Source organism: Sphaeramia orbicularis, chromosome 15 (genome assembly GCF_902148855.1).
Source record: "Sphaeramia orbicularis chromosome 15, fSphaOr1.1, whole genome shotgun sequence".
Taxonomy (NCBI): Eukaryota; Metazoa; Chordata; class Actinopteri; order Kurtiformes; family Apogonidae; genus Sphaeramia; species Sphaeramia orbicularis.
This window is the reverse complement of record NC_043971.1, coordinates 3,847,413-3,919,501: the sequence shown is the minus strand read 5'-3', so window position 1 is coordinate 3,919,501 and position 72,089 is coordinate 3,847,413. Positions and strand designations below refer to the sequence as shown.

General features: G+C 38.0%; 1 protein-coding gene across 1 annotated transcript; it reads right to left on the bottom strand.

The window, feature by feature from the left end:
* Positions 1-26,921: 26,921 nt before the first annotated feature.
* On the bottom strand, positions 26,922-48,378 carry LOC115434688 (cytochrome P450 26B1-like). The gene is made up of 7 exons (XM_030156767.1): positions 48,136-48,378; positions 45,171-45,567; positions 36,444-36,668; positions 34,668-34,943; positions 31,339-31,497; positions 28,363-28,770; positions 26,922-27,574 (listed from the first exon to the last, which is right to left on the bottom strand). The coding sequence occupies exons 2-7, from the start codon at positions 45,375-45,377 to the stop codon at positions 27,230-27,232; spliced, it is 1,620 nt and encodes a 539-aa protein (XP_030012627.1). The 5' UTR covers positions 45,378-45,567; positions 48,136-48,378; the 3' UTR covers positions 26,922-27,229.
* Positions 48,379-72,089: the final 23,711 nt, after the last annotated feature.

The following is a 72,089-nucleotide window of genomic DNA, read 5'->3' as shown; positions in this document are numbered from 1 at the left end:
AAACACTAGGAGAGCGCAGACCTCCACCACGGCACATCAGTCCCCACACCCATCACCGCCAAAAGTGAATCATTTGTTCTTTGTGCCAGTATCAACATTTCCTGAAAATTTCATGAAAATCTGTCCATAACTTTTTGAGTTATCCTCCACACAGACAGACAGACAGACAGACACACAGACACACAGACACACACAGACAGACAGAGAGACACTCACACAGACAGACAGACACACAGACACACACACAGACACTCACACAGACAGACAGACAGACACACAGACAGACAGACAGACACACAGACAGACACACAGACAGACAGACACACAGACAGACACACAGACAGACACACAGACACACAGACAGACACACAGACAGACAGACAGACACACAGACACACACACAGACACACAGACACACAGACACACACACAGACACACACAGACAGACAGACACACAGACAGACAGACACACAGACACACACACAGACAGACACACAGACACACAGACAGACACACAGACACACAGACAGACAGACACAGACACACAGACAGACACACAGACAGACACACAAACAGACAGACACACAGACACACACACAGACAGACACACAGACAGACACACAGACAGACAGACACACAGACAGACACACAGACAGACAGACACACAGACACACACACAGACAGACACACAGACAGACACACAGACACACAGACAGACACACAGACACACAGACAGACAGACAGACACAGACACACAGACAGACAGACACACAGACAGACAGACACACAGACAGACACACAGACAGACACACAGACAGACAGACAGACAGACAGACAGACAGACACACAGACAGACAGACAGACAGACACACAGACAGACACACAGACAGACAGACTCTGATGAGACACAAAATGTCCTCCGCTGTTCCACTTGGCAGAGGTCTTTAGTACTCCCATTTCATCCTGCGTGTATGCAGGTTAATCTGACTTATTTAGTTCTTTTACATCTGCACATGTGTAAAAACAATTAAATACAAAATCCAAGTGACATAGAAGACAATAACAGGAAGTTTGATTTTATTTATTTTATTTTAATGTACAAACTCTGACAGAAATCAAATAATGGACTGGAGCGTCTAAACCAGGGTTTTCAATTATCGTATTTCTTAAGTGCATGTAAACGCATCAGATCTGATTCAAGGTTCTAATACTTTTGGATTTTTCATTATAATTTAGTTTTATTTAGTTTAGACTTTTTTTCTCTAACTTAGTTAGTTTTAATTAGTTTTTAGAGCAGCTTTGCTAGTTTTTATTAGTTTTCATTTTTTTTGTAAATGCTTAGTTTTAGTTTAGTTTTAGTATTAATTACCTCCGCCAGGAGGTATTGTGATCACTTTGCTTTGTGTGCTTGCGTGTTTTTTAGTTTTGTCGTATCTTTTCTCTTCTTCTCTCTCGTATTCAAATAAATCCCAGACAGGACTCTGCTGCTTTAGTCTCCATGTTTCCAGGTAGAGTGGGGACCAGAAGACGACTGGAAACCACAAGTGACGAGAAGTGGCGGATTGTGAAGTATCGTATGGTGCCGCTAGCTAAAACTGGTCGAGTAAATAAATTGCTATTGTATCAATCCGACATTGACAAAGAAGAAAACGAAGGGAATTTTATTCCATAATTTTTATACGTTTTAGTTAGTTTTATAAGCACACAATAGTTTCAGTTATGCCCCGTTTCCACTACGTCGTATCGACTCGACTCGACTCGGCTCGGCCTTTTTTGCGTTTCCATTATGAAAAAGGACCTGGAATCTGGTACCCGGTACTACTTTTTTGGTATCCCCTCCGCCGAGGTACCAAGACTGGGGACCAGATACTAAAACGTGACGTGTACACACTGCAGACCACTGATTGGTCAGACAGTTTTCTCTGTGACCCACCGTTTTACAAAAAACAGATGCGGAAGTGAACAGTAAATATAGCGGTACATTAATCTGCATGATAACAGCCCAAAACTACACCATGGTTTGTCGAGGAGATTCAGTCTTTGGTGGCCGACGTAAAAATTCAGACGAGACAACACACAACGAGCGAGTTTATCAGCAACTCTCTGAGCAGACGACACGGAAGTAACGCACCGCATCCAGGTACTGTAAAGTCAGTAGTATCTTGTAATGGAAACAGTCTTCAGGAATACAGAGTCGAGCTGAGTCGAGCTGGTTCCACGTAGTGGAAATGCAGCAATAGTTATCGTTTTTTCTTTTAATTATAGTTTTTATTTATTTCAGTTAACGAAAATGCTTTTTCAATTCTAGTTTTTGTCATTTCGTTAGCTTTCTTTAACAATAATAACCTTGATCTGATTATTACAATTATCTGTTTAGAACAGTTATTGAATTTAATGGTCATGCAAACAGGCTCATCGACCATGAACCTCATGCAACTGACGTTTTTCACATGGGGGCGGGACACCCACCTATAGGGTCCATCAGGAGTGTGTGTGTGGGGGGGGTACATCAGTCATGATCCATCCACACCCACAGAGCAGGTCCAATCAGGCAGAATAAGTGAAAACACCTGTGTGGGTGAACACTGAGTGTTTTCAGTGCAATGCACGAGGACACAATAACACACACACACACACCCTAACACACACACACAAACACACACACATGCAGAAGGCTTTCATGTGCCGTTGGCTGGTGCTGGTTCTGGGTTGTGGGTTGTGGGTGTGGTGCCTGAACACAGTTCATGAATTAACTGAACTCTTGAACTGTACTCAGGTATGTAACAGACAGTCAGACAACCAGTCAGTCAAACTGCACAGGGAACATTTCTGTCCAAACAAGTCTGCTTTATAATGGCCCTGCTTATTACACTCAACAAAAAAGTTAATTAGGAATGAGTGAAATCCTGGACTTTTTGGTGTATATTTTCTAACTTTATTTGCAGAAACAGACTTTAGCTGCTTTGCCACAGAGCGTTCAGGTTCAGTTTTCCTTCAGATGTACTTCCCATCAGATAAAACCATGTCACTGGGGCTGACCCGGCTCCTGAACAGCTGCTTACTTGGCTTTTGCCTCAGGCCACCCTGGCAAAGCCAAAGTAACAAAGCAAATTTCCTCAACTGGAAGTCACCTGGAATCCTGAAACGTGGATGTAAAGGTGTCGCTGACAACTGGAAGAAGCTGCCAGACAAACATCTGCTTAATTGATCGACCTCCTGACACTCCAGGAAGGTCAGAGGTCATGGTCAGCCTGAGGGGAGTCGGTCTTGGTCAAGGACGCCAAAGCAAAGGCAGACGAGAGGATCTGAACTTGTGACCCTTGACTCTTTTAACCGAAGCACTGGGGTGAACTCAACCCATAAAGTAGCACTTTTTTAATGTCAGTTTTTGCAAGACTTGGTCGACAGTACGAGACACATTCCCTGCACTCTTTGGACCTTGTTCTTTTATTGACAGGCCGTTAACAGGCAGAGCTCCAACATTTAACTGCCTGTGCAAACATCATGTAAATGCTTACCAGTAAATCATTTGGAGTTAGGGATGTAACGATTGCTGGTATAATGATAAACCGCAGTAAAATTGCAGACGGTTAGTATTACCATTTAAATTCTAATTATCATGATAACTGTGTCTGATTACCGCACTTTTAGGGGAAAAGACGCCTATGAAAAGATCTGCTTTTGTGTCAAATATCTGAGTATAGTTTTAATTTATTACAATTTTTAATTTTCTATACCTAATATTTGGAACCAATATTCACTTTTAAAATCTTTGAAAAGGTTCGTTAAGCATCTGTGTGTTACTTATACAATAAATTACACACATTTTTCAAATTGGATTTCATATTTTTTTTGTGTGTTTTCTGTCCTTTTATGTTTTTATAGTAGGTTAAAGTGAAAAAAAAAAAAAAAATAGACAGATGATATAGATGAAGTTGTGCTGAAAAAAACAGATCCCAAACATGGGTATAGTAAACATTTGTTTATATAGTATATAAAGGCAAAATCAAAAGGACTGAAAAACGGACAAAATAGACTCAGACCACTAAGGGTTAATATTTGAATGTTTCTGCAACAGAAGGGACAATGTGCCAATTATTCCCTCCTCCAGGAGGTACTGTGATCACTTTTGCTTTCGCTTTGTGTGTTTGCGTGTTTGTATACGTGTTTGTTTGTTTGTTAGCAAGATAACTCAAAAAGTTATGGATGAATTTTCATTAAATATTCAGGAAATGTTGATACTGGCTCAAGGAAGAAATGATTAAATTTTGGTGGTGATCGGGGGTGGAGGGGTGGGGGCAGATCTGTCTTGGCGGAGGTCTGCGCTCTCCGAGTGCTTTTCTTGTTTTGTTTTGTTTTGTTTTCAAAATACAACTTGGTTAAATTATTTCAGTGTGTGTATCAGTACTTTTTAAACATTTTGAGCACAATTTCAACACACCACGATAATAATGATAACTGTGATAATTTTGGTCACAATAACCGTGATATGAAATTTTCATATCGTTCCATCCCTATTTGGAGTCAATATTCTGTTTTTTGCTACAAAGATTTGGCTATTTTTCTACATTTTTAAAAATTTTGTTTCTATTGTAAAAGGAGCAAGATATCTCAGCATTACCATTCATACATATGATATCTATTAGAGTCCTTTTTGTATTTCTTATTTTATACATACAAAAGTGTCAAACACAAAAAAAAACAAAAAAAACAAAAAAAAAAACCTAACATAAACTGAGTGCTTACAGTTTCGGTATTTCTCACTTAAAAAAAAAAAAAAAGACAATCACAGCTTTCAATACCTGTGGGATCTTTAAACATTACACATGTTTATGCAAAAGTAAAACACAAGTGTTCAGAGAACGCAAACCTCCGTCAAGCACCCTGAACGGTGTGCATGTGTGGATCGACTATTTCTGTTTAAATTCAACAGTTTCCAGGTTGTTCCATACAGCAGAAAAAGTTGAAGCTTGGTCCCAGTCATGTGTCTGTCCAATTAGATTCAATTCACATCAATATTTGTTGAGTTATAATTTTAAATGTGTGGTAAATGGGATTTTCAATGTTAAATGTAAATGTCCACAGAGTCCACATTCCACAGTGGATGTGGACAATTTAGTTCCAGATACAAGATATTGTTCTAAGCTACAGGTGGATCTAATTGGAGGCTAATCGGAGTCGTTTTGAATCTTTGATGAATTTTGGAAAATTGCTCAATGATGGGAGATGGAAAATTGTAGATGTTGTGACCTTGCTGTGACCTTGAACTTTGACCTACTTGGCCCAAAATGTAATGGGTTGGTCCCAGGGCCTAGGCCTATCTGTGGGGAAGATTTGGGAAAGATGGTTGGAAGAGTTTTCCTGTAAAGTTGCTAACAAACAAACAAACAAACATGCAAACAAACAAACACCCAAACACACAAAGCAAAGGGATCACAACCCCTCCTGGCAGAAGTAAACATAAGCAAAGAATAAAGAGGGAGATTATACAGAAGAATTTTTTAGAGGAGTGATACAAATTCTGGGCGGCTAGAGGATACCAACTTAATCCATTTGTCCCAAAAATAGTAAAATGTATCCCTCTGGATTCTGATAGGGTAAGTCCATTTTTCCATTTTGAAGGATTTGGCCAGTTTTCTATATTTTTGTATTCGCCTGAACTCCTCAAATGTTCTGGTCATGAAATGTAGGTGGGTTTTATGTGACCATTATTACCACTATTTTAATACTAGAAGCACTTGGAGAGCACAGACCCACGCCAAGGCAGATCAGTGGGCCCCCGTGGCCCCCCGCCCCCCCATCACCACCAAAATTTAATCATTTGTTCCTTGTGCCAGTATCAACATTTCCTGAAATTTTCATCCAAATCCGTCCATAACTTTTTGAGTTATCTTGCACACAGACAGACAAACAGACAAACCAACGCTGACAGAAACATAACCTCCTTGGTGGAGGTAAAAATAGACCACGAGTAATTAGACGTACTGTGTCATCTGTAGGTGCAATATGGAACAACTGGTGCGTTGACCTGTGGGGAACCATGGGTTCTAGACGTGGTCGTTTTGATGCTGGGCAGAGCTGAGTTTTGGGAAAAGATGTTAGTCGAGATTTTTGTACTGACATAAAAATCGTTTAGTAAATCATTCTTTCAAAATCATTCAATTAATATATTATCCTCCTCAGACCCAGCTATGGGTTTTCTGTCCACATTTGTGAACAAGACTTTCACAACTTTATACAAAAAAAAAAAAGAAAAAGAAAACTGTCCACCACAAAGGACATCCCATAAAAATTTTAAAAACTGCATCTGAAAAAACTGTGGCATCATGATGTTTCCAATATAGGCACTTATTTAATTAAAAAAAAAAAAAAAAAAAAGCTGGTACTTGCTGTCATTTCCTGGCAAGAACCTGGCGATACGATACAAATCACACTAGGATCCTAGGATCATGATACAGTATACTGTATCACGATATATCATGATACTGTTAAAAAGGGAATTTTTTGTTTGTTTCTTTTTTCAAAATGATTATTTCCTTGAAGAATTGAATTACACCAGAAATCTGCACAAATACTGAACACATTTTTATTAGATCAGAACAGGATCTAATGTTATATCACAAAATGTTCCTGTGTTCAAACTGAAATTCTGTTTTACAGACATTCCAGTTTCAGATCCTGTTCAAATGTTCATATTCTATTAGTTCAGAATTAACATCAGAACATTATTTTAGTTCAATCCCAACAAAAGAACTAACATTATTTAATAAAAGAGTGTTAAATAATAATAAATAAAATATGAATAAAAAAGAAAAAACCAAAAAAACCAAAAATGAACCTCCACAATATCTACATTTCAATAAATACTTAAAAATAACGATACAGTACTTTTTTCCACTGGTGAACAGGAAAAAATTTTAATACACAAGCCGCCAAGGTGAAAATAATTTAAATCAAACTTTGTTTTTATTATATTTGTCTTTGTTGATAAGCCTCTGCAAATTTTCCCCAGAACAAAAAATGTTCGTATCATCAGCAAACAAAATTAATTTTAGTATTTTTGACACCTTGCATATGTCATTTAGATATAAATTACATAGTTTAGGACCCAACACTGACCCCTGTGGGACTCCACAGGTAATGTTCAATTCAGCTGATTTACACTCACCCATCTGTACAAACTCTATACATACATACACAACATATATATCATTAACTGAACATAAACCCAGTGTGTCCATCCACTGTCACTGATCCACCTCCATGGGTTTTACTGATGAATCAATGTTGTAGAAAATGACGGTGTTTCCACGGTAACTACGGAGCCTCTGAACATCCAAATGGGTCAGATCTGATGACCATGAAAAGATGAAGAACTGTATTTTACACCAGTTATTGACATGGATTGACAGGATTAGTGGATCAACCGTTATTAAAATAAAATGAACCTCCACAATACCTACATTTCAATAAATACTTAAAAATGTCGATACAGTACTTTTTTAATATCGATACAGTATTATGAAAGGAAATATCGCAATACATTGCAGAACCGATATTTTCTTACAGCCCTAGTTCAGATTGTGCTCTTTTTGGTCAAATTACAGTTGGTACAGTATTATATGGTCTGTCAGATACCCAACTGCCATTGAGGCCAGTTAGAGCTAATTAGCATGTTTTTCACTAACACAAAGCCAGCGTTATTGTTGCTGTAACTGAAATGACATGGTGGTATGTTAGCGTTGGTGTTACATATCTGAACTTTAATAATGATACTCAGTCTCTTAGTTTAATTTAGCTGCTAATTACGTACCTGTACATTTTAGAGGTGAAACTCCCACAGTCACAGTTTTCAGTTAGTTAGCTTTTAAAGTATTTTATTTGGAAAATTTCATATACATGAAAATAAATATACCAAAACACGCCCCAAATTTTAAAATCTTCCTAATGGAATCTGAAAAATATATTAAATCTTTAGAATTTATCTTTAACCAAAAAAAAAAGTTCTAGCACCCTGGCAATTTATAAACAATTCTTTAAAATAGACTGAACTCTCTGTTGCATTTATTTATTTTTGTTAGATTTGTTATTTTATTTATTTATTTATTTATTTATTTATTTATACTATTATTTGTGTATTCTGCTTTGTTTCTTTAAATGTATATATTATTTTCTTAAACTTATTTGTTCAAATGCTTTTTCCTTTTTGACATCTTGTTATTTGTTTGTTCAAAACGTATGTCTTGTATACCCAAATATTTTCAATAAAGTTGAGAAGAAAAAAAAAAAAGCTTTTAAAGTACAGCATTAGGGATTTACCATTAACTCGGTGAGTTTTGCCTCAGGGTAACAGCCCAGATGTTAAAGTCAAGGCTTGAAGACAGCAGTCCATCATCTAATGGGTGATGACACAATGGTCTTAACGAGTCCCTGTTGATCATAAAAGGTTTCTTAATGTTACAGATTTAGACCTTTTCCATATTTCACTGTGCAGGTTGAATCTGAACCTGCATGTAGGTGTCTTTTACTCTTTTGTGATAATTTAAACCCATTGCAGTTTGTAAAACATGCATGTGTGTGTGTTGGCCTCTTCCTGTCTGTCTGTCTGTCTGTCTGTCTGTCTGTCTGTCTGTCTGTCTGGACAGATCTGAAACTGTCTGAACTCTGCAGGCGCTTCAGAGCTCGTCCTCCCAGTGAGGCTGACGGCTGGAATGCTGACATAACAGATGTTGTCTGACAAAACCAGTAATTATGTGCAGTGCGACTGTGTGTCCGTACCCGCTCACCCTCCTCCTCCTCCTCCTCCTCCTCCTTCTATGTTTCCTCCAGCTGGTCTAATGCCGTTGCACTTTACACTTCCATTTTTAAATGTTTTACTTTTGACTTGCAGTTGCCTCAAGTGCTGTACATATGCACTACAGCAGGGCTGTCAAACTCATTTTAGTTCAGTTCCACATTCAGCTAAATTTGATCTGCAGTGGACCGAACCAGTAAAATAATAACATAATAATATATAAATAATGTCAACTCCAAACTTTTCTCTGTTTTAGAGCGAAAAAAGTAAATTTACATGATGAACAGGTTTACATCTACAAACTATCCTTTCAAAAGATATGAAGAATATGAACAAACTTAAAAAATAAGTGTAATTTTAACAATATTAGAGCTGAAACGATTAATCGACTCAAAGTGATCCAAAAGATCATTCAACTACAATTCTCCTGAATCAAAGCTTCGTTTCCTTCATTTCTCTGCTGTTAAACATTGGTTCCACTGTTGTGTTTCACACGGACGCTTACTGTGACGCACAACGAAGCTTCAATTCAGGAAAACTGCAATAGAATATTTCCCTTCCATCAATTCGAGTCGATTAATCGAATCGGGAATTTTGTATTCACTTCAAACACCTAATCGATTAATCGGTTGCAGCTCTAAACAATATTCTGCCTCAGTTTATCATTTCCACATGTACATTATAAGTTACAGATCACAGAGGATCTACAAACACACAAAACATTTAATAACAGGCAGAATATTGTTAAAATTGTCCTTACTTCTCTTAAGACATTTCAGGTTATTCGCATTTTTTGCAAAATTATACTTTGTTTTAGTGTAAATACATGAAAATATTTACATTTACCAAGAGAAACATTTGGGGTTGTCCTTATTTATCAGCTAAAATTTGCTTAGAGGTCTTATTTGTGTCTTTGTGCATAAGAAATCAATCTAAGTGAATCCAAAGGAACTTTGTGTTGGTAAATGACAGTTCTGCAAATGGACAGGATTTCAGTTCTGTTCAACATGTTAATGCTCATATGAACGATGTTTTCAGCTCAAAAATGTCCAATTTCATCACAATTAATGCTATATTTTCATGTCACAAATGGCCAAGTTATCTTTTAACTGAATTTACCCGAAAAACAAATCTGCTATTCTTTTAGATTCCCCAGTTTTTCTTCCCAGATTCTCTCCTACATATCACATGTTTTATTTGTACAGGTTCAGTATGGAGTATGGTGCTGATCCATCCTGCTTATGTTCCACCAATACATACATGAAGAATGGCACACAGCACTTTTTAAATCAACAGTTTTCTAATAAGAAGCATTTTTATACAGAAATAACAATTCTATATTGTTATTTCCTCTGTAGTATGAAGATAAACTATCCAATAAATAATAGTGATCGTAGTTTTTGCACAGGGATCATTAGTGTAAACGCTGACATGGCTGCAGAGCATCAGTATGATGGGATCCACAACAACCATGTCACATCCGTCCACTGACACATTTAGTGTTTTTGTGTCAGCTGGGATTGTTTTAGATCCACAATACCAACATTTATGAAGAAGAGCACAATTAGCAATAGGAAGTCTATAAGTTTATTCCTAATAAAGTACTGGGACTGACCAAAGCATCATGGGTAATGTCACATCCGCCCACCAGCAAAAGTTTTCACATACACGTGCTATTCCAAATCCAATATTTATGAAAACCGAGCTTCCACTGTCAGATAATATCAGTAGTCTGTGCACAAATGGATTAGCATTATTTACACACAGTTCTATGCATTTATGACAACCTTTTTTTTTTTTTTTTTGACAAAAACGGCCACTCATTTGACCCCCTAAGGAAATTTTAGCTGACTATCATAACTATATGGATAAGTGAGTGATGACGATGAAGGCACACAGCAGCAGGTCCAGAGATGATCCTGAGAAAACCTGTGAGGCGATAAAGCACAGAGACTCCAGGGAAGACGTCAAGTCAGTAACATGTATTCACTGGGGCGTAAATAGAAGAGAAAATTAGGATAGAAAAGGTCAGAGAGGAGGAGGAGCAGAGAGGAGGTCAGTGTATCCAGATGAGTCTCCCAGCAGTCTAAACCTATAGCAGCAGAACTAAGAGCAGCCCAAGCTGAACTAACTATCAGATTCATCAAAAAGGAACGTTTTTAACCTACTCTTAAACATAGAGAGGGTGTCTGCCTCCCGGACCGAGGCAGGAGGTGGTTCCACAATTGTGGGATTACTAATTACTAATTAACTAATTTTAGTATTTTTGACACCTTGCATATGTCGTTTAGATATAACTTAAACAGTTTGGGACCCAACACTGACCCCTGTGGGACTCCACAGGTAATGTTCAATTCAGCTGATTCACACTCACCCATTTAGCTTTATTTTATGTTACTTTGTAAAATTGTAAAATTTATGTTCTCTTTTCTGACCTTATTTTTAGTTTTGTAATTTTCTATTTGCTCTACTCTTATTTCTGTAGTACTGGTGTTTTGTCAATATTGTTGTACTGACTGAAGTAGCGCAATTACAATCTATTCTATTCTATTCTATTCTAAAGCAGTAGCTCCTATAAAACTCTTTCGACTACTATTTTCGAGTCATGAATTTTCTATACTATATCCACTCCATCTGTTTGGTGTCTTAACCTGCAGTAAACTTCAGTACAGAAAACATTTTGGCTGTTGGGTTTCCAGCCTTTTCTGATCAGTGTATGATGTTGTCTCCCTGCTTCTTTTTTATCTGCGTTCACATCATCGTCACCCTGCAAAAGCCTCCTTGGACTGTTTTGTTGACATCTTGTTCTAAATAAACTGGATCTGACTTTGTTTGTTGAGGTGGGCGGATCGCCGTAATGCACCAGTGCCCGGGCCACTTGGTTAGTTTTTCTCTAAAGACCGCTCTTTTACCTCATTATAATAATTAAGCGCTCTCTCAATGACCTGAAACGGCCATTTAGAGAAATCATTATTGATGTGTATCTTTTGTTCTCGACTGAACACAAATGAGTCCAGAGAGGTGAGGAGGTCAGGTACACGTGATGTTTGGGATTTTGACAAAAGGGAAAGTGTTACCTAAAGCCCACTGATTACAGTTTTCTGCATCATATACAAAATCTGCACAGGAACAAGGCAGGCAAACACAAACAGAAGATGAACAGAATCCCTCTGTACAGTTCATCCCATAATATTAGAAATGACATATGGATGTTATTGATAAACCAGAAATTGTTCATATATAATTATAGACGTAGACACAGAAATAGACAGACTTCATTTGTCATTCAGATTTAGAGCAAAATTAGATTTTGATGTGATGGCTCAGGAGGCAGCAGCAATAAATAAAACAGACACTATATATACACAAGATAACAAACAGGCAATGACTACTGTCACAGTACTGTGGCAGGAAAAATGGGCGTGTCCAGAGTCCTCCATATGTGTCAGAGTAGCGACACTTCCATAGACTCCCATTGTCAAAGAAATATGTACCTTCCTCCGGTCATGGAGGGGCCAATAGTTCCAAACACTGAGTGTAACGCTGTCGGAACACATTCATTTCTATGGCAGCTGATCTAGCAACTCCAGCGCTAAGTTAATAAGATCTTCATCTTTCAAATTATCAACTGTATTTCCTGTATTAATCGAATTAAGACATTCATGTTGTAGATTCAGTTGTCTTTGGTTAGGGTTAGGGTTTGTACAAATTTATATCTTAAACACCTGTTCCGTTCGATTGTCAGCTGTAGCCCTATAGTTCACTAGCTGCCTTGTCCAGCTGTTGAGATTGACCCACTATAACCACAAATTATGGAGTTTTTACGATAAGGTAACTTTAGTACAAATGTTATCGGTGGGTTTTATTTTAGTTGTTTTGCTGAACCTGGTTGAGTTTGGTTCAGTTTCTCAGCTTTCTCAGGCATCTTCAGAATTTTGTCATGACGTGCAGTGTGGGAAAGGGAGGTTCACGTATGGGGCCATTATTGTAGCAATATTATTTGCAAATGCGTGTGGAGAGTTGAGTGTCCGTATTTCAATCTGTCTGTGCACAGTCGGATTTGCAAATGTATAAATGAATCTGTAAATGCGTGATGAGATTTGTGTGTCTGTACAACAATCTGCAAATGTGTAAAACAACTTGTGTGTGTGTAATCAGATTTGAAAAGTCAAAGTATTTTCACTACAAGACCCAGAAATACAGACAAATCATTGGTGACAAGTCAAGCGGCTTCTCGATTGGCTCTCTTTACACACATGAATTTTGCTACACTTCTGCTGTGACAGATCCACAAATGCGTAGGGATTTGTCTGTAAAACCAGGGTTTGTGTGCCTGGGCTCAGGCTCACAGGCTCCCTCATTCCAGCTGCGTTCGGCTTTGCTCACTCTTTACATTGGTAGTAATACAGCCTACATACATCTTTCCTTGCCCAGGTGAATCTTCTTCTTCTTCTTCTTCTTCGATTTTTAGTGGCAGTTGGTGAACCTTGCAAGAACAACTCACGTAAACTCACGTCAGGTACAAGAACGAGCAAAGCCGAACGCAGCCGGAATGAGGGAGCCTGTGAGCCTGAGCCCAGGGCAGCTGAGCCCAGGCACACAAACCCTGGTTTTACAGACAAATCCCTACGCATTTGTGGATCTGTCACGGCAGAAGTGTAGCAAAATTCACGTGTGTAAAGAGAGCCAATCGAGAAGCCGCTTGACTTGTCACCAATGATTTGTCTGTATTTCTGGGTCTTGTAGTGAAAATACTTTGACTTTTCAAATCTGATTACACACACACAAGTTGTTTTACACATTTGCAGATTGTTGTACAGACACACAAATCTCATCACGCATTTACAGATTCATTTACACATTTGCAAATCCGACTGCGCACAGACAGATTGAGATGCGGACACTCAACTCTCCACACGCATTTGCAAATAATATTGCTACAATAATGGCCCCATATTCACGCAGCCTCCTGACCACGGCAGAGAAACCATATGATATTATGTGGATGAAACAAACACTACGCGGAAACGTCTGAAACGCAGAAACGGCTGGAGGAATATGCATAGAGGGAAAGGAGCTCCTGCCATTTCCACCTCGTGTCTGTTCCAGCTGCTGCTGTCAGGCGGCGGCACGAGCCTTCGCTTCCCACAATGCACAAAATTCCGAAGATGCCCGAGTTCCCTCCCAGCTGGGTTTGTTTGTGTGTTTGTTTCTGGTGGATGGCACTGTGAAATTGTTCATCGTAACGCAAGAGATTCAGGTGAGTAATGACAGACAGATGAACAGATTCATGATACTGAGGATATGACTGAGGTTTGACAGATCTGATGAAAAATTGGTCACAAAAGTCTCCAGCACCTTTAAATATGGCCATGGTGGGGCCACGTGGCTATCGGGGGTGGTGCTGGTGGGAGGGTTGTCCATGGTTGTGACGACCACACAATGTTAGTAATGATTGCACATCTGTGAAGCATTGGAGTGCAACCAGGGTAAGCCAATCAGAGGCAGTGTTGGCTGTGATGTCATGATATGATCATGGCTTCAAACCAATTCAGGAGGAAAGAAAAAGGGACTGTGTTTAATGGTGAAATACAATTTATATTACAAAAAATAAATATAAAAAACCCCTTAATTTTATGTTGTCTCCCAAAATTGTAGTTTGTAAATTGAGTACTTAATCTACAAAAAATTAGCCAAAAAGTACTTCAACTACCTGATGCAGCACAAAATATGAATGCAGTTGAACTACCAGCAAGTTACAGCAAAATGGAGTTGGACTACGTAGTTCAACTGCCGTACTTTCCAGACTATAAGCCACACCCACCCCGTCTCCAACGTCTCACCATTATTTCATTGATGCCAAGCTCTCGTGCAGCAGCTCGATTTCCTTCTTCGTCAGCCGGATCGATCATTAGCCCAGAAAACATAAATTAACCGCATCATTTAGAGCCGCAGGTTCACAGTGTGTGGAAAAAAGTAGCAGCTTACTTATAGACCGGAAAGTACGGTATATGGAGTTTAAGTCTCCTCAACACTGAATAAGGCCTAGGTCAATTCTAATTCCAATTTCCATCTATCTGATTTTATATGCATTCTACATTTGTGGATTAAGTTTAACGCCTGGGAGTCATGGATATATTGGCTGTCAGTAAAGGGTAAATGACATTAACAGATTTAGAGAATAATTCAGTCTGTCTTCATGTGTTATTTTTCATTGTATATGTTCAGGTTATTCACATCATGCAATTTTACTTTTTACACAGTAAAAGAAAGAGAAACATTTAGATTTTCATTTATAGGTTATCATGTTATTATTTCACGGCTCATATTGGGCTGAATGTGGAACCTGAACTAAAATGAGTTGACACCCCTGGTCTGGTTTTGACATGAACAAATCAGCAGCACATTCTTGTCATCTGCATGTAGTGTTTGTTTTATCTGCAAAAGATTTAAAGGTCTATGAAAGATGTACATTTATGTTCAGGATCACTGCTTTTTTCAATATGAATAGTGCAATGATTTCCAAAAACATTCAATTATTATCTTGGAAGAAAAGGGGATGTGAGCAGCATTAAGCTTATTACAGCATGGAACAGTAGTTACAGTTCAGTTAAATATGGATGCAGGGCTTTCAATCATTTTCAGAGTAGACGGTTATTCGTTCAAAGTTGGTGGCTCTTCCCAGATGGCAGGGGGTGGGGTCCAGGGGCAAAGCCCTGGTGGGGGGTATATGGGGGGCAAAGCCCCCTTGTACGCTGAAGCCTCCCTATGCTACAAAAGCAAGCAAAATGACTGTTTTCCATTCCTCATTTGACCTAATTTTATGACCAGTTTTAAAGCTGAACACAGCACTATGTCTGTTCTGCAAAAGTTAAAGTGTAGACCTCAGAACAGGTAAAGACTAAAAAACAGAGTGACCTGCTCCAAACTCTGTCTAGTGATCTCCATTTACATTATTCTTTGTTCATGTATTATTCATATATATTTGTACATTTTATATTTGTTGAAGTTCAAATCAACTTTAAAATGATAGTTATTTGATAAAAAGACACATGCTCCTGGATCTTGTATAAATCTGATGGTCAAATGAATTCAGACTGGGAGATCAGATCACCAGATGGGCCCTGGAAGACTGGACAGAAGTCTGTTGCAACTGAAAATGTAAAAATATTCTGATAACTACTACTGCAGATATGTAGGTTTAATAAGGGATGCTAGCTGGTTTTGGATTTTTGCCAGTCCATGTATAAATTTGCAATAAAGTTTCCTGAAGCTGGTTTGTTCTGTTTAAATGTGAATATTTCATATTCTATTTCCAAGCACCGTCATTCATTTTGTATTTTGGGAAATTTGTTTACATAGAAACTATTCGTTTACATCTTACAAAGATCTGTCATAATTTACAAAATCCATATTTTGCTTTTTGGCATTTGAAGCTACAGACATACATGAAGCACATGAGATCTTGGTGAGACTCCAGTATATTAAATGACCACCAGTGTAGATGGGAGAATTTATTGTTTCTGGAAGCGATCATGATCAGGTTTCATTCCAGTGTCACACCCAGTTCCTGTATTCTAGTTTTATAAAAGGCCACAACTCCACTTCATTTGTTGGGGGGTAAAAGTTTTTATCAGACAAACAAAAAATACATGTGACAAGCCGTGTCAAGCATAGATCTAATGTAGTGAAGACATGTTTAATGGAGGCACCTCCACCAGGACTGGTTTGACCGCTGTTACAACCACTCTATCAAAATTTCTTTTGGAGAACAGCCATACCAGAGAGTTACTTTTTATTACACATTACAATGACGATTTATTGACCTCCTTTTCGTTTCCTGGTAACTTGAACCTGGAAGCCAAAGGCCTCAAGGCTTTGTCTTTTTCTTGACAATGACATGTTCCAAACGGTGACACCATCCTCTGAGACGCGCACATAAAATCATGTGAAAGTTTGATAAAGACAGCCAATCAAATATCGCTTGGAGAGTCATGTGATTTCCATGGGCACCTCAGTGTCAGTCTCCTATGCAGCCAAACGGTGGTGCTACCGCAGCGGTTGCATTACGCACACACTTTTTTTTTTTTTCACGATCGGGCAGGAGGTTTCTAATCTTGTGCCGGGTGGCAGAAAAGACCTGAACTGGGCTCCGGAGCGGAAAGTAGCCGGCGACACATATTAAAATAGCCAGGTTATTGAAACCCCTGTGGATGTCATTTGTGAGAGACAGAGCTGAACTGACAACAGTCTGACCGCAGACTGTTGAACATGATGATTTATCAGTGAATGTTTAAAATGGGTTTAAGATTCTGTGAAAATGTCAGGATTTAGCAACGAGGAGGCTGAAATGGACATCAGGCCTGGGCTAAATGTGGACTAAAGCAAACAGAACCAAACCTATTCAGATGTACAGTGAGCAGTAAAGTATCGGTTACATGAGATGGACCATTTTTAGCCAATGAAACAAAGACAGTGAATGCATCAGGCCGAGGTTTCCTGCTCGGTCAGCTGGATAAACTCTGGGTGATCCTCCACAGCTGCCAACATCCAGCTTCTGTCCTCTTTTTTATTTCTGAAGTTACACAATGGAACCCCAAAGGTTACTGAAACTGACTCAGCACACAAACGGCAAAATAAACTTTTAATTACACGTACGAAAAAGCACCAAGATTGCAACGTTGTGGCTTCTCATGCGACAGCAGCAGCGATGAAAATAAACTTAAAGAAAACAAGAGCTGGAGGTAAAGTATCTGGACGGGCGGAGGAGCCGATATTGGCCACCGACAACTTTATCCAAGGCACCATCTGACCCCGTTTTCCCCCTCATTTCACAAATCGCTTGTCCCTTATCATGCAGAAGAACTACATTTGAACCAGAAAATACACAAATGGGATGTGGAGGAGGATGAGGGTGAGCTGAAGTTGAAAGATTTTTAGAGCTCAGAGGAAAGACAAAATAGATTTGATGGGATGATGTAAAAGATGTACATGTTGGTGCACTTCATTTATTCCTTTCTTCTCTTGTGATCTCTCTTGTCATAAAAAAAAAAAAAAAAAAAAAAAAAACACTAAAAAACACAAAGTTTAATATAAGTTTGCTCCATGTTATGTCATTAAATCTAAAACTGCAGATGAATTTCCGTTGGATAGACATCACTAGGTCTAAACTTGTGGCCTAGATTAAATTTGACCTCACAATAAAGTCTTTGATCAAAGGGAAGCGGGGCCACCCTCTGCCTGGCCCCCGTTCTGTAATCTGTGGAACGACCCCCCCCCCCCCCCTTTTTTTTAGGTGACGTCATGTTGACCCCTCTTCTCTGTACCCGCTTTTCCATTAACCCTCAAATTGCGCAAATATAACTTCTGCATCAAAAATTTGCCTAACAGAAAAACAAGAACTTTGGCAAAACTTGTTTTTTTCGATGAAAAGTTTTTGCACTTGCAAAAGGATGTATTTTGGATGTAGCAAAATTGGTACATTGCACAAAACTGCAATGGAAAGACCTTTTTGCACAACTAGAGTCACATGAACAAAAAAAGCCAAGGATGATGGATGTTACAACAAGAGAAGAAGAAGAGTTTTAAAACAAACATGATGCGATATGTGTGGACACACCAGGAAACCCAGTCATTTTAGAATTTAGTACGAGATAGAAGGGTAACAAGCATTCTAGATTCAAAACAACAGAGAAATGTGAGCATTCTCCAGGACCTAGAGGGTGCTATGAGCGAAATATGAATATATATATATATATATATATATGAATCAACGTGATATTTATGTTCATTGAATAACTTCTTGTGATAATAAAAAAACAAATCATCGCATTTGTGATTTAATGGAAAAACTGATATTATGCACCTCAGGGTTTTTTTTTTTTTTACATTTATTAAACTAGCAGCATTGTACCCGTGGTGTCATTGTACGATAGCGCCCTCCCGTGGTGCAACAGTGTCATTGTACCTGTACGCCCTCCTGTGCTGCCACATCGAAGGGACACTGGATACAGAACGTGCATTATAGTAGGATATTGATAAAGTTTTGCCCATATGTCCAATGGAAAAGTGACGTGTGAGATGATAAAATACAGACAAGGATGATGTGACTGAGGCCTTGATCAGCTCTCAGTCTCCACTGTTTCTGCACATGGGTCGTTATGGGACGCAGAGACTTAATATTTCTTAGATTAGCATTGATTGATTGATGTATTTATTTCGAATATGAATGTCAAACAGAAGAAAATAAATAAATAAAACACTTAAACATAAGACATATAATAAATATTTGAAAAGGAGTGAGAAGAAGTACAACTTATAAACTCCATCCCTTCTCCTTATATAATTAATAACAATAATAACCCTCCTAGTCTAAGCAGATCTGTACTATATACCATAATATGACTGATACTTATTATTAAATAATTTGGTTTCTGGCTTTATATTATTATGAACAAATATAATGTGATTTACATAAACACAGAATACAATAACACATACATGTAAATACATATTCATACACAGATCTATACACACATATACATATACACCTACACATATATATACACACATACACACCTATACATACATATACACACACTTACCACATACTTGTACATCTTTAGAACACCCAGTGATCCCCAGCCCCTCCCTCATCCCTGTACCTCTGAAAAATTGTGTCTTTGTTCATCCTTTTAAATTCTTTCATGGTTGGACGTTGCTTTAACTCTATATTGAATCTGTTCCACAGTCTCACCCCGCTGACAGAAACACAAAAACCCTTCCTAGGATGACCTGCAGGTTTTCCTCTTCAGTCATTTTAGCAGAGGTCTAATCCCTGGGGTGGTCCAAGTGCATCAGATGGTTGGATTGTTTGATGTAAATTTGGATCATTTACAGCAGTGGTCCCCAATCTTTTTTGTACTACAGACCAGTTTCAAGCATGAAAATTTTCCGCGGACCGGGCAGAGGTGTGGGGGTTCCAATAACAAAAACCTTTGTCAGTTCAGAGCATGTGATCTGAAACACTGACACTGTTTATCAGGCAGTTATAATGATTCTACAGGAGAATATCAACTCACCCTAATGCAGAACCAGTGGAACCCTGGACTGGTTTCCCTGAAACTAGACGGTTCCATCTGGAGCTGATGGGAGACACACAGTCCAGGTGTGTTCTGTAGATCCAGTCTACTACTGTTACTGTCATCGCAGAAAACCCAGACACAAAGAAATGAGGTTGGAAACAGAAGAAGGACTTTCAGGGCTTTTGTGGCCATATCTGCATATTCTGCTTTGACTTGAATCCAGAATGCACAGAGGTTTGAAGTTGTCTCAAACATGGATGGATGTGTCGGAGCAGTTTGGAGGCGCTTGTGTGTCACCTGTTGTGATGAACCTGGAACTTCAACAGGAATCCTCATATTTCCTTCTAAATGCAGCTTCTGTTTGCAGGCAGTCTGTGACCCTTCTGCAGACTCATCGTTTCCTCGTGTCTTCCCGAAAAAGGTCTCCAGTGAATTTAGTTTTGGGCTCATTTCTTTAGCTTGTGTTTCTACTGATTCATGAAATGGCACCAGAGTCAAGAGCGGTTGTGAGGCGAGGGAGGAAACAGTCGCTTTTCAAAATAAAATCTCTGCAAGACTAATGGAAAAAATTGCTTTAATATTAACCACTTTTTTTTTCTTTGTGGCCCGGTACCAAATGTCTGTGGACTGGGGGTTGAGTACCACTGATCTACAGGAGCCCACATTTGATAGATAGTTTAGAAAAACTGGACACCAGGAGAAAAGACCGGCACCTGGGCTGTTGAAATATGTGTTAGACACTCAGATATGTGAAATGCTGTGATGCTAATATTAAATTTAACAGAAATTGGAAGAAATGTGCTAAAGGTACTGTTTAAAAATCTTTTGAAAATGAGTACTAGGTCCAAGCAGATGTTCTATATGTGGAACTAAAACTACAACCTTTCAGACTAAATAAATAATAAAACTACAGAGTACAACATATCTCTTGTTTCATCTGGTCAACTTCCTTTCACTTTTAAATATACATCCAATATTCATATTCAAGCTGCAACACATTCAACAAAAAGTTGGTAGAGTAAAGGACTCCCCTTTTTGGAACGTTGATATGCCGTTTTCCAACCCTTTAAACATGTTCAGGGACTGAGGACACCAGGACAGAAGGGTTTCATTTCCTCTCATTCTTACTGTGAATAAGACTGAAGGCGTGCTACAGCACGGGGGCTTCATGGGCAGTTTGCTGTTTCCAGATCCACCAGTGTGGACTTCATCAGGCCAGACCAGGACCAGGACCAGGACCAGGACCAGGACCAGAATGGCCAATATGGTTTTAAACTGTCTTGTTAAAATATGAACTGACATGTCTGGAAATGTTGTCATCTTGTAGGCAGCAAGTGTGGTTTCATAGAACAGTTTATTGCACTAATGGTGCAGAGGTGACAATGACCTTTGACCCCAGGCAATAATAGACCCTGGCCTCTGGACTTGTTACTGGTAGTCGTGTGGAGGGTCCATTTTCTCTTTAGTCTGAACCACAGAGTTCAATACCCCCAAAGATGACTCGGATACTGTTGTTGTGTGGTGAAATAAGTCTCATCCAAGCCTTTTTTGAGAAATATTATTTTAGTCTCCAGTTCAGTGGAGATATATATATATATATATATATATATATATATATATATACATATATATATATATATATATATATATAAAAATCTTCTTGTGTCCCACCTGGGCGGTGTCTCCTTCAGACTCGGTCCTCTACCAGAGGTCTGGGGAGCCTGAGGGTTCTGTTCAGGATCTTCTCTGTTCCTAGGACTGTTCTCTTTTGGACTCAGATCTCTGATGTTGTTCCTGGTATCTGCTGGTTCCATCCTCCCAGCTCGGGGGTCACTGCCCCCAGTGCCCCCATCATCACTGGTACCACTGTTGCCTTCACACCCCACATTTTCTCTCTCTCCTTCTTCAGCCCTTGGTATTTCTCCAGCTTCTCGTGCTCTTTCTTTCTGATGTTCTATCACTTGGGGTTGCTCCATCTGTCACTACCGCTGTCTGCTGATGTTTGTCCACCTCGACTATGTCAGGCTGATTGGACATCACCATCTTGTCGGTCTGGATCTGGAAGTCCCACAGGATCTTGGTGTGTTCGTTCTCTGTCACCTTTGAGGGTGTCTCCCATCTGGACCCTGGGACCTCCAGTCCAGACAGGGTGTGGTAGACCAGGTATTTGTAACTGTCCTGCACATCTGTTATATATATTCATTCGTTCATTTTCTGAACCTGCTTCATCCTCACTAGGGTCACGGGGGTCGCTTGGAGTCTATCCCAGCTACATAGGGGCGAAGGCGGGGTACACCCTGGACAAGTCTCCAGTTCATCGTAGGTCTGAACATGTAGAGACAAACAATCACTGTCACATTCACACCTATGGGCAATTTAGATTAACCAATTAACCTATCAGTGCATGTGTTTGGATGGTGGGAGGAGCCGGAGTACCCGGAGAGAACCCACGCAGACACGGGGAGAACATGTAAACTCCACACAGAAAGGTCCCACCCCCATCAGCTGGTGTTGGAATGGAACCCAGGACCTTCTGTCTGTGAGGCACCAGTGCTAACCACTGCAGCACCGTGTCACCCTATACAGTGTGTGTGTGTGTGTGTGTGTGTGTGTGTGTGTGTGTATATCTATCTATCTATCTATCTATCTATATGTATATATATATATATATATGAATGACAGATCTGCCTTGGCGGAGGTCTGTACTCTCCGAGTGCTTTTCTACTGTGTTTGTTTGTTGGTTAGTTAGCAACATAACTGAAAAAGTTATGGATGGATTTTGATGAAATTTTCAGGAAATGTCCAAAATGGGATGAGTAACAAATGATTAGATTTTAGGAATGATCCGAATCACTTTCTGGATCCAGGAATTTTTAAAAGGATTCTTTGGCATTGGGAGATAGGGATATTTTGTTTGTTTGTCTGTTAGCAAGAAAACTCAAAAAGTTATGGACGGATTTTGATTAAATTTTCAGGAAATGTTGATACTGGCACAAGGAACAAATGATTAAATTTTGGTGGTGATTCGGGGGGGGACTGATCTGCCTCGGTGGAGGTCTGCGCTCTCCTAGTGCTTTTCTAGTTATCACTGCTTCCTTTTTTTAATTTGCATTTCCAGCTGTCTCTTATTTGGAGTTGTAGGTCAAAAAATACTGTTTTAGTTTCCTACTTGGATCATTTGGATGTCGGGCTTTTGGTTCATGTGTTGTATAATGGACAGGACTGAGCGCTGTGGTGTGTGTTGTGTCCCCACTCTAGTTCCCATGCACCCTCCCATCAGCTGACCGGTGGCTGACCTGAGCGGACGCTGGCACCGCAGTGAACTCTGGTCCAAAAACGCTGCCAAGTTCACAGTGACTGAGCGTCCATCAGATAACAACCTCGTCAGAGCTACGGGGCCCTGCAGCAGACATAATTAGGCCAGGCTGTTTGTGTCCCATTAATTTTCTGCCACATAGCTTGGGCCCATTCTCTGCCTATCAATGAAGGCGGTCAGGTGGTGGTGCAAATGCCTGCTGACCTCAGCGGTGACCTCAACATGTCCTCAGCTCTAACCTCAGCGCTGACCTCACTCGGAGTTTTGGCTCTAATGAGGTCAAGATATGAACACTGTTGACTATGAATCAAGGTTATAATAGTTTTGGATTTTTCATTATAATTTAGTTTTATTAGGTTTAGATTTTTTTTTCTCTAATTCAGTTAGTTTTAATTTGTTTTTAGCGCAGGTTTGCTGGTTTTTATTAGTCTTCATTTTTTTCTAAATGCTTAGTTTTAGTCATTTCAATAATAAGCTGACACATAATATTGGATAAAGTATTCTTATTATAATTCCAAATTGTAAACTTCAAAATTTCAACAACGTTATGCCTGTTACCAAATATTTGTGTAACATTGTGTGTAATGTACACATATAAATGACAAGTTGAGTCATAATTTTAAAAATTGCACTTATTTGTCTCAAGAAGTTGCCATTTTTTTCTGGTTATTCACATCTTTTTTGTGAAAGGATAATTTGTAACTAAATATTTTCAGCATTTAATGTTTTTATTGCTCTAAAACAAAGAGAAAAAACTTGGAGTTGTCAGTATCTATAGGTTATTATGCTATTATTGTAATGGTTTGGCCCGTTTTAGATCGTTCTGGGCTGAACGTGGCCCCTGAACTAAAATGAGTTTAACACCCTGCTTTAACACATGCACTATCTTCTCATTTCTGAAACATACATCAGTTTGATAGAAGCATACAGATTGGACTGTGTTTAACAGATAAAGGTCACATGGTCTGACGAGTCCAGATTGACCTTGTTCCAGAGGTGAATGACATAATTACCCATCATGCCTAGTGCCTACAGTCTATGCCTGTGAGGGCAGTGACTTCTACAGAACTCTGGGACATATTTACCTCCGCCAGGAAGTATTGTGATCACTTTGCTTTGTATGTTTGTTTGTTTGTTTGTTAGCAACTTTGAGGGGAAAACTCTTCCACCCATCTTTCCCAAATCTTCCCCACACATAGGCCTAGGCCCTGGGACCAACCCATTACATTTTGGGCCAAGTAGGCCAAAGTTCAAGGTCACAGAAAGGTCACAACATCTACAATTTTCCTATCTCTCATCATTGAGCAATTTTCCAAAATTCATAAAAAATTCAAAACGACTCTGATTAGCCTCCAATTTGATCCACCCGTAGCTTAGAACAATATCTTGAATCTGGCGCAAAATTGTCCACATCCACTGTGGAATGTGGACTCTGTGGACATTTACATTTAACACTGAAAATCCCATTTCCCACACATTTTTCATTAGAACTCAACAAATATTGATTGGAATTGAATATAATTTGACAGACACATGACTGGTACCAAGCTGCAACTTTTTCTGCTGTATGGAACAACCTGGAAACTGTTGAATTTAAACAGAAATAGTCGATCCACACATGCACACCGTTCAGGGTGCTTGGCGGAGGTTTGCGTTCTCTGAACACTTGTTTGACATAGATTTTTCATTTCCTTCATTCAAATCAAAGCATGACAAACCCATTAAACCACAACAAACATCTTTAGTTGAACATCTTCTACTTTACTCTTTACATCCACTGTACAGCAGCTACATCTCCATGAATGCATCAACAGGACAAATATATACAGACTCCTTAAAGCGGAGAAAGTGCTATCTCCTTCCATGAATCCATCCATACGTAAAATTTCACAGCGCATCTATCAGGCTTCAAGACAGTCCTAGTATTAGACCGATAGTAACAATAATTAGAACTTTACTCTTAGTAATTACAAAAGTATGATGCTCTAAGCAACATTTTCTATGTTCTAACAGCTAAACAGGATTTGGCAGACAATCTTTTACAATATAGGTTAGTGTCTATATCTATTCAAAATTACTGCAAATAATGTTACAGATGGAGAAAAAGTACAACAGAAATGATACATCTGCACTTTAAATACAGCTTATTCATAATGCTACTTCATTTGATACACACATAATAGCACTGATAAGGATATATATCACATTCATGTTTTTAGAAGAGTTTTTATTTGTCTTGATGGCAATATCCAGAGCGTAGGAATGTGTGTGAAAATCAAGTGCAAGTTCCATCAGAAAAAGGGTTTTTGCATTGGAGATGCACAATCCAGCCTCTCCTTTGTTTATAAGCCTTCGTGAAATGTATTTATCAGGTGTTCAGACAGTTTACCACTTTGGCCGCTTATCTGGTTTCAGTTAGAAATGTCACATTTTTGAGACAAGGTGAGATATTTCATTTTCCTATGAGGAAACATTGCAGCTGACACTTCCAGTGCCTCGGTCGGTGCCAGTTCAGTGACAGAAGTCTGGAACCTGCTACACAGACGGTGAACTGCACTAGTCATCAGTAGAAATCACACAGATCCTGCACAGTTTTGAAGTCCCTGCATCTTAACTTTATTTGCAAGTTTTGCAAATGTTAAGTGAAGGGGAAAAGGCTCATGAGTAGGGATGGGAATCGAGGACTGGTTCTTTTTGAGAACCGGATCCCAGTAGCTCGATTCCTTGGAATCGTTTGCCTGCCTGCTTAACGATTCTGCTTATTGATTCTGCCTTCGTTGCACATGTGCGATGACATCACACGTACGCTGCATTGTTTTGGTCAGAACGTAGCCAACATGGCGTTGGGGCAGAAACGGTCAAAAAAGATGACACCGGGTCCAAACAGACCACACCAGGTCCAAACAGACCACACCAGGTCCAAACAGACCACACCAGGTCTAAACAGACCACACCAGGTCCAACAGACCACACCAGGTCCAAACAGACCACACCAGGTCTAAACAGACCACACCAGGTCTAAACAGACCACACCAGGTCCAAACAGACCACACCAGGTCTAAACAGACCACACCAGGTCCAAACAGACCACACCAGGTCTAAACAGACCACACCAGGTCTAAACAGACCACACCAGGTCCAAACAGACCACACCAGGTCCAGTTGAAGTCTGTCAAAGCTTCCATTTCTTCTAAAGGGTGGAATCCCTCCAATCTGCTCAAACATTTGTCCACAGCATGGGATTCATTTGATTCTCTACTTAGCAGCACTTGTGAATCTAGCGGCAGAGTGAACACCAGGACGTCATCCGGGCCCAGTTCCGGTTCCGGTGTGGGCAAAAAACATCAAACCCCTAAAATGCAAGTTTCTGAAGGTAGGGGAAAGGAAATGAGGTGCACAACAATGGGAGATGGGCAGAATCGAACCGGTTCCACGTAGTGGAAATGGAGCAATAGAGGAATTTGTGAAGCGTCTTTAGTTTCACTTTCACCCAAACTGGGCTCGGCGTCATCTGTTATTATTATTTGTCCATACTGTATATGTTCTATTTTCTGTGCAGATGGAAATATAGAAGACAGTTAATGCAAACACACCCGTTTGTACTCTTTTATTCCCTCACCCAATGAGAATCGATAAGAGAATTGATAAGGAATCGGATTGATAAGCAAAATTGATATTGGAATCGGAATCGTTAAATTCTTATCGATTCCCATCCCTACTTATGAGTTGTTAAAATGTCATTTTAGCACCAGGCTCTTGGATGCTCCTGCTTCTAATTACATTTCCAACAGGTTTTTACCTTTTATCTATGTAAAGTCAGATCATTCTGGTCCTGTGGTCACGGCTAAAGCGACTGCCTTTTCTCACCCCAGTAACGTCATGGAAGTGGTTCCTTAGGTTTGGACCGTACCACTGAAGAAGCTCTCCTCCAAACTCATGATTGCGAGAATCCTTTCATGGACTTAAATCCAGCAGCGCACTGAAAATGCCTCTTGCAGGAGTTTATCTGTAAAGTCTGTCAGACCAAATCTGCTTCTAAAGTGGGTAGTTGTAGTTGAAATGCACGTGCAGCCCGTTCACCGGATGCACTATGGGGACCGTCTGCATCTTGGGGAAGTTCTCCGTGGCCAGGGTCCATTTGCATGACCCGATCAGCTCCACAGTCAGAGTCTTTAGGATGATCTGTGCCAGCTCCTTCCCTACGCAGCTCCGCACGCCACCGCCGAACGGCACGTAGCTGAACCGGGCCGACCGGCTCTCCTCGCGGTCCGGACCGAAGCGATCCGGGTCAAACAGCTCCGGGCTCTGGAAGACTGCAGCGGTCTCATGGGTGTCCCTAATACTATACATGACGCTCCAGCCTTTGGGGACCTGGTAGCCCTGTGAGGGAAATAAACATCAGAAATCTTGGTTAAAAAAAATCCCCCAAATTTTGTCTTTTATCTGCCAATAGATTTGCAGAACATCGTGTCCCATTAAAATGTGAAGAAGCTTATCAAGATGACAGAGATATTCTACAGCGCTTGTGGATATTTGTCAGTATCTGTACTATAACATAATATTGTATTATAGTATTTAGGGGTGTAAGAAAACATCGGTTCTGCAATATATCGTGATATTTCATTTCACAATACTGTATCGATATTAAAAAGAACTGTATGTTATTCAAATGCAGATATTGTGGTGGTTCATTTTTGTTTTTTTGTTTTCCTTTTTTGTTTATTTTTTATTTATTATTATTATTTTACACTCTTTAATTAAATAATCTTAGTTCCTTTGTTGGTATCACACAAAAGTACTGTTCTGATGTTAGTTGTGAACTAATAGAATCTGAACATTTGAACAGGATCTGAAACTGTAATGTCTGTAAAACAGAATTTCAGTTTGAACACAGGAACATTTTGTGATATAACAGTAGATCCTGTTGTGATCAGATAAAAATGTGTTTAGTATTTGTGCATATTTCTGGTGTAATTAAATTCTTCAAGGAAATAATCATTTAAAAAACAGAAACAAACAAAAAATTTCCTTTCTAACAGTATCATGATATATTGTGATATATTGTATTGTGATCCTAGTATTGTGATTTGTATCGTATCACCAGATTCTTGCCGATACACAGCCCTAGTCTTGGTGTGAATGTGAAGCTCTCAGAGACCTGGACTCACATCTAGTTCAAAGGTCTGCAGTGCGGTCCTGTATCCACCGGAGACCGGCGGCAGGAAGCGAAGCACCTCTTTGACTATACAGTCGATGTAGCGAAGCTGGCTCAGTTTGTCCAGACTCAGGTACGGTACATGAGACTGGGACCACGGAAAACCCGGGTCATGATTCTGGTGATGATGACCCGCCCTGGTCAGCAGACAGGTGGTCTCGGAGTCAGCGCCGGCCTCTGTCTCCATGGTGACGGCGGACCGGCAGTTGCTTTTGTGGGCTTCGTAGCCCAGGCCCTCGGCGTCCAGCTCGGCTCGGGCCCGTTCCACCACCGCTGGGTGACGCAGAAGCTGCAGCACCAAGGACGTGGAGGCGCTGGCGGTGGTGGAATGAGCAGCAAAGATCAACTCGACTGCAGTTTCCTGTAGGATGAAGGTGGAGGCACGGGTTCATCTGGGTTCATCTCATCTGAATTCAACCCTTTAACATCTACCAACTCAATTTAAGGATTAGGGACAGAGGTTATGTTTAGGGATGGGAATCGATAGGAATTTAACGATTCTGATTCCATCATCGATTTTGCTTATCGATCCGATTCCTTATCGATTCTCATTGGGTGAGGGAATAAAAGAGTCCAAACAGGTGTGTTTGCATGAACTGTCTTTTATATTTCCATCTGCACAGGAAATATAACATATACAGTATGTACAAATAATAATAACAGATGACGCTGGGTCCAGTTTGGGGGGATGGGGGTGTGGGCATACACTGTAAAAACAAAACAAAAAAAACCCTGTAAAAAAACAGTAATATTCCAGCAGCTGGGGCACCAAAAAAATACTGATAAATAACGGAAAATAACCATCTCATAAAAATACGGTAATTTTCCATAATTAATATACAGTTTTTTGCTCTAATTTCACATGAGATTTTGCAGATTTTTTTGACGTTTTAATGTTTAATAAAGAATACTTACATACTTAAAACAATCAAATTACCTGTAAATATAGATATAAATAATTTTCACTGAGACTCAGTTGTCTAATCCACTGATAAAAACTGTATTTGGACAGTTTATCAGTGCTTATACATGTTAGACATTCACAAAAATACATTTATTCAACATATTTGTTGGGAAACCTCCTGTAATTACACAAGATATTTGTCAATTAACAAACAAGTCTTGTTAAACTGACAGAGCAAATACTTCTTTTATGGTTATCAGTAATTTTATCTTGTTTTATTATTTTTTTTTACAGTATTAAACTTTAAATTAACAGTTTAATCTCATAAATAGAAATAAATATTTATGAAATTATGATACATTTCCAAATGTATTTTCACTGTAGTTTTCTTTGAAAAAAGAAAACAATTTCTTTTAAAAAAAATAGAAATTTTTTGGTTATTCACAGCTACAGTTTTTTCATGTTATTTTATATTTGACATGTCAAATCACAGTCTATTTTTGTCATTTCATTGATATTTTCCTGTATACAGGAAAAAACTGTAAAATAAATGGTAAAAATTCTGTTAAATTACAGATTTTTTTTTTATAGTGTACAGTGAAAGTGAAACTAAAGACTCTTTACTAATTCTTCTATTGCTGCATTTCCACTACGTGGAACTGGTTCGACTCTGCCCGTCTCCTGTTGTTGTGCTCCTCATTTCCTTTCCCCTACCTTCAGAAACTTGTATTTGAGGGGGTACGACGTTTGTTACCCGCACTGGAACCGGAACTGGGCCCAGATGACGGCCTGGTGTTCACTCTGCCGCTAGATTCACAAGCACCGCTAAGTAGTGAATCAAATGAATCACATGCTGTGGACAAATGTTTGAGCAGATTGGAGGGATTCCACCTTTAGAAGAAATGGAAGCTTTGACAGTGTTCAACTGGACCTGGTGTGGTCTGTTTGGACCTGGTGTGGTCTGTTTAGACCTGGTGTGGTCTGTTTGGACCTGGTGTGGTCTGTTTAGACCTGGTGTGGTCTGTTTGGACCTGGTGTGGTCTGTTTGGACCTGGTGTGGTCTGTTTGGACCTGGTGTGGTCTGTTTAGACCTGGTGTGGTCTGTTTGGGTCCTGGTGTGGTCTGTTTTGGACTGGTGTGGTCTGTTTAGACCTGGTTGGTCTGTTTAGACCTGGTGGTGGTCTGTTTAGACCTGGTGTGGGTCTGTTTGGACCTGGTGTCCTGTTTAGACTGGTGTGGTCTGTTTAGACCTGGTGTGGTCTGTTTGGACCTGGTGTGGTCTGTTTGGACTGGTGTGGTCTGTTTAGACCTGGTGTGGTCTGTTTGGACCTGGTGTGGTCTGTTTAGGACCTGGTGTGGTCTGTTTGGACCTGGTGTGGTCTGTTTAGACCTGGTGTGGTCTGTTTGACCTGGTGTGTCTGTTTGGACCTGGTGTGGTCTGTTTAGGACCTGTGTGGTCTGTTGGACCTGGTTGGTCTGTTTGGACCGTTTCTGCCTCAGCTCCATGTTGGCTACATTCTGACCAAAACAATGAAGCGTAAGCGTGACGTCATTGTGCATGCGCGACGAAGGTGGAATCGATAAGCAGAATCGTTAAGCAGGCAGGCAAACGATTCCAAGGAATCGAGCTACTGGGATCCGGTTCTCGATTCCCATCTCTAGTTATGTTTGAGCCATTTGGAAGCTACATGCTAAACACAGAAACTAGAGGTTGTTCTCTCTCAAATGGACTCTAACGTATGCATTTTTGCCTCATACTTCTCTTACTTTAACTCTACCCTAAACAGAAGTTTAAGGGATTTTTCACGGAACCATAACCAAAGCAACAGTTCATGGATTCAAAACACTAATGCTCCCTCATGCTCAGATTCACTGGACCTTTCATGGAAATGTAACCACAAGCAAAAGTTCATGAAACATTTTTAGAACATCAGGGTAAAAATTGTGCACATTCCAAAGGCTAATTTACCTCCGACATCGGCAAACATCAAACTAAACTCTGTAGGCGATGCTTCGCTGCGGTACCTTTAGCTCTTGGATGCTGAGTTGCTGGCCGTGCTCCTTGGCGCTCGATAGCATGTAGTCGAAGGCGTCATGATATTCCTCCTCCACTTGCTGTCGCTCCATTTTCTCCTCAATGATTTTCTCCATATTGGCATGCAAGATCTCTCTAGCCTTTATCCCCTGGATGGAGAACAAATGATAAAAAAATGACAAAAAATCTTTCCATTTTCAACATATGAAATCATATAAATACAAATGCCACGTTTAATTGACGTTAATTGGTGTGTCATCTGTACGCATTATAAGCTTTCTGTGTGTATGTTCACGCCGTGTCAAATACCACACACTGAGGGTGAGTGTTAAGGCAGGGCTCTCAAACTCATTTTCTTTCAGGTTCCACATTCAGCTCAATTTAATCTCCAGTGGGCCGGACCAGTAAAATAATAGAAAATAACCTAAAAATAATGACAAGTACAAATTTTGTCTTTGTTTTAGCGTAAAAAATCCTACTAAATTATGAAAATACTTACTTTTAGAACCTATTCAAACAAAAAAGATGTGAATGACCTGAAAAAATTGAAATTTATTGAGAAAAATAAGTGCAATTTTAACAATATTTTGCCTCAATTTATCATTTATACATGTGCATTATGGATTGAATTTACAAAGACACAACACTTTTCTTTAGACATTTCAGGTTGTTCATTTTTGTTCCGATTACTCACATTCTATTGTTACAGGATAGTTTGTACATGTAAGTATTTTCATAATTTAATGTTATTTTTTGCACTAAAACAAAGACATAAATTTGAAGTTGTCATTATTTATAGGTATAGTGTAATATTTTTTTCACATCAAACTGAGAAGAAAATCTGGAGTCATTCTTTTTTGTCGGTTCTTCTGCTGTTATTATTTGACTGTAAATCATATTGGTCTGTATGTGGAACCGCAACTAAAATGTGTTCCACAGCCTTGACTGTGGAATTTTTGCACTTTGCAAATTCATCCCACGGGCTGCATTGGAACCTTTGGTGGGCCGTATTTGGCCCCCAGGCCACATGTTTGAGACCCCTGGGTTAGGGTTAGGGTTATGTGAAGTGGAGATCTTGGCGTAAATTGACACGCAACCAAATGGCATTGAATAACACGTGAAAGGACAAAAATGCATACGTATTGCACGGTGGACGGACGTTTCGGCCTTTCGAGGGTTAGGGTTAGGGTTAGGGACTGCAAAAAGTGCAGTCCGAAACATCCTAGTCCGGAACGTCCTAGGCCGAAACGTCCAAGTCTGAAACGTCCTACATTCGTATTGCACACCACATGCCATACGAACTGGTGTGACATACAATGCGATTTCATGAGATCAGTCTACCATTTTACATGTCCTCAAATCATGGATACATGCACAGCCTGGCCAATAAAATCTCCACCTGAATTTAACTAAACAAATAAGAACCTGCCATTGGCCTGGGATTAATATATATTAGATGAAACAAGCTATTTAAAAAGGTCATGTGGTCTGATGAGTCCACATTGACTCTGTTCCAGAGTGATGGGTGAGAAGAGACATGGATGATGTAATTACCCATCATGCCTAGTGCCTACCTGTGGGGGCAGTGTTATGATCGGAGGCTGCTTCAGTTCAGGTTCAGTGGTGTTATGTGTTCCAAAAATGAAGGCAAAAAATGTTGTGCCATTGCATTAAATGTATTTAAACCATGCCTCTGTAAATGTGTGCAACTATCAAAGATAAAGGCAATCCACTGAAACATTAGCAAATGGGACTCTTTTTTTGGCTCGGCTGTGCATAATTGTAATGTAATTTGACAACAAAACATCGTCAATGGAAACATCTGCACAATCACAACACATTGGCTATTGAAGGACCCACAACCTTTTAGTCTTTCCTTATACATGCAGGTGGGGTGGGTGACGGAGGTGAGGAGAACTTCCACACAATAACTAATGCGTTTTTATGCTGCTCCATTCACAGATGGAGAATTTCATTAAACCCACTGTCAATAAGTGTAAGATATGACATATTGGCAAATGCAAAGGCAGCTCACATTCAGGCAGTTCACAAATGGCCAGTGTTACTCAGTTATGTCATGAAGATTTCACTCAACAGCCTCCAACACATGTCCTCCAAACCTGCTGTCTGCTAAAAATAGGGCTGTGTATCAGCAAGAATGTGGTGATACGATACAAATCACAATACTAGGATCACGATATGATATATCATGATACTGTTAAAAATGTAATATTTTTCTTTCTTTCTTTTTTAAAAATGATTATTTCCTTGAACAATGGAATTCTAACAGAAATCTGCACAAATACTAAACACATTTTATTTGATCCCAACAGGATCTAATGTTATATCACAAAATGTTCCTGTGTTCAGACTTAAATTCTGTTTCACAGACATTACAGTTTCAGATCCTGTTCAAATGTTCATATTCTATTAGTTCACAACTAACATCAGAACATTGTTTTTGTGCAATCCCAACAAAGGAACTAGCATTATATAACCTCCTACGACCCAGGAAATGTCAGCAAAGTACCAGCTTTTTTTTTTTTTTTTTTTTACCTCCGCCAAGGAGGTTCTGTTTTTGCCGGCGTTGGTTTGTCTGTCTGTCTGTGTACAAGATAACTCAAAAAGTTATGGACGGATTTGGATGAAATTTTCAGGAAATGTTGATACTGGCCCAAGGAACAAATGATTAAACTTTGGTGGTGATGGGGGGGGGGGCGCACTGATCGGCCTTGTTGGAGGTCTGCACTCTCCAAGTGCTTCTAGTCTTTTATTTTTTTTGGATAAAGTTGTGAAACTCTTGTCCACAGATGTGGACAGAAAACCCATAGCTGGGTCTGAGGAGGTTAATAAAAGAGTGTTAAATAAGAATACATAAAATATAAATAAAAGAGAAAAACAAAAAAAAAAACTAAAATGAACCTCCACAATAACAACAGTTTGAATAAACACCTAAAAATATTGATAAAGTACTTTTAAATATCAATACAGTATTGTGAAATGAAATATCGCAATATAGTGCAGATCTGATATTTTCTTACACGCCTAGTTAAAAATACATACTAGATAGATTTATACATTTGTACAGCTTGGTACTGTTATCCTCACTTGTCCAGATAAATCAAAACTTGAAACTATTTTTGCCCAAAACGCCTTCGTAGCACTCACCAAGCCCCAACTGGGAAATGAACATGAAGTGACACGTGTCAGTTCTGTGATTTGATTGTTACTTGTGTTTCAGTTTTGTCTGGATATTTACTCTTTTTGAGAACCCCCCCCTTCACCTGGAGGTTGTGAAGGACTTGCTGTGCTCTCTTACCTTGCGTAGGCCGCTGAGTGGAGCATCTATAGGAAGTGAGAACAGGTTGTTCATGAGCTGCTCAAAGATCTTGGCCAGATAAACTATTCGCTCCTCCTCCAGCTGCAGACCCAGCAGGACCTTGATGGCGATTCGGAACGTCAGGGACCTAGCGGCGCTGTAGACGTCCACAGAGCCGGGCTCCAAGCACCACTTGGCGATTTCACACTTGACAACGTCCTGCAGCCGGGGCAGGTAGGACTCCAGAGCCCCACGGCTAAACACTTTAGCCAGGATCTGAAAGGGTTTAAGGCAACAAAGGACAGGAGAGTCGTAAAATATTATGACCTGGTACACGGCTGTCAACACCTTTGAGTAAATAGTCACTTTGGAGGAGGACAGGGTGGGGTGGGGTGGGCAAGGACTGCACAACAGATGAGGAAGATAATGGACATAAAACAGGGTGTAGGGGATAGTATGGGATGATTAACCCTTTATTGGGCAGTGATTTTTTTTGTAATTTCTGAATCAAGGTTCTAATAGTTTGGGATTTTTCATTATAGTTTAGTTTTATTTAATTTTGACTTTTTTTCCTCTAATTCAGTTAGTTTTAATTCATTTCAGAGCAGGTTTGCTAGTTTTTATTAGTTTCATTTTTTTCTAAATGCTTAGTTTTAGTTTAGTTTTAGTATTAATTTTAGTTTTGTCGTCTCTTTTCTCTTCTTCACCATCATATTCAAATAAATCTCAGACAGGACTCTGCTGTTTTCTCCCAACTTTAGTCTCCATGTTTCCAGGTAGAGTGGGGACCAGAAGACGACTGGAAACCACAAGTGACCGTGAAGTGCCATATGGTACCAGCAACTAAAATTGCTCGAGTGAAATAAATCGCTTTTGTGTCAATCTCACATTGACAAAGATGAAAACGAAGGGAATTTTATCCATAATTTTTATACGTTTTAGTTTGTTTTGTAAACACACAATACAGTTTCAGTTAGTTATTGTTTTTTTCTTTTAATTGTAGTTTTTATTTATTTCAGTTAACGAAAATGTTTTTTCAATTCTAGTTTTCGTCATTTCATTAGTTTTCGTTAACGATGATAACCTTGTTCTGAATACATACAACAGCAACAGTTCCAGTAAGGACAGTGAGTCAACAATCTGAGGTCCAATGTGGTCTTCAGGGTCTGTAAGGTCCAATGTGGTCTTCAGGGTCTGTAAGGTCCAATGTGGTCTTCAGGGTCTGTAAGGTCCAATGTGGTCTTCAGGGTCTGTAAGGTCCAATGTGGTCTTCAGGGTCCAATGTGGTCTTCAGGGTCTGTAAGGTCCAATGTGGTCTTCAGGGTCTGTAAGGTCCAATGTGGTCTTCAGGGTCCAATGTGGTCTTCAGGGTCTGTAAGGTCTAATGTGGTCTTCAGGGTCTGTAAGGTCCATCTCTGCATGACCAGTGAGTGGACCTGCTTTGTTCGGTACTATGAAATGGTGGAACTAATGTAGGATGTTCTTACTGGGCTGTACAGCTGACAGGGTGGGCGGGGCTCTTCTGAGGTGAGGACAGTTGAGGAGTCTCTTCACTTATGGACACAGGTACCAAGTGGAAACTAAATGATACTTTAACAGAAGGTTTTTATGTTGACCATAAAATCACTGTCAAATTTGAACCCCAACCGTGACCTTTTCCTAACGCGTGCCAGGATGTTTTATGTCATAAGTCAATGTCTGGTCCATGACGTTGTCACAGTGTAACTGGAGCATATATATTTATGGTTCCTCCAATCAGACCTGAGTCCTCCTTACCTTCCTCTTCCTCTTGTGTAGGTCTCCGATGGAGTTGACCAGGGTGTTGGGCCCCAGGATGATGCGGGTGCTCTGGGGCCACTGCGTGCACACCAGGCTGTGCTCCCCCAGCAGGATTTTACGAATATTTTCAGGCCCCGTCACCCGGATGACGGGCTTCCCCAGGAGGTGGGTCTTAAACACGTTTCCATGGCGTTCTCTACGTGAGATGTGGAAGTTGGAGCCCTGGAGTACAAAGAAATATTTGGATAAATGGTTTTATTGAAAGCCATAACATAACAAATGGAAAGTTACTTTATAAAATGCACACTTTTTAACAGTAACCCCTCATAAACCATCTCAGTCTTATTTCCTCATACAACCCCTGGTTAAGCCTAACTCATGAATGTTCATTATGAAGTTTAATCATTTATTTTGTTACTAGTTTTCCACTACAACACTAGTGGAGTTACAAGTTTTACACTTTAAGGAAATGTTTGAGGGGGTGCTACAGGAAATGTAGCCATGAAAATGAGTCACACCAGTTTGACAGGTTTCCAAATACTGGTCACACTGCTGAATTTCTTTTTTTTTTTTTTCTTTCTTTTTTTTTTTCCTTTCTTCTTTTTCTCTTCTTTTCTGGGCTCAGCTGGCTGACAGGCAGCTGTCTGTACCGATAAGGCAGCAGCCGACACCAACTGTACTCCCATTCATCATTGCCCATTTTTTGACACCTTTGCTTGTGTATCCTCTTTTATTTGGACATTTTACCAGGGAGTATCCCACTCTACTTTTTTTTTTTTCCTACTTGTCTTGTCCAGCGTTCTAACAGTAGAATGGTAGTCTGGTTCCTTTTGGTGCTGAACAAATTTGCTTTGTCAAGGGTAACTTCATAAAGTATGTGAAGCGCCCTTTGATATTCTACTGTGTTTATTATGAGTTTTGTTGAACCACATTTCGATGCCGGACCTGACATGGGGGGTGGGGGTGGGGGTGGGGGAGGTAGAAGAAGGGGAGAGAACAAGAGAGAAGAAGGTGGCGAAGACCCTCACAAGAAAGTATCAACAATACAAACAGCAACAACCATGGAGACAATTATAATGGTGACAATAACTACACTGAATTTCAATACAGAATGTATAGTGACTCTGGTCCACTTGGTGGCGCTAATGCATGTCTAAGCTAGTTTGATAACCGCTAATAAACACTAAAAAAGAAAAGGTAAAACAGTAGCAGAGGAGCTCTCTGTCTGGCACTAGTAGAGTATGGATAAAGTATGGAGGCAGGTGTGGATCGAGTTTTATCCCCAAATGTGACCTGTATCCGATCTGTTAAAGACACTTTGAACAGCACTAATCTGACCCAGGCCACTTTTATATGTGGTCCTAAATCCGATATGTATCTGATATTTTGCAATGCGACTTCAGTCTGAATGGCCAGGTCGCATTTATCCGACCTTTACATCACTGAAATGTGACAAACGCCACAATTCTGCATCCTAGGAGGAGGAGCGGTGGGAAAAACTAATTTCCTTCCATAAACATAGTGTGTGTTTTGTGCATGTGGGTCACTTCAGGGTCACATTCAGTTCATATTCGAAACTAATAGAAGTTGCATTTAATGTGGAATATGAACGAGCACACAAAAAAATCAGATTTCACAAAAAATCCGAATTGTGCATTAAGACCTGCTGTGAGAACAGAGCTGTAGTTTGGTCATGACTTTTTCCTGTTTAAATTTTGCCTCGTCTTCATTTTCAGCTGCACCTTTTTCATCTGATTCAAATCCTAAAATGCCTTATTGGGGAAGTTTAAGTTTTCTGTAATGCCAAAGATTACCATGTCTCCTGTCATAAAAAGTTCAATAAATAAATAAAATTCATAGTAAAGGTGTATCATGTTCATGTTCCCCTTCAACTGAAGTTTGATTTTCCTCTTTCCCTCCAGCTCAACTCTATAACTTTTTGTTTCATTCATCATTCATTGTCATGTTACTTCTTACTGATAATAATGAAGAGCCATGACCATCTCTGATCTGATAACCTGATACAACCGTTATAATGACAAATGTTGGTTCCACCAGTTCCATGATTCAAAATGGTTGAAGCTCCTACACCAGAACAGACTGGGAAACCCTGGAAACTGCCCCAGCTCTGACTTCAACAGTGTTTATGAGTGTAACTGTATTCTGATGCACTGACTGTTTTTGAGTTGTTTTCTAAAAAACTTTGAGTAAAATGCCTTATCCACTTACCAAACAAACCCACAAATGGAATATGTGAATGTCAGCTGACACCTAGCGCTATGGTATCAGCAAATACTTCCAACTGCAGAGTCTTGTTAACTTTCCAGCAAACACACATATTAAATAAACCATTGAAAAGCGAATGTAGTCCAACAAACACACGACTGAGAGTCTCAGGCTCCGTTCACACAGCAGGTCTTAACAAACAATTCAGATTTTTTGGTAAAATCCAATTTTTTTGTGTGCTCGTTCATATTCCACATTAAATGTGACTTCTATCAGTTTTGAGTCTGAACTGAATGTGACCCTGAAGTGACCCACATACACTAAAGAGGTCCTGAAGTGACCCACATGCACTAAAGAGGTCCTGAAGTGACCCACATGCACTAAAGAGGTCCTGATGGAATACGTGACCACGCAGACACCAGTGGCGGCTGCTCGTCTTTCAGACAGGAAAAGCTCATTGTCGGCTTACATCAAAAACATTGTCAAGTTATTTAAACATAAATTCGTCCCTCCGTTCCTTTTTAAGAAAATGCTCAGTGACCTTATCGTATCAAGTAGGCGTCTTTTCCAGGGACTTGATAGTTAGTTCACTCCGACCTAGCCGACAGTATGATTGATTGAACTACAAAACAATATTAAACTCGAACAAGAAATGATTAAATTATGGAACTGAAACAAGAAAACGTTGAAATTATGTTAAATTGAAAAAAGGAAGTCCAATGAGTGTGTTTTATTTACAGTGCAAGAAATGAACAAGTAATTCCGTAGTGGTTTCTCTCTCAGTTTCACAGCAGAATGTGCGACTGCATTAAACTGAACTGTGTCAGTGAAGGAGCAGATCTGAAAATAGTTGTCAGTCAAATGGGATTCGGCCTTTCGACCAATCCTCCAATCAGCACGTGGAAGCTCAGCGTCTGGCCCAGCCGAGCTCCGCCCACAGCTCCATTCACCCCCAGAGACGCTGAGGGTCCGGGGGCGGGACAACATGGTGGCATTTATCCAATTACTGTCCAGTTTAAAGGCAATGAAAAACCCAGTTCCACTCAGTCCCATTGAAGTGCATGGACGCTGAGCGTCTGCGGACAAATGCACTGAGCAGAGATCGAATGAGAAAACACAGACATGGGAATGGAGGAGAAGTGAACAACATCCAGTCCACTGATTTTTGACAAAGCTGATTCTGAACCAACTGGTCTGTGAGATGAACGTGTTCTAACACATTTGTAGTCAATGAAATGCCAACACAACTGAACAGATTTGAGCATTTAATTTTCATAATTTTAGGGGAAGCTGAGCTTCCACTGCAGTCTGAGAGAATTCACCTCTGGCAGACACACACTGTGTTTATGGAAGGAAATATGTTGTCCCCTTCGCTCCTCCTCCTGGAACGCAGAATTGTGATGTTTGTCGCATTTCAATGACATAACGGTCATATAAATGTGACCGGCTGTTCAGACTGAAGTCGCTTTGTAAAATATCGGATAGGGGTTGGATTTGAATAAATCAGATTAGTGCTGTTCAAACTGTCTTTAACAGATCGGATACAGGTCACATACAGACAAAAAAACATCGTATTCGCGCTACATTTGGCTGCAGTCTGAACGTCGCCTTCTTTGCAGGAAACTTTCCTTTGACTTGACCTGATATTGACAACTGTGAATGTTCAGATGAAACCCAAACGTCTGTGATGTGCAACAGGAGTGGCTTTACTGAACTGAAGGATAAGGGCTGCGATGGAAGGAACGGGAACCCCATGAGTCACACGCAACACTAATGCAACCACAAACGCAATTATGTTTTCAGATCCAGGTCTAGATTGAGATGGATCAGAGTTGAATAGACTGGTGTTGTAAAGAAGAACTGTTTTTCAAATGAGGTCAGTGAAGAGACATCTGACAGCGACGACACCCGGGAAAATAAGCACAAATATGGAAAAAATAATCCATTCATATTCATTATGTTGACTTATCACCAGAAAAAACATTGTTTCACCAAATTTAACATACAACATCCCAAGAAAACCTCATGTAACCAAAGGATCAGACACTAACTGTAGTCCATGTCAGAAAGGAGGGTTAATCTACCCAGATTTAAACACGTTTTTTTTTTAGTTAACATAAAATGAAATTGCATTAAAAGATGTAACAAGATAAAGCCAATCTAAAATGTGTAAAGATCAATACAACGTAAACGCTGATCATTTGTGATTTTAAAACTACTTTTTATGGTCAAAACAAAAATGTTCGCAGCAGAAGACAAATATATATCACAAAAAGGTATATGGTGACAATATTGATTATGGTTTTGTCCTAGTTTAGAGCATATATTGTAACTGTCCCCTTCTATTCCCCCCCCCCCCCCCCCCATTAATATTTTGTGTGGTCTTGGCTTCGTCATGACACTAAACTGAATATCTTTGTTTTGTGGGTTTAACAGACATTTGAGGATGTCATCATCACAATTTTTCCCCAATTTTCTGCCATTTTATACACACAATTAATTGACCAACAGGGAAAATTATTAACTGCTTAATGTGATGTAAGAAATAAAAATATCATTTTAATACAGTAATGTAAGATAGGGTAGTATTGCTTCCTTGCACTTGCAAACACACCTTCTGAGCTTTATTTATTTTAATCACATCACTCTAAATCTGAGGATGATTACACAAGCTGAAACTGGGATTCTGATTAATGGTACACTTGGACTTGGATTAAAATAGAATGTGATTCAGACAGAACCCCCTTAGGGTTAGGGTCTGTCATAGGGTTAGGGTCTGCTGTTGGTTCCCCTTCTTCCCATCATCATCAGTGTTGGACTGAACCACAGACTGGGTTGTTCCTGCAGCCATAGAGTAGGGTTTGCTTTAACTGTTTGATGAGTTTATACAGAACTGAAGGAGACGATCAGAAACAAAAACACACCAAAGGCAACATCACACCCAAGCACGTGTGTCCTGAAGAGGCGCCTCTAATGACACAGCGAAGGACAAGTGTTCAGAGAACGCAAACCTCCACCAAGCACCCCGAACAGTGTGCATGTGTGGATCGACTATTTCTGTTTAAATTCAACAGTTTCCAGGTTGTTCCATACAGCAGAAACAGTTGAAGCTTGGTCCCAGTCATGTGTCTGTCCAATTAGATTCAATTCACATCAATATTTGTTGAGTTCTAATTTTAAATGTGTGGGAAATGGGATTTTCAATGTTCAATGTAAATGTCCACAGAGTCCACATTCCACAGTGGATGTGGACAATTTAGTTCCAGACACAAGATACTGTTCTAAGCTACAGGTGGATCAGATTGGAGGCTAATCGGAGTTGTTTTGAACTTTTTATGAATTTTGGAAAATTGCTCAATGATGACAGATGGAAAATTGTAGATGTTGTGACCTTGCTGTGACCTTGAACTTTGGCCTACTGGGACCAAAATGGAATGGGTTGGTCCCAGGGCCTAGGCCTATCTGTGGGGAAGATCTGGGAAAGATGGGTGGAAGAGTTTTCCCGTAAAGTTGCTAACAAACAAACAAACAAACAAACAAACAAACAAATACACAAAGCAAAGTGATCACAACACCTCCTGGAGGAGGAAATGAAGTCCAGATGGATGAAAGGGAGGAAGAATGAGAGGAAGATGAACGCATGAGCAGGTCCATGACAGACAGACACACACACACACACACACACACACACACACACAGACAGACAGACACATAGACAGATGGACAGACAGACACACAGACACAGACACAGACAGACAGACAGACAGACAGACACAGACAGACAGACACACACACACACACACACACACACACACACACACATAGACAGATGGACAGACAGACACACAGACACAGACACAGACAGACAGACAGACACACACAGACAGACACACACACACACACACACACAGACAGACAGACAGACAGACAGACAGACAGACGCAGACAGACAGACAGACAGACACACACAGTCAGACAGACAGACAGACACACACACACACACACACACACACAGACAGACAGACAGACAGACAGACAGACACACACACACAGACAGACAGACACACACAGTCAGACAGACAGACAGACACACACACACACACACAGACAGACAGACACATAGACAGATGGACAGACAGATACACAGACACAGACACACACACACACACACACAGACAGACAGACACACACACACACACACACACACACACACACACACACACAGACAGACAGACAGACAGACAGATGGGGAAGAACTGAACTGAACACAAAACGTCTGTTTTTCACCGCAACAAGGAATTAACGCAGTGAGCATCAAGTCCACACATGTCGCATTAACAGCAGCTGCACAAGAATCTGTGGCTTTTCAAAGGTTCCCGCACATCAACATATGCCATCAATAATGTGACCAATCAAACAAACACACACACTCTGCGTTTATTGGCTCTATATGTTAGAAAACCTAATGGATCCTTCCAGTGGTGGGCAGTAATAATCCCACCTCAAGTCAGGAGCTTGGACTGTGGAACGCTTCACTGTAAAAAATTACTGTAGAATTAACACCAAAAAGTTGTAAAATTGCAACATAAAAAACCTGTAAGTGACAATACAATGCAAAGTTGTTTATTTGAAAAGATTTTTGTGTCAAATATAGCTGTAGTTCTGACAGGAAGAGTATGTGAACAAAACCAGATTTGTATGTAGAAATGATGTCTTTCTGTGCATATCTGTATAAACTGCAAGACAATAATGTTGAAATAATAGCATATTTGCTTTTTTTTTTTTTAAGAAAAAAAGTTATAAAAAGTAAACATTTAACAATATAACATTTTAATCTTGTAAATCAGTGGGTTGGTAGAGTTGGTAGAGCAGCTCGTCCAATAACCACAGGGTTGGTGGTTTGAATCCTGGCTCTGACCGTCCATATGTTAAAGTGTTCATGGAAGACACTGAACTTTAACCCTTTCATGCATGAATTATGATTACTGAAATCAAGATTTTTTTCCTGAATGTTTTTATTCCTCTATAGGCATGAAAAAAACAATGTGATTGAAATTTTTTTATGAAACTATTTTTCATGGAGTTACAAAAATGTCCCCTCAGCTGAACACCATGTGTTTAATTTTTGAAGCAAAGAACCATGCATTTACTGACATACTGTGTGAAAACTATGAAATAAAATCATTTTTAATGCTGTGAATCTGATGTTTCCTCACATTTTAACATACTCTAATACTAGTTATACTAACTCAGATAATATGCAACAAAAAAAACAACTTTTTGTTTTAAAAGAAGTTTAAATTACAGTCTAATAACAATTAGCAATTGATTCAGACATAAATATGTTACTGCAAAACAGGTTTAGCAAGAACAGGAACAGTAATGGTATGAATTGTAATGTATGGGGTGATGCATAAGTGTCCACTGTGTTGGTTGATATGCAAGTAAAACAACAAATGAATATACAAGAAAACAGCTGGAGAATAGCTGTGCACTGTAGTGACCACCGTACATGAAAGGGTTCAGTTGTTCCCAGTTGGACCTGATGGCTTTGGAAAGGGCTTTGGACACCCTGAAGGTGTAGAAAATGTGCTAAATAAGTGCAGTCCATTTACCAGTTAAATCCAAAGTTAAATCTACATGTTTAAAATGTTAAATCTACATGTTACTCCGTAAATATGCTTACAGTTGGATGTGTTTTTTACAGTATTGTTCTGGAAACCCCAGCTGCCAATTTTTTTTCTGTAAAAACAACAGGATTTTTTTTTTTTTTTTACAGTGTTGTTAAAAGGCACAGGTGGCAAACATGCGGCCCAGGGGCCAAATCTGGCCCGCCAAAGGGTCCAGTCCGGCCCTTGGGATGAATTTATGAAATGCAAAAATAGATATTAAGAAATTAACAGTCATTTTAGTTCAGGTTCCACATGCATGTTTCACTCTCCAGTGGGTCAGACAGTCAAGTTCAATCATAATAATCTCCACATTTGTCTCTTTGTAAATGTAAATATTTTCATGTATTTACACTAAAACAAAGTATAATTTCACAAAAAATGTGAATAATTTGAACAAATGTGAAATACCTGAAATGTCTTAAGAAAAATAAGTGCAATTTTAACAATATTCTGCCCGATACTAAATGTTATGTGTATTTGTAGATCCACTGTGATCTGTACGTTAGAATGAACATGTGGAAATGATAAACTGAGGCAGAATATTGTTAAAATTACACTTATTCTTTCAGTTTGTTGAAGTTACTCACATTGTTTGAAAGGATAGTTTGCGGATGTTAACATTTTCATTGTTTAATTTGACTTTTTTCACTGTAAAATGTAGAGACAAGTTTGGAGTTGACATTATTTCTCATTATTTCTCTGTTTTTCTGTTATTATTTGCCTGGTTGGGTCCACTGCAGATCAGACTGAGCTGAATGTGGAACTGAACTAACATGAGTTTGACAGCCCTGTTCAAACTGAAGGGGCCTTTGTGTTTGCGCCTCACCTGGAAGAGCCAGTGGAAGGTCTCTCCGACCAGAGGCCAGCCCATGGAGCCCTTGGGCAGGGGCAGGCTGCTGTCTTTGTCCCGGGTCAGACTCCAGCGGAGGCTCCACAGCTGCCGGGTGAGCGCCAGCAGCAGGACCGCGGACAGGACCGAGGTGAGCGCCGTGGCCAGGGCCGACAGCACACCGAACTGGGCCAGGGGGAACATCTCCTCCTCCGAGCCGGTCCGCTTCCCAGCATCCACCTGTGGTCCCGTGCGTAAAAAGGATGGCGCGTCTGTCCAAACAGTGTCCGACGGCGGGTGCGCAGGTCTTCCACCCCAGTCCGACCTCAGTGCGTTTTTCCTCCTCCTCTGTGCGCTTTTCTCCAAAGACAAGGTGCTTTGTTTCACACTGGGTCTGTTCCATACAAAACAACAATAAAAAAAAGTATATAAAAGTGGACAAAAGTTATGTGAAATGATGGAACCAAGCGGCCAGTGGCGCAGAGCCCATACAGCAGTGTTTTTCAGCCTTGGGTTCGGGACCTAATGTGGGTAAAAATATATGGAGAGTTGACAGAGACAATCCCAATCTATAAAAGACAAACTGTGGTTGTGAAACTGCAGCACTGTGGTTCTGTTTATCTGTCAAATGTTCATTGTGGTCGGTTTCAGATGCTGCAGCTCTTTCATAATTCATACTTTGAGTTCTTGTTTGTTCAGTATTAATTGTCAGCCTTGGAAATCACAGCTGGACTGACTGTTGGAATGGCAAGTGCAAATAAACGTTAATTTCAGATGACATTTAGTCTATATAATGTATATCATTATGGACGGAGGCAGTAAAGCCAGGTGTAGATTACTGCACAAAGGACAAAGGGAGAATTTTATTGTCGTTGGTCAGGATATGTACACCAGATGGAGGATATGCACTCCATGTAACTTTACATATATTCCATATTTCATGTAAGATTGTTTGAATTAGTCTGTATTATATGAAATATGGAATATATGTAAAGTTATATGGAGTACATATCCTCCATCTGGTGTACATATCCTGACCAAGGACAATAAAATTCTCCCTTTGTCCTTTGTGCAGTAATCTACACCTGGCTTTACTGCCTCCGTCCATAATAATATACATTATATAGACTAAATGTCCTCTAAAATTAATGTTTATTTGCAACATAGTATAGCAAACTATCACATGATCAAAAACAAACTAATTAAAAAAAAAAAAAAAGTCTCTGTTTTGAATGTCTGGGGCCGCCAGAAACTTGTGATGTTAACCCTTTCATGCATGAATTATGAGAACCTTAGTCAAGATTTTTTTTCTGGAGTATTTTTATTCCTCTTTAAGCATGAAAAAAAAAAAAAAAAAAACAATTGAAATTTTTTTTAATGAACCTATTTTTCCTGGAATTACAAAAAGGTCCACTCAGCTGGACACCAAGCATTTAATTTTGACACAAAGATCATCAGAAAAGTGATACACTATGTGAAAACTACGAAATAAATAAGTTTTCATTCAGCTAATCTGATGTTTTCTCTCACATTTTAACACATACTAATACTAATTATTTCTAAGTTCAAGGAGATAATATGCAAAAAAAAAAAAAAAAAAAAAAAACCTTAATAAAAGTTATCAATTGATTTAATCCTTTCATGCATGAATTATGAGAACATTAGTCATGATTTTTTTCCTGATTGTTTTTATTCCTCTTTGGGCATTAAAATAAAACAATGCAATTGAATTTTTCTATGAAGCTATTTTTCATGGAGTTGCAAAAATGTCCACTAAGCTGGACACCATGTGTTTAATTTTTGAAGAAAAGAAACATGTACATTTACTGGTATTCCGTGTGAAATCTATGAAATAAAAACATTCTAATGCTGCTAATCTGATCTTCTCTCACATTTTATCATACTCTAATACTAGTCATTACTCACTTCATGGAGATAATATGCAAAAAAAAAACAAAAACAAAAAAAAAAACAAACTTTTTGTTCATTACAGTCTAATAACAATACCAAGCAACTGATTTACACTCAAACATGTTAGATCAGGTTTATCTAGAACAGCAAAGTTACAGTAATGTTATCAGTTGCAGTGTATGGGATGGTGCATAAGTGTCCACTGTGTCGGCTGATATGGAACTAAAACTACAAAATCCATGAATATACAAGAGAACAGCTGGAGAATAACTGTCCACTGTAGTGACCATTGTGCATGAAAGGGTTAATATGGAGCCATGAGACAAAAAACGTTGGAAACCACTGCGATACAGACTGAAACTGTTTTGGATAATATTAGATAATATTAGATAATATTAGATAATATTACCATTTGCCTGAGTCCGTTCCACCTGATTCCTTCAGAAAAACGCAGTCATGATGCAGCCTCTTCTGGGATAACTTGGACTATTTTCTAAAACTCTTCTTTTGCAGTTCTTGCTCTAAACACTTACTCTAATCTGAAAACACTTCGAACAAATGGGATTTTTCTTTGGCAGACCCACATCAGCTCCGTCCTCAGACCGGATGGATGCGCCTGCACACTTTTCACATTTTTTCCTCTGATAAAACTGCATGAAAAAAAACAAAAACAAAAAACAACTCGTGCTCGTCCTTTCTTTCTTTCTCCTGCTCAGGAAACTCCCCTTCATTCCTCCGCCGCTTGAAAATGAGCAGAAAAGCTGTCAACTATTCCAAATAGTTTTACAGGTTTACATGCGCCGGCTTGTCTATTAGGTTTGTGCGCCTTTATAGGTACAGTTGAGGGGGCTCAGCCAGCCGTGCACCACCCCCCAGGGCCTGCACTTTATTGAGCAATGGCAATAAATTAAAGAAAAGTTCGAATAAAGAGCGCATTTAAATACAGAGGATTCGGATCAACAGGCGCGTAAAAGTCCTGGAAAAGTCACGAAAGAGGTTTTTAATACAGATATTTTACCAAAAAAGGTTTGGGGTTTTTTTTTGGACTTACCTCAGGTCACTTTCTTTCTGCAGTGATGCACACTCCTCCTTCTGTCTGTTCTCCTCTCTTTAAACCAGTGTCCTTGTGTCCTCAGACTGCTGGGGTCTGTTCCTCCACGGCGCGCGGACTGCGAGCGCATTTATAGAAAAGGTTGACGCATGATCCACCTTCTGCTGGATGACGTGGGTCTGAATATGTTAAAGAGGCTCCGAGCGTTCATTGACGGCAGCGGAGGGAAGAGAGAGAACCACAAGAGCAACGGAGGAAAAAAAAAAGAAAAAGACAGGGGCAAAAGTTTGGAGAAAAAAAAAAAAAAAAACACAAACGGGGAAATAGTTTGGATCAGAGCGGAGACACCGGGGGGGGGGGGGGGGGGGGGGGCATTCACAGGTAGCCAATCACCTGAAGTTTAGGTTTGGGGTTTTTGTAGAACAGACTGGTGACGAATAAAGGGTTAAAAATGTTTGGACTGGGAAGAGACAGAAGGTTCCACCAAAGCAGAGAGAGAGAGAGAGAGAGAGAGAGAGAGAGAGAGAGAGAGAGAGAGAGAGAGAGAGAGGTCCATTTAGAATAGAATAGAATAGAATAGAATAGAATAGAATAGAACATGTTCTATTCTATTCCTGACTGTAGAATTTACACCAAAAGTTGTAACATTGCAACATAAAAAATCTGCAAGTGACAATAAAATGCAAAGTTGTTTATTTGAAAAGATTTTTGTGTTAACAATTGAATCAAATATAGCTGTAGTTCTGACAGGAAGAGTATGTGAACAAAACCAGATTTGTATGTAGAAATTATGTATTTCTGTGTATATCTGTATAAATTGCAAGACCATAATGTTGAAATAATAGCATATTTGCTTTTTTTTTTAATAAAAAAAGTTATAAAAAGTAAACATTTAACAATATAACATTTTAATCTTGTAAATTAATGGGTTGGTAGAGTTGGTAGAGTGGCTCGTCCAATAACCAAAGGGTTGTTGGTTCGAATCCTGCCTCCGACTGCCCATATGCCAAAGTGTCCATGGAAGACATTGAAGCCTAAATGGTTCCCAGTTGCACCTGGTGGCTTTGGACACCACGAAGGTGGAGAAAATGTGCTAAATAAGTGCAGTCCATTTAAATCCAATGTTAAATCTACATGTTTAAAATGTTAAATCTACATGTTACTCCGTAAATATGTTTACAGCTGGATGATTTTTTTTTTTACAGTACACTGTAAAAAAAACAAAAAAACACTAATATTCCGGCAGCAGGGTTGCTGAAAAAATACTGTAAAATAACGGAAAATAACCATCTCATAAAAATACGGTAATTTTCCATAATTAAAATACAGAATATTGCCCTAACTTTACATGAGATTTTGCATATATATATATATATATATATATATATATATATATATATATATATATATATATATATATATATATATATATATATTTTTTTTTTTTTTTTTTTAATTTATTTATTTATTTTTTTTAACTTTTTAATGTTTAATGAAGAATATTTACATGTATTAAAACAATCAAATTACCTAAAAAAAAATATATATATAAAAAATTTTCAGTGAGACTCAGTTGTCCAATCCACTGATAAAAACTGTATTTGGACAGTTTATCAGTGCTTATACATGTTCTACATTCACAAAAATACATTTATTCAGCATTTTTGTTGTGAAACCTCCTGTAATTACTCAAGATATTTGTCAATTAACAAACAAGTCTGGTTAAAGTTACAGAACAAGTACTTCTTTTATGGTTAATTGTCAGTAATTTTATCTCCTTTTATTTTTTTCACAGTATTAAACTTTAAATTAACAGTTTAATCTCATAAATAGAAAAGAAATATTTGTGAAATTACGATACATTTGCAAATGTATTTTAACTGTATTTTTCTGTGGAAAAAAAAAATCTTTTAAAAAGTGGAAATTTTATGGTCATTCACAGTTACAGTTTTTTTTTTCGTGTTATTTTACATTTGACATGTGAAATCACAGTCTATTTTTGTCATTTCATTGATATTTTCCTGTATCTTAAAAATCCAGGAAAAATCTGTAAAATAAACAGTGAAAATTCTGTTAAATTACAGATTTTTTTTTTTTTTTGTACAGTGTATTGTTCTGGTAACCACAGCTGCCAGTTTTTTTCCATAAAAACAACAGGATTTATTTATTTATTTATTTATTTATTTATTTTAGTGTATGTTTTGTTTTTTGTTTTTTGTTTTTTTTGTCCTCTGCGTTTGCGTGTTGGAACACCACGTATTAAACATTTAGTCACAGCGACTGTTCAATCCTTGCTTTTTGCAGTCTACAAATGGAGGTATTTTGTAAAAACAAAAAAAAACCAACTCCAGCTCAAATATTAGATGAGTTACTGGTGGTTTTGCAGCCGGACTTCCTTATAATTCATCCAATCCAACAGCATTTATGCACTCAGTGGATCTGACCGGATCTGTCCTGAATGCAGACACTGTTTTCATTTGTTTCATTTCTTCTTGCATTTTTATACACCAGACTAGAAGGAGCAGTGACACTGTGAATCCACACAACCTCAGTTTTACACTATTTAGATCATTTCATTCTGCAGATAAGGGATGCATTAAGGAAAAAAACAAACAAACAAACAAACAACCTGGAGGAGCGGGTTCTGTTCAGTTAAGCCAATTAAGGCCAGTGTTGGGTCATTATCACTTTGGCGGTTGGTTGTGTGTGTTTTTCACCCACAGGTTGATCTCCAGCTGTTATCGGTGTGTTTTACTCACTGTGAATTGTTGACATTTGTGTTGATTGTCGTGTGTGTGTGTGTGTGTGTGTGTGTGTGTGAGAGTGTGTGTGTGAGGGTGTTTGTGTGTGTATGTGTTGCCTCTGGTGTGACCCAAACACCCTCAATCAGCTCCTACTGATAGAAAACACGGAACCCACTGTTGGTTTTCACACCTTCATTTAACAGGATGATGTGTGTAAATCATGGGTGTCAAACATACGGCCTGTGGGCCAAAACCGGCCCGCCAAAGGGTCCAATGTGGCCTCTGGGAGGAATTTGTATAATAGTAATAATAATAATAATAATAATAATAATAATAATAATACATCACACTTATATAGCGTTTTTTTTTTTTTTTTTTACACTCAAAGAGGCTTCACAAACAAAAATGCAAAAATTACACCAAAGACATAAACAATCATTTTAGTTCAGGTTCTACATTCAGTCCAAATCAATCTCAAGTGGGTCTAAGGATGTAACGATATGAAAATTTCACATCACGATTATTGTGACCAAAATTATCACGGTTATCATTATTATTGTTGTATTGTTGAAATTGTGATCAAAATGTTCAAAAAAGATGAATACACACACTGAAATAATTTAACTAAGTTGTATTTAAAATAAATAAATAAAATAACAGGCACAATGTCCCTTCTGTTGCAGAAACATTCAAATATTAACCCTTAGTGGTCTGAGCCTATTTTGTCCGTTTTTCAGTCCTTTTCATTTTGCCTTTATATACTATATAAACTAATGTTTACTATACCCATGTTTGGGATCTGTTTTTTCAGCACAACTTCATTTATATCATTTGCCTGTTATTTTTTTCTCTTAAACCTACTATAAACACATAAAAGGACAAAAAACACACAAAAAATATAAAATCCGATTTGAAAAATGTGTATAATTTATTGCACAAATAACGTCCAGATGCTTAACGAACCTTTTCGAAGACTTTAAAAGTGAATATTGGTTCCAAATATTAGGTATAGAAAATTAAAATTGTAATAAATTAAAACTCTACTGAAATATTTGAGATAAAAGCAGATCTTTACATAGGGTTTTTTTCCCCTGAAAATGCGGTAATCAAACACAGTTATCATGAGAATTAGAATTTAAACGGTAATACTAACCGTCTGCAATTTTACCGCAGGTTATCATTATACCAGTAATCGTTACATCCCTAAGTGGGTCGGACCAGTAAAATACGATCACAATAACATGTAAATAACTACAACTATCACTGCTTCTCTTTATTTTAATGTAAAAAAAAAAAAAAATTATATGAAAATTGTTACATTTATAAAACTATCTTTTCACAAAAAATGTGAATAACCTGAATTGTATTAAGAGAACTGTAACTTCAATGTGTATTTGTTAATCCACTCTGATCTGAACATGTGTAAAGGATACACTGGGGCAGAATATTGGTAAAATTGCACTTATTTTTCTTTAAAAACTTTTGTATTTTCATGGTTGTTCATGTTTTTCACAATTTATTTAAGGATTATTTGTAGATATAAATGTTTTCATTATGTAATTTTACTTGTTTTTTTTTTTTTACACTAAAACCAAAAGAAAAGTTTTGACTTGACATTATTGATATTATGTTATTATTTTACTGGTCCAGCCCACCTCTACGGTGGCCCAGAGGTGCAACAGCCCAAAAACTTATCCACTATAAGAAAAAAAAGAGAACAGCTCAAAAAATTATCCACTATATTTTTTTTAAATAACTTTATTTTTAGTGCACCGACCTCCACTTCCAGTGGGTTACTTCGTTAGCATTAGCCACATTAGCTGAAGGCCTTAAAAATTTTCAGCGTATGCTTTTACTTTTTGTGGTCACCTTAATTTTAAAGCAAGAGATGTTTTGGGTAAACAGCGCCCCCATTATCGAAAAGGTGGGTGATGTTTTTTTTTCTTATAGTGGATAATTTTTTTGGGCTGTCCTCTTCTTTTTCTTATAGTGGAGAATTTTTTGGGATGTTCTATTTTTTTCTTATAGTGGAAAATTTTTTGGATTGTTCTCTTTTTTTTCTTTAGCGGATAATTTTTTGGGCTGTTCTCTTTTTTTCTTATAGTGGAGAATTTTTTGGGATGTTCTATTTTTTTCTTATAGTGGATAATTTTTTGGATTGTTCTCTTTTTTTCTTATTGTAGATAATTTTTGGGGAATGTTCTCTTTTTTTCTTACAGTGGATAATTTTTTTGGGCTGTTCTCTCTTTTTTTTTTCTTATAGTGGATCATTTTTTTGGGCTGTCCTCTTCTTTTTCTTATAGTGGATAATTTTTTGGGGCTGTTCTCTCTTTTTCTTATAGTGGATATTTTTTTTGGGCTGTTCTCTTTTTTTTCTTATAGTGGATTTTTTTTGGGGGCTGTTCTCTTTTTTTCTTATAGTGGATAATTTTTTGGGCTGTTCTCATTTTTTTCTTTTAGTGGATAATTTTTGGGGCTGTTCTCTTTTTTTCTTATAGTGGATAATTTTGGGGGGCTGTTCTCTTTTTTTCTTATAGTGGATAATTTTTTGGGCTGTTCTCTTTTTTTTTCTTATAGTGGATAATTTTTTGGGGCTGTCCTCTTCTTTTTCTTATAGTGGATAATTTTTTGGGGCTGTTCTCTTTTTTTCTTATAGTGGATAATTTTTTTGGGCTGTTCTCTTTTTTTCTTATAGTGGATAATTTTTTTGGGCTGTCCTCTTCTTTTTCTTATAGTGGATAATTTTTGGGGGCTGTTCTCTTTTTTTCTTATAGTGGATAATTTTTTTGGGCTGTTCTCTTTTTTTCTTATAGTGGATAATTTTTTGGGGCTGTTCTCTTTTTTTCTTATAGTGGATAATTTTTTTGGGCTGTTCTCTTTTTTTTCTTATAGTGGATAATTTTTTTGGGCTGTTCTCTTTTTTTCTTATAGTGGATAATTTTTTTGGGCTGTTCTCTTTTTTTCTTATAGTGGATAATTTTTTGGGGCTGTTCTCTTTTTTTCTTATAGTGGATAATTTTTTGGGGCTGTTCTCTTTTTTTCTTATAGTGGATAATTTTTTTGGTCTGTTCTCTTTTTTTCTTATAGTGGATAATTTTTTGGGCTGTTCTCATTTTTTTCTTTTAGTGGATAATTTTTTTGGGCTGTTCTCTTTTTTTCTTATAGTGGATAATTTTTTTGGGCTGTTCTCTTTTTTTCTTATAGTGGATAATTTTTTTGGGCTGTTCTCTTTTTTTCTTATAGTGGATAATTTTGGGGGCTGTTCTCTTTTTTTCTTATAGTGGATAATTTTTTGGAGCTGTTCTCTTTTTTTTTCTTATAGTGGATAATTTTTTGGGGCTGTTCTCTTTTTTTTTCTTATAGTGGATAATTTTTTTGGGCTGTTCTCTTTTTTTTCTTATAGTGGATAATTTTTTGGGCTGTTCTCTTTTTTTTTCTTATAGTGGATAATTTTTTTGGGCTGTTCTCTTTTTTTCTTATAGTGGATCATTTTGGGGGCTGTTCTCTTTTTTTCTTATAGTGGATAATTTTTTTGGGCTGTTCTCTTTTTTTCTTATTGTGGATAATTTTTTTGGGCCGTTCTCTTTTTTTCTTAGAGTGGATCATTTTGGGGGCTGTTCTCTTTTTTTTTCTTATAGTGGATAATTTTTTTGGGCTGTTCTCTTTTTTTCTTACAGTGGATCTTTTTTTTTGGGCTGTTCTCTTTTTTTCTTATAGTGGATAATTTTTGGGGGCTGTTCTCTTTTTTCCTTATAGTGGATCATTTTGGGGGCTGTTCTCTTTTTTTCTTATAGTGGATCTTTTTTTTGGGCTGTTCTCTTTTTTTCTTATAGTGGATAATTTTGGGGGCTGTTCTCTTTTTTTCTTATAGTGGATAATTTTTTGGGCTGTTCTCTTTTTTTCTTATAGTGGATAATTTTTTGGGGCTGTTCTCTTTTTTTCTTATAGTGGATAATTTTGGGGGCTGTTCTCTTTTTTTCTTATAGTGGATAATTTTTTTGGGCTGTTCTCTTTTTTTCTTATAGTGGATAATTTTTTTGGGCCGTTCTCTTTTTTTCTTAGAGTGGATCATTTTGGGGGCTGTTCTCTTTTTTTTTCTTATAGTGGATAATTTTTTTGGGCTGTTCTCTTTTTTTCTTACAGTGGATCTTTTTTTTGGGCTGTTCTCTTTTTTTCTTATAGTGGATACTTTTTGGGGGCTGTTCTCTTTTTTCCTTATAGTGGATCATTTTGGGGGCTGTTCTCTTTTTTTCTTATAGTGGATCCTTTTTTTGGGCTGTTCTCTTTTTTTCTTATAGTGGATAATTTTGGGGGCTGTTCTCTTTTTTTCTTATAGTGGATAATTTTTTTGGGCTGTTCTCTTTTTTTCTTATAGTGGATAATTTTTTGGGGCTGTTCTCTTTTTTTCTTATAGTGGATAATTTTGGGGGCTGTTCTCTTTTTTTCTTATAGTGGATAATTTTTTGGGGCTGTTCTCTTTTTTTTTTTCTTATAGTGGATAATTTTTTGGGGCTGTTCTCTTTTTTTTCTTATAGTGGATAATTTTTTGGGGCTGTTCTCTTTTTTTCTTATAGTGGATAATTTTTTTGGGCTGTTCTCTTTTTTTTCTTATAGTGGATAATTTTTTTGGGCTGTTCTCTTTTTTTCTTATAGTGGATAATTTTTTTGGGCTGTTCTCTTTTTTTCTTATAGTGGATAATTTTTTGGGGCTGTTCTCTTTTTTTCTTATAGTGGATAATTTTTTGGGGCTGTTCTCTTTTTTTCTTATAGTGGATAATTTTTTTGGTCTGTTCTCTTTTTTTCTTATAGTGGATAATTTTTTGGGCTGTTCTCATTTTTTTCTTTTAGTGGATAATTTTTTTGGGCTGTTCTCTTTTTTTTCTTATAGTGGATAATTTTTTTGGGCTGTTCTCTTTTTTTCTTATAGTGGATAATTTTTTGGGGCTGTTCTCTTTTTTTCTTATTGTGGATAATTTTGGGGGCTGTTCTCTTTTTTTCTTATAGTGGATAATTTTTTGGAGGTGTTCTCTTTTTTTTTCTTATAGTGGATAATTTTTTGGGGCTGTTCTCTTTTTTTTTTCTTATAGTGGATAATTTTTTGGGCTGTTCTCTTTTTTTTCTTATAGTGGATAATTTTTTGGGCTGTTCTCTTTTTTTTTCTTATAGTGGATAATTTTTTTGGGCTGTTCTCTTTTTTTCTTATAGTGGATAATTTTTTTGGGCTGTTCTCTTTTTTTCTTATAGTGGATAATTTTTTGGGGCCGTTCTCTTTTTTTCTTATAGTGGATCATTTTGGGGGCTGTTCTCTTTTTTTTCTTATAGTGGATAATTTTTTTGGGCTGTTCTCTTTTTTTCTTATAGTGGATCTTTTTTTTGGGCTGTTCTCTTTTTTTCTTATAGTGGATAATTTTGGGGGCTGTTCTCTTTTTTTCTTATAGTGGATCTTTTTTTTGGGCTGTTCTCTTTTTTTCTTATAGTGGATAATTTTGGGGGCTGTTCTCTTTTTTTCTTATAGTGGATAATTTTGGGGGCTGTTCTCTTTTTTTCTTATAGTGGATAATTTTGGGGGCTGTTCTCTTTTTTTCTTATAGTGGATAATTTTTTGGGGCTGTTCTCTTTTTTTCTTATAGTGGATAATTTTGGGGGCTGTTCTCTTTTTTTCTTATAGTGGATAATTTTGGGGGCTGTTCTCTTTTTTTCTTATAGTGGATCATTTTTTGGGGCTGTTCTCTTTTTTTCTTATAGTGGATCATTTTGGGGGCTGTTCTCTTTTTTTTTCTTATAGTGGATAATTTTTTTGGGCTGTTCTCTTTTTTTCTTACAGTGGATCTTTTTTTTGGGCTGTTCTCTTTTTTTCTTATAGTGGATAATTTTTGGGGGCTGTTCTCTTTTTTTCTTATAGTGGATCCTTTTTTTGGGCTGTTCTCTTTTTTTCTTATAGTGGATAATTTTGGGGGCTGTTCTCTTTTTTTCTTATAGTGGATAATTTTTTGGGGCTGTTCTCTTTTTTTCTTATAGTGGATAATTTTTTGGGGCTGTTCTCTTTTTTTCTTATAGTGGATAATTTTGGGGGCTGTTCTCTTTTTTTCTTATAGTGGATAATTTTTTGGGGCTGTTCTCTTTTTTTTTTTCTTATAGTGGATAATTTTTTGGGGCTGTTCTCTTTTTTTTCTTATAGTGGATAATTTTTTGGGGCTGTTCTCTTTTTTTCTTATAGTGGATCATTTTGGGGGCTGTTGCACCTCTGGGCCACCGCCCACTTCAGATCATACTGGGAGGATGTGGCCCCTGAACTAAAATGAGTGTAAATGAAACCATCCATTAGTTCATTACAGAATCCACACTCGTACATTTGGCCTCAGGTGTCACAGCTGATGGAAGAAGAGCCCATTTAAAACAGATCTGTGTGCAGTACTTTTTCAATAAGCACATTTAATGAGTCTCTCATTTCAGCCTCCTCCCAGATGATAATAGGCCCAACATTTGGAGATAAACGCCTGTAAATCACATGAGAATCTTTCATCTTTGTGTTTCATGTGTGAAAGTTTCCTTTTCAGAGCCCACTAAATCTGCAGCTGACATTTAATATACACTCTGGGGAATCCCACCGACTAATATTATCTGAAAAATCAGCTGTGGCTCTGGGACTGAAAACTGTTATTAGTTTATATGGATGTAGGTGATATATGTGTGGGTCAGTGGGCCGAAAAAATTATATTAATATTCATCTACTATAAAAATATAATAAATCAGGACAATGGACGTTTTTTTTCAACTTTTGCTCAAAGTTTAGACCCTAATATTAATAAAAGTACATCAAAAGTGTATTTTGGTGCAAACTTTAATGTTCAAACATGATTTTTAATCTTTGTGGGGTGAAATATACGCTATTAAAAATCTCTGACACGAACAATTAATTTATGCATATCATCGTCAATCCAGCTGAAAAAAAAAACAGGCGAGGATAAAAAATTCTAATTTCTCTTTTAGTTTGTTCCAGTTTACTCAGACATAGTAATAGATACAATATTTGAGACAATGGGAACAGATTCTGTGAGGTCTGTAAATGTCCACAGACACCAAGAACATCCATATGAACCTTATTATTGTGAAGGAATTCTTCCTTTACTTTGGGTTTGTCTGTTTAGGCGTTTTTCCCCTGAAAATATGGTCAGGGTTAAACAGGTTAAAATGTGTTTGGAAGCATGAATCAAACTTGTCAAACTGTACTGTTTTGTTTTTTTGTTTTTTGAACTTATGAAGGTTTCACGTCTTTGGTAATAACATGAAACTGACTGAATGAACAGGAAAACGATGCAAATCAAAAGTGAACCTGCAAAACAATGCCCTCCTCCTCCTCCTCCTCCTCCTCCTCCTCCTCCTCCTCCTCCTCCTCCTCCTCCTCCTCCTCCTCCTCCTCCTCCTCCTCCTCTCTGTGGTCAGACTGGGTTCATAGTTGCCGTCCTGCTTGTCAGTTGCCATCACCGACCATCACATCGTTAATAACAGCAGCAGGAGCTGTGCAGACGCTGTGACATCAGCCCACATCAGATCAGCCATCGCAGCCGTTTCAAAGGCAGGGGCTGGTCTTTGAGGAGGGTGGGACTACATTTGGACAAATGGGCAGAGCTGATGCTAAATGCGACTTTTCTGACACAGACGACTTTCATCAAACATTTCCACCACAAAGTCATCACAACCGCATCTACAAACAGAAGCTCCAACTCAGCAGGCGATCGACCTGTCAATCACACCTATCGACCAATGGAGCACCAGTTCAACACCATCAGTACAGATCTTCTATAATCACACAGGCACGGGTCGATGTTACTGATGGTGATAAACCATCTGCACTGATGTGTTTAATGGGATCAGACTGAGGAAGACGCCGCCGTCCTTTGTCTGCTAAACTGTATGTGTGGTTTTTCCACAGCTCTGCAGTGACACTTAAAGGACCGCTCTGCTAATCCTAATCCTGAGCCTTTAAAAGCTTCTGTAATGGAGACGCCCCTCCCTCGGGACTCTGGGGTCTGTTTTATTCTCCAGATCACATCTCTGGTTTCAGATGGTGTGGAGACCCCACACTCTGACAAATACACTGACAAGAAAGCAGCGAAATGTGGACGATGCACAACTCATACCTGCATTTTATTGTGTGTGTGTGTGTGTGTGTGTGTGTGTGTCAAGGTTGTAATAGTTTTGGATTTTCTTTATAGTTTATTTATAGTTTTGACTTTTTTTTTCTCTAATTCAGTTAGTTTTAATTCGTTTTTAGAGCAGGTTTGCTAGTTTTTATTAGTTTTGATTTTTTTCTAAATGCTTTGTTTCAGTTTAGTTTTAGTTTCTTTATATCTTTTCTCTTCTTCTTCGTCATATTCAAATAAATCCCAGACAGGACTCTGCTGCTTTCTCCCAACTTCAGTCTCCATGTTTCCAGGTAGAGTGGGGACCAGAAGACGACTGGAAACCACAAGTGTCATATGGTGCCAGCAGCTAAAATTGCTTCAGGGAAATAAATCGATTTCATATCAATCCGACATTGACAAAGACAAAAAATGAAGGGAATTTTACCCCTAATTTTTAGACGTTTTAGTTAGTTTTGTAAACACACAATACAGTTTCAGTTAGTTATCGTTTTTTTCTTTTAATTCTAGTTTTTATTTATTTCAGTTAACGAAAATGTTTTTACAATTCTAATTTTCGTCATTTCGTTAGTTTTCGTTAACAATAATAACCTTGGTGTGCGTGTGTGTGTGTACGTGTGTAGGTGTGTGTGTATGTGTGTGTGTATGTGTGTGTTATTCTAAACTGTGAATACTAAATGTGTTTGTTTACTTTCATTGTGTGGATATTTTACCACTATAGTCCTCTCAGCTTCCAAAGGGATTTTCAAAGGTTAAAAGTTGGTTTTAGAGTAAGGATTAGACTTGGATTTAGGAAAAAGTAGATTGTTGTCAGTGTGTGTGTGTGTGTGTGTGTGCGTGTGTGTGTGTGTGTGTGTGTGCAGAAGCCTAAAGGCTGATCAGCTGATAAGTTAAACCAGAGTTTTAAGCAGTGCTGAGCCTCTATCTGGGCTCAAATGTTCAGTTCAAATCTTTAAGAATCTAAGGCTCCGTTCAGACTGCAGGTAAATTTGGCCCAAATCTGATTTTTTCGCCCATATGTGACCTGTATCCGATCTGTTAAAGACACTTTGAACAGCACTAATCTGAGTTTTTCAAATCCGACCCAGACCACTTTCATATGTGGTCCTGAATCTGATACATATCTGATATTTGGTAGTGCAACTTCAGTCTGAACGGCCAGGTCACATTTACCCGACCTTTACGTCATTGAAATGTGAAAAACACCACAATTCTGAGAAACATATTTCCTTCTGTAAACACAGTGTGTGTCTGCGTGGTCACGTATTCCATCAGGACCTCTTTTGTGCATGTGGGTCACTTCAGGGTCACATTCAGTTCAGACTCAAAACTGATAGAAGTCGATCTAATTGCCTTCACCACTCTTCTAGCTCGTAGACTAATACTACTAAAATGGAAAGATAAACAACCTCCAACATTTAAATCTTGGTTTCTGGATCTTTTACATTGTTTAACACTGGAAAAAATTAAACTTTCTATAAGAGGATGTGCCAATAAGTACCTGGCAACCTGTTCTGAATCACATAAAAGAGATAGAGCCCTCACTTATTCCACAGTAGTCTTATTAATACGAGTCTGGGATTAATATGTGTGTTCCATATTTATTTATTTATTTATTGTTATTGTCAAATATATATATATATATATATATATATATATATATATATATATATATATATATTTTTTTTTTTTTTTTTTTTTTTTTTTTTTTTTTTTTTTTTTTTGTGCAACAGGGTGGGAATGTTCATGGGTTTGGGTTCAAAAACAACAAACAAAACAAAAACAAAAAATAATTAAAAAATAAATAAATAATAAATTTTTAAAAAAAATAAATAAATTAAAAAAAAATCAATCAATCAATCAATTTTTAAAAATGACTGTATTATTCTTTTCTGTGACTCAATATGTAATAAAATCACTTTGAACAACAACAACAAAAAAAACTGTTAGAAGTTACATTTATTGTGGAATATGAACGAGCACACAAAAAAAATGGATTTCACCAAAAAAATCTAAATTGTGTATGAAGACCTGCTGTGTGAACGTAGTCTAACAGTTCAGAAACCAAAGGTGGAAGCAGCTCCATGGCTGGAAAACTGGTTCCAGGAATACCAACACTTTTCTGGTCTGGACTCAGGAACCGCTGACGTCAGAAGCAGAACTGTCAGGACCAACTGTGACTGCTTCAAATAGTGTCTCCAACGCTTCTGCAAAGAAAAAGAACAAATATGAAACATATTCAACTGGGGTTTGTTGAAGAGACAGACTATGTCATTGAATATGTACACAAATTTCCAAGCGACTAGCCAAGGTTGGACTGTTCTCAGTGCAGTATCTACAGTACCCGGCAGTACTGGGTGTAGTATCTACAGTACCCGGCAGTACTGGGTGTAGTATCTACAGTACCCTGCAGTACTGGGTGTAGTATCTATAGTACCCGGCAGTACTGGGTGTAGTATCTACAGTACCCGGCAGTACTGGGTGTAGTATCTATAGTACCCTGCAGTACTGGGTGTAGTATCTACAGTACCCTGCAGTACTGGGTGTAGTATCTACAGTACCCTGCAGTACTGGGTGTAGTATCTACAGTACCCTGCAGTACTGGGTGTAGTATCTACAGTACCCTGCAGTACTGGGTGTAGTACTGCACTGAGAACAGGCCTGTCTTGCAGACACTGGTCGACCACTAATGGGCGTGTCTAGTAAATCCCCAAATCTCTGAAATCATCTCAGGAAAGTTTTGTCGCATCTTGATCAGCAGACTTTAAACAACTACAGTTTTGACAAAACGTAGTAAAATCTTCTGTGATACATGAGAGGTGTTGATGCTACTGAATCCACCTTGAATATTTTATAAACTGATGTAAACCTGTCAAACGGGACACCTGAAAACCAATTAAAACCAGTATGATGACCTTTGAACTTGACCACCAGACTTCACTGCCACTGCTTCAGCTTCAGACACAAACAGACTCTAATGACACGCTTCTGCAGCAGGTGGAAAACCAGCACTAGCACCAGGTCTGCTGTTGTTTTGAAGGGCTAACAGTGGTTGATGGTATTATCGATTACAATATCAGTCCAGTCCTTCCTGAAACACTGATGGCACTTTGTGGTGAGTTATTCTCTATCTTCCCAAATACTGTCTAAAGCAGTGTTTTTCAACCTTGGGGTCGGGACCCCACGTTGGGTCACCTAGAATTCAAATGGGGTCACCTGAAATTTCTAGTAACTGATAAAAACAGAAAAAAAAATATTAATAAAAAATATATGGTGAGTTGACAGAGACAATCCCAATACATAAAGGACATGACAAACTCTGAAACTGTCCTTCAGATGTTCACTGTGGTCAGTTTCAGATGCTGCAGCTCTTTCATAATTCATAGTTTCAGTTCTTGTTTGTTCAGTATTAATTGTCAACCTTGTAAATCACAGCTGGACTGACTGGACAGATCCTGACAAAGGAAAATCACATTCTCACTTTGTGCAGTAATCTACACCTGGATTTACTGCCTCTGTCCATAATAATAGACATTATATAGACTAAATGTCGTCTACAATTAATGGTTATTTGCAACATAGTATAGAAAACTATTACATAATCAAAAACAAATTAATTTTAGCAAAAAAAAAAAGTCTCTGTTTTGAATGTCTGGGGTCGCCAGAAATGTGTGATGTTAAATGGGGTCATGAGCCAAAAAAGGTTGGGAACCACTGGTCTACAGTCTAAAGTCCAGCGTCCACCTGAAACTGTTCCCTTTGTCATTCTTACATCATGTTTTCTAGTCATTTTTTGACAGTGAAACAGAATCTAATGGAGGATCATACTGAGCACAACACACACTTACATCCACAAACATACATATGCACGAAAAAAAAAGAAATACAAACCGAATCACAAACTTTTAAAATACATCTGATGTTTTGCAGATTTGTGAAAACATTTAATGGAGGAAAGAACTCAAGAAATAACTTAACAATAAAACCAAATAAAACAAATCAATAAAACACCTTTTTTCTTCCACTGTCTGCAGCTTCTTACCTCCAGCCCTCTGACCTCCACAGTCCCAGCAGCTCATGGTCAACTGTCAGTCATTAAATGTTTCTTGTACGATAACAGCTGCATCTAGAAAGAGGGAAAGCTACACACACACACACACACACACACACACACACACTGACACTGCAGATACACACACACACACACACACACACACTGACACTGCAGATACACACACACACACACACACACACACACTGACACACACACACACACTGACACTGCAGATACACACACACACACACACACACACACACTGACACTGCAGATACACACACACACACACACCTCCTCCAGTTTAGGTGTGTGTGAGGATGTCCGCCATGTTATCAGGTAGCCCATCAGCCAATGAAGTGTGTGTGTGTGTGTGTGTGTGTGTGTGTGTGTGTGTGTGTGTGTGTGTAGAGTAGAAAGTGCTGTAATGTAAACATGGGCTGAGCTGTGTCTGCCATCGGCCTGAGGCGACTCTGACTCCCAACACTTAACTCTGATCTGACGCTGCTCAAACCTGTGTGTGTAGGTGTGTGTGTGTGTGTGTGTGTGTGTGTGTGTATCTGTGTGTCAGTGTGTGTGTGTGTGTGTGCGTGTGTGTGTGTGTGTGTGTGTATTTCCACCCTCCAGAACAACTCCTCTCACTTTAAGGATTTACTTTATGGTGAATGTGAAACTGACTGGAAAAGTACAAATGTATTTTAAAATGTGCGCAAATGGATTTTTTTTTTTTTTTTATAAATGCGTATTTTCCAAAAATTCTATCCACACAGCCTTTGTTTTCCAAAACATTTCTGGCCACACTATAAGACAAAAACCTCTACAAACCAGTACAACAGCTTTTTGACACTTATAATATAACCCCAACTGGTCCTGTCACTCGTCCATCCTCCAGGAGTCTGGGTCTGCTCCAGGTTTCTGCTGTTAAAGGGAAGTTTTTCCTCACCACTGTCACCAGTCACAAGTGTTTGCTCCTGGAGGATTCTGTTGGGTTTCTGTAAATTGACTTAGAGTCTGGTTTTGACCAACTCTATGTATAAAAAGTCAAGAGATAACTTTTTTTGTGATCTGGCGCTATATAAATAAAATTTGATTGATTGAGTGATTTAATTGATTTCCCCCTGTAAATCGCTTTGGAAAAAAGCATCTGCCAAATGCGTAAACATAAACATAAACATAAACATAACATAATATTGGATGTAGCAGATACAGAAATCATGAAAGAGCAGCAACAAGTTCAGTTTTTAAAAAAAAAGTATTTACTTAAACTGGGACAGTGCACGTTAACGAACATGACCATTAGGTATTTGATGTAAATATGAACAGGCTAATGTTCATCTGCAGTCCCATGGCAGGTTCATGTTACTACATGTGCATGAACAGAGCAGGTTCAAAGAACTACAGACTCTGACAAACAATGATTAATAAAAGATTAATAATTAATAAAAGCCCTGGTGAACTCAAATGTGCACAGCGTGAACACTAATTATCCAAACTGAGCCAGATTTTTGATCGTCCAGGAGACACTTTTTCACTGGTTCAGAGAAAGTCTTGAGTGATGGAATGTTTCTGAACTCTAATGGGACAGTATTCAACAGCATTCAACAGTATTCAACAGCATTCAACAGTATTCAACAGCATTTAACAGTATTCAACAGCATTCAACAGCATTCAACAGCATTCAACAGCATTTAACAGCATTCAACAGCATTCAACAACATTCAACAGCATTCAACAGCATTCAACAACATTCAACAGCATTCAACAGTATTCAACAACATTCAACAGTATTCAACAGTATTCAACAGCATTCAACAGTATTCAACAGCATTCAACAGTATTCAACAGCATTTAACAGTATTCAACAGCATTCAACAGCATTCAACAGCATTCAACAGCATTTAACAGCATTCAACAGCATTCAACAACATTCAACAGCATTCAACAGCATTCAACAACATTCAACAGCATTCAACAGTATTCAACAACATTCAACAGTATTCAACAGTATTCAACAGCATTCAACAGTATTCAACAGCATTCAACAGTATTCAACAGCATTCAACAGCATTCAACAGTATTCAACAGCATTCAACAGCATTCAACAGCATTTAACAGCATTCAACAGCATTCAACAGTATTCAACAGCATTCAACAGCATTCAACAGTATTCAACAGCATTCAACAACATTCAACAGCATTCAACAGTATTCAACAACATTCAACAGTATTCAACAGTATTCAACAGCATTCAACAGTATTCAACAGCATTCAACAGTATTCAACAGCATTCAACAGTATTCAACAGCATTCAACAGCATTCAACAGTATTCAACAGCATTCAACAGTATTCAACAGCATTCAACAGCATTCAACAGTATTCAACAGCATTCAACAGCATTCAACAACATTCAACAGCATTCAACAGTATTCAACAACATTCAACAGTATTCAACAGTATTCAACAGCATTCAACAGTATTCAACAGCATTCAACAGTATTCAACAGCATTCAACAGCATTCAACAGTATTCAACAGCATTCAACAGTATTCAACAGCATTCAACAGTATTCAACAGCATTCAACAGCATTCAACAGCATTCAACAGTATTCAACAGCATTCAACAGCATTCAACAGTATTCAACAGCATTCAACAGCATTCAACAGCATTCAACAGCATTCAACAGCATTCAACAGTATTCAACAGCATTCAACAGCATTCAACAGCATTCAACAGCATTCAACAGTATTCAACAGCATTCAACAACATTCAACAGTATTCAATAGCATTCAACAACATTCAACAGCATTCAACAACATTCAACAGCATTCAACAGTATTCAACAACATTCAACAGTATTCAACAGTATTCAACAACATTCAACAGTATTCAACAGCGTTCAACAGCATTCAACAGCATTCAACAGCATTCAACAACATTCAACAGCATTCAACAACATTCAACAGCATTCAACAGTATTCAACAACATTCAACAGTATTCAACAGTATTCAACAACATTCAACAGTATTCAACAGCATTCAACAGTATTCAACAACATTCAACAACATTCAGCAGTATTCAACAACATTCAACAACATTCAACAGTATTCAACAGCATTCAACAGTATTCAACAGTATTCAACAACATTCAACAGTGTTCAACAGTATTCAACAGTGTTTAACAGTGTTTAACAGTATTCAACAGTGTTTAACAGTATTCAACAGTATTCAACAGTATTCAACAGTGTTTAACAGTATTCAACAGTGTTCAACAGCGTTCAACAGTGTTCAACAGTGTTCAACAGTATTCAACAGTATTCAACAGTGTTTAACAGTATTCAACAGTGTTTAACAGCATTCAACAGTGTTCAACAGCGTTCAACAGTGTTTAACAGCGTTCAACAGTGTTCAACAGTATTCAACAGTGTTTAACAGCGTTCAACAGTGTTTAACAGTATTCAACAGCATTCAACAGTGTTTAACAGTGTTTAACAGTATTCAACAGTGTTTAACAGTATTCAACAGTGTTCAACAGTGTTTAACAGTGTTTAACAGTATTCAACAGTGTTTAACAGTATTCAACAGTGTTCAACAGTGTTCAACAGTGTTTAACAGTATTCAACAGTATTCAACAGGTTCAACAGTGTTTAACAGTATTCAACAGTATTCAACAGTGTTTAACAGTATTCAACAGTGTTCAACAGCGTTCAACAGTGTTCAACAGTATTCAACAGTGTGTAACAGTGTTTAACAGTATTAAACAGTGTTCAACAGCGTTCAACAGTGTTCAACAGTGTTTAACAGTATTCAACAGTGTTTAACAGTATTCAACAGTGTTCAACAGTGTTTAACAGTATTCAATAGTATTCAACAGTGTTTAACAGTGTTTAACAGTATTCAACAGTGTTTAACAGTATTCAACAGTGTTCAACAGTGTTTAACAGTATTCAACAGAGTTTAACAGTATTCAACAGTGTTTAACAGTATTCAACAGTGTTCAACAGTATTCAACAGTGTTTAACAGCATTCAACAGTGTTCAACAGCGTTCAACAGTGTTTAACAGCGTTCAACAGTGTTCAACAGTGTTCAACAGTGTTTAACAGTATTCAACAGTGTTTAACAGCGTTCAACAGTGTTTAACAGTATTCAACAGCATTCAACAGTGTTCAACAGTATTCAACAGTGTTTAACAGTATTCAACAGTGTTTAACAGTATTCAACAGTGTTCAACAGTGTTTAACAGTGTTTAACAGTATTCAACAGTGTTTAACAGTATTCAACAGTATTCAACAGTGTTTAACAGTATTCAACAGTGTTCAACAGCATTCAGCAGTGTTCAACAGTGTTTAACAGTATTCAACAGTATTCAACAGTGTGTAACATTGTTTAACAGTATTCAACAGTGTTCAACAGCGTTCAACAGTGTTCAACAGTGTTTAACAGTATTCAACAGTGTTTAACAGGGTTTAACAGTATTCAACAGTGTTTAACAGTATTCAACAGTGTTCAACAGCGTTCAACAGTGTTCAACAGCGTTCAACAGTGTTCAACAGTGTTCAACAGTGTTCAACAGTGTTTAACAGTGTTTAACAGTATTCAACAGTGTTCAACAGTATTCAACAGTGTTTAACAGTGTTTAACAGTATTCAACAGTGTTCAACAGTATTCAACAGTGTTCAACAGTATTCAACAGTGTTTAACAGTATTCAACAGTATTCAACAGTGTTTAACAGTATTCAACAGTGTTTAACAGTATTCAACAGTGTTCAACAGCGTTCAACAGTGTTCAACAGTATTCAACAGTGTTTAACAGCATTCAACAGTGTTTAACAGTATTCAACAGTATTCAACAGTGTTTAACAGTGTTCAACAATATTCAACAGTGTTTAACAGTGTTTAACAGTATTCAACAGTATTCAACAGTATTCAACAGTGTTTAACAGTATTCAGCAGTAGTCAACAGTATTCAACAGTGTTTAACAGTGTTTAACAGTATTCAACAGTATTCAACAGTGTTTAACAGTGTTTAACAGTATTCAACAGTATTCAACAGTGTTTAACAGTGTTTAACAGTATTCAACAGTATTCAACAGTGTTTAACAGTATTCAACAGTGTTTAACAGTATTCAACAGTATTCAACAGTGTTTAACAGTATTCAACAGAATTCAACAGTATTCAACAGTGTTTAACAGTATTCAACAGTGTTTAGCAGTATTCAACAGTGTTTAACAGTGTTTAACAGTATTCAACAGAATTCAACAGTGTTCAACAGTGTTTAACAGTATTCAACAGTGTTTAACAGTATTCAACAGTATTCAACAGTGTTTAACAGTATTCAACAGAATTCAACAGTATTCAACAGTGTTTAACAGTATTCAACAGTGTTTAACAGCATTCAACAGTGTTTAACAGTATTCAACAGTATTCAACAGTGTTTAACAGTGTTCAACAATATTCAACAGTGTTTAACAGTGTTTAACAGTATTCAACAGTATTCAACAGTATTCAACAGTGTTTAACAGTATTCAGCAGTATTCAACAGTATTCAACAGTGTTTAACAGTGTTTAACAGTGTTTAACAGCATTCAACAGTATTCAACAGTGTTTAACAGTGTTTAACAGTATTCAACAGTATTCAACAGTGTTTAACAGTGTTTAACAGTATTCAACAGTATTCAACAGTGTTTAACAGTATTCAACAGTGTTTAACAGTATTCAACAGTATTCAACAGTGTTTAACAGTATTCAACAGAATTCAACAGTATTCAACAGTGCTTAACAGTATTCAACAGTGTTTAGCAGTATTCAACAGTGTTTAACAGTGTTTAACAGTATTCAACAGAATTCAACAGTGTTCAACAGTGTTTAACAGTATTCAACAGTGTTTAACAGTATTCAACAGTATTCAACAGTGTTTAACAGTATTCAACAGAATTCAACAGTATTCAACAGTGTTTAACAGTATTCAACAGTATTCAACAGTGTTTAACAGTATTCAACAGAATTCAACAGTATTCAACAGTGTTTAACAGTATTCAACAGTGTTTAACAGTATTCAACAGTATTCAACAGTGTTTAACAGTATTCAACAGAATTCAACAGTATTCAACAGTGTTTAACAGTATTCAACAGTATTCAACAGTGTATAACAGTGTTCAAAAAAACTATGCTGCCCACACACACCAGCTGGTTTACAGGTTTACTCATAACTACAGAATATATGATACAATGGTTCACTTCATATTTCCCTGAACATAAATGAACTGTCTCCTTCTAGGGAAAGAGTGAGCAGCATAGTAAGAAAAAATGTAAAATTAAAAAAGAATGTGTTTTCTCCTGATTCTCTTAAAACACTTCTATCCTTAAAACACTGTTTTTGGAAAGTTCTAGTGTTGATTCAGAGCTGAAGCACAAAGTTCTGCTGCTGTGTTCTGGGCAGGTGCAGACACACCTGGACAGTAGGTGACAGCAGCTGTTCACTGGATCTACTGTTTTAAGGCTGTTTGTTGGATGTGAAGACTCACTGCACAGAAGTATACATCCAGAATGTTTGGGAGAACAGCCAAACAGGGGAAAACAGAAAATACAGGAGGACAGAGTCAGGAATGTCTGACGAGGGTTAGTATTATAGCCAATATTACAAACATCGCTTGAACTTCTTCCATCTTCAGCTGCATTATTCTATGCTTTAGTGCACAGGTGTCAAACATGCGGCCCGGGGGCCAAATCTGGCCCACCAAAGGTTTCATTCCGGCCCTGCAGGATGAAAGTGCAAAAATGAACCTGAACAGTCCAGGTTGTCCAAATCCTTTTGGTTCAGGTTCCACATACACACCAATGTGATCTACAGTCAAAATAATAACACAATAACCCAGAAATAATGACAACGACAACTTTTCTTTTTGAAAAATTATGTGGAAAAAATTTAAGTGAAAAAAATAACATTACACTTTGAAAATATTTACATTTACAAAACTATTCTTTCACAATAAAATGCAAATAAATACATAAATAAAAACAAAGATGAATAACCTGAAATGTGCAGTTTTAACAATATTCTGTCTGTTACTAAATGTTTGGTGCATTTATGGATCCACTGTGATCTGGAGTTGTGTTAATAATAAGAGATGGAATATTGTAGAAATTGTTCAAATTTTAGTTCCAAACTCCAAAAGGTTAACAATATTCTGCCTGTTCCCAAATGTTTATGGAACACTGTGTGTAAATGTACATGTAGAAATAATAAGTTGAGGCATAATATTGTTAAAATTGCACTAATTTTTTCAAATGAAATTTCTGTTTTTTCAGGTTATTCACATCTTTTTTGTAAAATGTAAATATTTTCATAATGTCACTGGGGGTTTTTTGTACCAAAACAAAAAGAAAAACATTGGATTTGTCATTATTTATAGGTTATTAAGTCATTATTTTACTGGTCTGGCCCGCTGCAGATCAAATTGGGCAAAATATGGAACTGAACCAAAATGAGTTGGACAGCCCTGTTTTAGTGTTTTAACCCTTTAACACGAATTATGAAAACCTCAGTCAAAACTTTTTTCCTGAGTGTTTTTATTCCTCTTTAGGCATGAAAAAAACAATGAGATTGATTTTTTTCTTTATTTATTTTTTAACTAACCTATTTTTCAAAAGTTAGAAAAATATCCACTCATCACCATGTGTTTAATTTTTGAAGCAAAGAAACATGTATTTAAAATGCAATATCAGAAAGTGATATACTGTGTGAAAACTATGAAACAAAAGCATTTTTAATGCAGCTAATCTGATGTTTTCTCTTTTTTTTTAATCATACTCTGATACTAGTTCTTACTCACTTCATGGAGATAATATAAAAAAAAAAACCTTTTTGTTTAAGAAAACTGTTAATTACAGTCTAATAACAACTAGCAATTGATTTACACTCAGTCACATTACTGCAGATCAGGTTTATGAAGAACATAAAGTTACAGTAATGGTGTGAATGTCAGTGTATGGGATGGTGCATAAGTGTCCACTGTGTTGGCTGATATGGAACTAAAACTACGAAACCCAAAAATATACCAGAGAACAGTTGGAGAAGAACTGTCCACTGGAGTGACCAGTATGCATGAAAGGGTTAAGTGAAATAAAAATGGATTAAATGTTCGTCAGGAGGGTGAAGTCATTGAGAGGGGCATGAAAACTACAATTTTAAAAACTGCAGTTGGAAACACCACTTTATCTTCCAATAATTAATGTAGAAGCACCAGGATGATGATCTGCAGATGTTCATGTCCGTACACACATGGATCCAACAGCTGTCTGAAAACTGGTGACACATTTGGAAAAGTAAAAGCTGAAGCGTGAGAGAATTTACTGCTTTTGATTTTATTGACATGACATAGAGTCATAGAGTCCGTGCATGTAAAGGGTTTGACTCTCTGCCCCCCCCACCCTCCTCCTCCCTCCCCCCAAACAGGCATCTCTTTTATAAGCTCGAGTGGAGTAGAACAGTAGCCCTTGTTTCTGCAGAGGTCGCGACCCCATGCCCCGGCCCAAACCCGATACTCCGGCCTGCTGGCTCAGCGGGCCGCTCCGCCTGAAAGATAAGGAAGTGGACCACCGGTAGTCCTGGGGTCCCCCACCCCCCACCCCACCCCTGGGCTGCCCTGAGGGTCAAACCCAGGACGCCTTACCTTCCACACCTTCATCCCTCCATCTGTCTGCAAATGTGGGTTTCTGTATTTCTGTCTCACAAAATGTTTCTGTATGACGCTAAAAAGCCAGATATAATTTGAGACAAACATGAACAGATATAAGACATTCAGAGGGAGGAGATTATTTTAATTTAATGACATATTTTTGTGTAACACTGGACTAAATGTACATTAACAGCTACTGTCGTGAAGCTAGTAGTTGTACAGTTGTGGAAATAGTTCTTAGACCACCCCTTGTTTTTTTCAGTTTCTTGTTCATTTTAATGCCTGGTCCAACTAAAGGTCCATTTGTTTGGACAAATATGATGATACCAACA

Coding starts and splice junctions, on each gene's coding strand:
- LOC115434688 (XM_030156767.1), bottom strand. CDS start 45,377: ATGTTCCCCCTGGCCCAGTTCGGTGTGCTGTCGGCCCTGGCCACGGCG. Junction 31,498..34,667: donor CACTCAGCGGCCTACGCAAG/GTAAGAGAGCAC, acceptor TTCTCCATCCAG/GGGATAAAGGCTAGAGAGAT. Junction 28,771..31,338: donor TCAGCATCCAAGAGCTAAAG/GTACCGCAGCGA, acceptor TTCATCCTACAG/GAAACTGCAGTCGAGTTGAT.